General features: G+C 56.6%; 8 protein-coding genes and 1 long non-coding RNA gene across 20 annotated transcripts in view; 5 read left to right on the forward strand and 4 right to left on the reverse strand.

The window, feature by feature from the left end:
• The window catches only part of AIP (aryl hydrocarbon receptor interacting protein), a 6,172-nt gene extending 2,386 nt beyond the window's left edge, over positions 1-3,786 (reverse strand). Inside the window, exons 1-2 of one of the 2 annotated variants that reach the window (XM_005903564.3) lie at positions 3,562-3,785; positions 515-694 (exon numbers count right to left, since the gene is read on the reverse strand). In XM_005903564.3, the coding sequence (XP_005903626.1) occupies positions 515-694; positions 3,562-3,660 (279 nt within the window). In that variant the 5' untranslated portion in view covers positions 3,661-3,785. Of the gene's footprint in view, positions 1-514; positions 695-3,561 lie in introns of both variants that reach the window. The other variant, XM_014480745.2, reaches the window with a different exon arrangement.
• A 9,486-nt stretch (positions 3,787-13,272) lies between these two features.
• TMEM134 (transmembrane protein 134) lies at positions 13,273-18,227 on the forward strand. Of its 8 annotated transcripts, none has more exons than XM_070359517.1 (7): positions 13,282-13,550; positions 14,431-14,495; positions 14,921-15,010; positions 15,174-15,250; positions 17,198-17,449; positions 17,656-17,709; positions 17,811-18,227. In XM_070359517.1, the coding sequence occupies exons 1-7, from the start codon at positions 13,377-13,379 to the stop codon at positions 17,891-17,893; spliced, it is 795 nt and encodes a 264-aa protein (XP_070215618.1). In that variant the 5' UTR covers positions 13,282-13,376; the 3' UTR covers positions 17,894-18,227. The 8 variants fall into 8 exon arrangements, with proteins under 8 accessions (XP_070215619.1, XP_070215624.1, XP_070215622.1 ...); XM_070359519.1 differs by having other exon boundaries at positions 13,284-13,550; positions 17,303-17,449; XM_005903561.3 differs by having other exon boundaries at positions 13,289-13,550; positions 17,405-17,449.
• Positions 18,228-23,978: 5,751 nt separating this feature from the next.
• Positions 23,979-27,089, reverse strand: LOC102264601 (calcium-binding protein 4). The gene is made up of 6 exons (XM_005903560.2): positions 26,712-27,089; positions 26,298-26,328; positions 26,070-26,213; positions 24,592-24,701; positions 24,122-24,269; positions 23,979-24,007 (listed from the first exon to the last, which is right to left on the reverse strand). Exons 1-6 carry the CDS (start codon positions 27,087-27,089, stop codon positions 23,979-23,981), a joined length of 840 nt encoding a protein of 279 aa, XP_005903622.1.
• An 811-nt stretch (positions 27,090-27,900) lies between these two features.
• Positions 27,901-30,520, forward strand: GPR152 (G protein-coupled receptor 152). The gene is made up of 3 exons (XM_005903582.2): positions 27,901-27,995; positions 28,953-28,973; positions 29,143-30,520. The coding sequence occupies exons 1-3, from the start codon at positions 27,901-27,903 to the stop codon at positions 30,518-30,520; spliced, it is 1,494 nt and encodes a 497-aa protein (XP_005903644.2).
• Positions 30,521-35,274: 4,754 nt separating this feature from the next.
• On the forward strand, positions 35,275-40,705 carry CORO1B (coronin 1B). Its single transcript, XM_070360317.1, has 11 exons — positions 35,275-35,427; positions 36,216-36,415; positions 36,825-36,947; positions 37,072-37,201; positions 37,365-37,546; positions 37,639-37,758; positions 38,430-38,534; positions 38,619-38,764; positions 39,020-39,077; positions 39,878-40,156; positions 40,312-40,705. Exons 2-11 carry the CDS (start codon positions 36,218-36,220, stop codon positions 40,435-40,437), a joined length of 1,467 nt encoding a protein of 488 aa, XP_070216418.1. The 5' UTR covers positions 35,275-35,427; positions 36,216-36,217; the 3' UTR covers positions 40,438-40,705.
• A 246-nt stretch (positions 40,706-40,951) lies between these two features.
• On the forward strand, positions 40,952-43,347 carry PTPRCAP (protein tyrosine phosphatase receptor type C associated protein). Its single transcript, XM_070360320.1, has 2 exons — positions 40,952-41,255; positions 42,504-43,347. Exons 1-2 carry the CDS (start codon positions 41,253-41,255, stop codon positions 43,107-43,109), a joined length of 609 nt encoding a protein of 202 aa, XP_070216421.1. The 5' UTR covers positions 40,952-41,252; the 3' UTR covers positions 43,110-43,347.
• Positions 43,348-43,443: 96 nt separating this feature from the next.
• Positions 43,444-49,714, reverse strand: RPS6KB2 (ribosomal protein S6 kinase B2). 2 transcript variants are annotated; one of them, XM_070360318.1, is made up of 15 exons: positions 49,540-49,714; positions 49,154-49,194; positions 48,934-49,054; positions 48,450-48,518; positions 47,361-47,508; positions 46,262-46,319; positions 46,067-46,167; positions 45,899-45,989; positions 45,724-45,814; positions 45,501-45,608; positions 44,773-44,835; positions 44,559-44,636; positions 44,305-44,409; positions 44,095-44,207; positions 43,444-43,861 (listed from the first exon to the last, which is right to left on the reverse strand). In XM_070360318.1, exons 1-15 carry the CDS (start codon positions 49,615-49,617, stop codon positions 43,672-43,674), a joined length of 1,455 nt encoding a protein of 484 aa, XP_070216419.1. In that variant the 5' UTR covers positions 49,618-49,714; the 3' UTR covers positions 43,444-43,671. The 2 variants fall into 2 exon arrangements, with proteins under 2 accessions (XP_070216419.1, XP_070216420.1); XM_070360319.1 differs by having other exon boundaries at positions 44,305-44,412; positions 49,540-49,708.
• Positions 49,715-51,111: 1,397 nt separating this feature from the next.
• CARNS1 (carnosine synthase 1) lies at positions 51,112-60,126 on the reverse strand. Of its 3 annotated transcripts, XM_070360315.1 has the most exons (10): positions 60,071-60,126; positions 59,593-59,630; positions 58,026-58,299; positions 57,150-57,239; positions 56,401-56,888; positions 56,056-56,230; positions 55,885-55,970; positions 54,926-55,157; positions 54,538-54,818; positions 51,112-53,479 (listed from the first exon to the last, which is right to left on the reverse strand). In XM_070360315.1, exons 2-10 carry the CDS (start codon positions 59,593-59,595, stop codon positions 52,253-52,255), a joined length of 2,856 nt encoding a protein of 951 aa, XP_070216416.1. In that variant the 5' UTR covers positions 59,596-59,630; positions 60,071-60,126; the 3' UTR covers positions 51,112-52,252. The 3 variants fall into 3 exon arrangements, with proteins under 3 accessions (XP_070216416.1, XP_070216417.1, XP_005903620.2); XM_070360316.1 differs by lacking the exon at positions 58,026-58,299 and having other exon boundaries at positions 60,071-60,122; XM_005903558.3 differs by lacking the exons at positions 59,593-59,630; positions 60,071-60,126 and having other exon boundaries at positions 58,026-58,365.
• On the forward strand, positions 55,549-58,686 carry LOC138984748 (uncharacterized). The gene is made up of 3 exons (XR_011462025.1): positions 55,549-55,687; positions 56,120-56,244; positions 57,652-58,686. It is a non-coding gene; the product is annotated as an uncharacterized lncRNA (long non-coding RNA).
• Positions 60,127-62,382: the final 2,256 nt, after the last annotated feature.

Genomic DNA, 62,382 nt, shown 5'->3' on the forward strand with positions numbered 1-62,382 from the left:
ACTTTCAAGGTAAACAGGCCTAATCCCTGCCCTGAAGTAGCCTAAATGCAGACAAAGGACCAGATCCTGGCCATGCAGAGTATGAGAGGTGGAGAACCCAGAGGAGGGGTTCAAGTCAAGCACCAGTAGTCAGGGAAGGCTTCCTGGGGTAGTGACCCAGGAATTAGTTTGAAGTAGGAAGGAGGATGTTGGCTAAGGAGGAGATGGGAACACAGGGAGATGAGTGGGAGGGAGACCCTGCAGGGGCCACGTGGGCATCTATGGCTTGTGCTTCAGCTTGGCAGTGACCAGGAGCAGAGGGGACTGAAGCAAGGAGCTGTAGCGGGTATTGCACTTGAGAGCCAGTCCCTGGCTGCAGTCTGGCTAAAGGAGAGGAAAAGGCAGACTAGGGGCCGGGAGGCCAGTGCCTGGCGGTGCAGTGCCCTGGAGGGAGTCAGTGGTGGCCTGGCCAGGGCAGAGGATAGGGAATTGGGTGTGGCCAGACAGACCCAGGCAGGCGTGGGGCACGGGGTACCTTGACGTCGCAGCAGAACTGGGCGATCTCCCCTTCCCGCATGGTGCGCACGATGGTCTCCCACACGGGCAGCTTGAACTTCTTGCCGATGATGAGCTCCATGGGCTTGCCGCGCACCCGGCTGTCGTCCAGCACGGCGCCCTCCTCATCACTGCGCAGAGTGCGGTAGTGGAACGTGGCCTGTGGACCGCAAATGGGATCAGACAAGGGCACGGCCTTCCCACAACTACATGGACAAGGCCAGCTCACAGCCTGCAGGTGGCACAAGGGACAGGGCTCACCACGTGACCTTTACCACACCACCCAGGAGGGAAGGGGTCCAAGTCACATGGCGAGTGGGTGGATGGGCTGGGACGAGAGCCCAAGGGGTCTAGCTTTAGTCAATCTTTCAACAAATATTGACAGAGGACGAGATGGTTGGATGGCATCACTGACTCAACGGACATGAGTCTGCACAAGCTCCGGGAGATGGTGAAGGACAGGGAAGCCTGGCGTGCTGCAGTCCATGGGGGCGCAAAGAGTTGGACACGACTGAGCGACTGAACAACAACTACCTGCCTGAGCTCTGTGCTAGGCCTGGCAGTTGACAAAACAGACAAAAGCCCCTGCCCCCGTGGAGCTCACAGGGAACTTCTAAAGGAAAGAGACGGGCCTCAAACAAAACACGCTCTGTGAGGTGGAGCGAAGTGCTATGGATCAGACATCAAAATGCAGCAGGGTAAGGCACAGCGAGTTCAGGGAGCCGGAGTCACTGAAGGAACTCCCTGGCCGTTCAGTGGTTAGGAGCTGACAGTTTCACTGCTGGGGCTCAGGTTCGATCCCTGGTCAGGGAACCAGGATCCTGCAAGCAGCACTGTGTGGCCCCACCCCCCTCCAAAAGAAAAGAGAGAAAGCAGAGACTTGAAGGGAGTACAGGAGAAGCAAGCCAGACAGATGCTGAGGTAGGAAGGGGTGGGAAATTTCTTGGCCAAAGAACAGCAGGTGCAAAGGCCTCGCAGAGGGGCAGCGTGTGGTGTGTTCACAAAGCGAGAGGCCAGCGCAGCAGCAGCAGCAGACTGAACCAAGGGGAGGGGTGGTACCTCACGGGGTCAGCAGGTCAGCAGGGAGGGACCCTACAGAGCCTAACGCCCATGGTGAGGACTTTGTTTTTTCACTCTGAAATGGAAGCCACCGGTTGGCTCCAAGCAGAGGAGGGACATGATCTGATGCTGGTTCTGCTGGTGCGGGGATGAGACAGGTGGGAGAGCCGGGAAGACAGAAGCAGGAGATGAGTTAAGACGTTACTGGAATAACCCAGGGGAGAGACCTGGACTACGGTGGGAGTGGTAGAAGTGGTCAGATCCTGAGTGTATCTTGAGGATCTTCTGGGGGGTGTATGAGAACAGGAGGAGGAGTCATGGAGACCAGGAGGTTTTTGGCCTGAGCAACCAAAAGGCTGGAGGGGCCCTACCCTGAGATGAGAGGGTCGAGGGGAGCAGGTTAAGTTGCCAATGAGACTTCCAGGTGGAGACGGTGAGTAGGGAACCGGATATCAACTTTAAGGGGGAGGGAAGGCTACACACAGACATTTGGGAGTGGTCCAGGCATGCGTGGAGAGTTTCTTAAAAGACACGAGCCTGGATGAGATCATCTCAGGGTGAGTGAAGAGAAGTCTTGAGACTGAACCCTCCACAGGATATGGTTAGAGGAAGCCACATTCTTTCCCACCCCTAGCCACCCCTCTGAACTCTGTTTCCGCATCAGTAAAATGGAGTTAGCAACAGTACTTACCTCACCTGAGAATGAAAGCAAATAATCTTGTGAAGCATTGAGCACCACGCTCTTGTGAACCCTCAATCAATGCCGGTGATTGGTGATTGCTTTTTGTTTTTTATTTGTCCCTATTCTTTCGGTGTCATTGTTCACACATCATCGCTATTTTTGGTGTTTTCTCCAACTGGTGTCTGTTGCATCCAAGACTTCCTTTGCCAAGACTTTCTTCAAGGCCACCACCCCCCCTCCCCTGCCCCAGCCATGGGGAACTTCACCCACATCCCTTCCCTCATCTCCAGAAGCGTCCCTCTATGTATCGCTGACCACTAGGGCATGCAGCTCTGCCTTAGGGCACTCCTGTGAGCCAGGCTTTACCTTCACCGTCTCTGCACAGCTCTTGTCAGCACAGTAGCTCTTACTTTGGGTGCCCCCAGTATGTTTTAAGTGTTCAACTGTTGTAGTCATCAACAAGATGTGTCACTTCAGTTCATTTTTGGTGCCAGGATCTTTACTCATTCGCTCAATATACATGTCCTGTGTGACTGCTCTGCTGGGCACAGGGGCTGCCCCCAGGAAGCCCTTACGCTACAAACAAGTGGCAACTGGGAAAGGCCCTCCAGAAGAAGGAACTGCACGACCAGAAGGAGATAAACCTGGAGGCGTACATTATTGGGGCGGGGAGGGGTGGAAAAGGCTGGAGCTAGAGGCCTGGATGTGCAAAGGAGGAAGATGGGAGGCTCTTTATTTCTTAGCCCTTGTCTGTCCCGACCCAATGCCACGAAGAGCAGTAGGAAAGCTGTCAAAAGGGTTCTCGTCTGGTAGACCCGACCTCCTGGCCTGTTTTCTGGGTTTGTGCGTCCCAGGGCCTCAGTTTTTCCACCTAAGCAATGGGAGCTTGTCTACATTTTCAGAAGGCCCTTCCATCCATAGAAGACCTTGAAACTTGCAATCCAGGGGCCCCTCCCAGAGCCCAGCTTTCTCATCTGGGGTCCTCTCCAGCGCTGGGTCTGGGCAAGCAATGGGGTCAACCCCGTTACCTCCCGCAAAATGTTTATTGATGACTGACGGCCTCCCTGACCTATGTAGCCACTCGGCCAAGGCAGGGGGCGGAGCTCACGCATCCGAATTCACCCTCTACTTAAATCCAGGCCAATCAGCGTCGAGCTCGGCATGTGAGCAGTAGGGTCACCGACCACTGCTGTCTGGGCATGCGCAATATCTCGCCTAAGGCCTCCTCCCGCCTCGCATGCGCACCGCGCCACCGACAGGTTAAGGGGAAGCGGGTCGATACGAACCTTGGTTCCATCCTGAAAGTCAGGGAGCGCTCCTCGGCCCTCCTGTATCACACGCTTTTGGATCCCGTCTTCCCGGAGTCTTGCGATGATATCCGCCATCCTCCTTCCCCGCTGCTCTCTTTCGGCAACTTCCGGACTCGCTCGGCAGCTTCCGGACCTGCTTCGGCAACTTCTAGAACTTCGGCAACTTCCGAGCTGGCGCCATTTTGGTTAAGGGCAGACGCCAAAAAGAGCCCGAACGTAGAAACGGGCTGTGATTGGTTCTCTGCTTCGTGGCTGAGCGCGCGGGTCAGGCCAGGGGCGGGGCCTGAGACTGTCCAGGGGCGGGACTGGGGCCTGTGAGAGAGGCGGGGCGGGGCGGGGCGGGGCGTCCCTAGGAACTGTGTCCTTGAACCGATTTGGTTTGGGCCCTCCCAAGTGGCCGTCTGCCACGCTATTTAAAGTTGTAAAAGTAGCACGACAGCATTACAGAAGTGGGGGGAGGAAAGGTCGGCATCCGTAAGGTCACCTCCTAAAACTACTATTTTTGTGTATTCCTTTTTGTTTTTTCTTTTAGCTTGCCTAGCACAATACTCGTGAGTTTTCCATCCTGAATTTTTCTCATCAATCAGTCAGTCTGGGTGTAAGAAGGAGGGGAAGGAGGGTTTCTGTATTCCCGTGGAAACTCTAAGCTCCCCAAGAGACTGGCAGCTCCTTGTGGTGTCCGGGCTAGCCGTGTCGTCACCACGGAGTCCACCGCGGTGTCTGGCACATAGTAGGTGCCCAGCGAATATTCGGGAATACAGGAATGATAGAAATGAGGCACCTCAGAGGCTAAAACATTTCTCTCCGCCTCTGGAAACTAGTTGTGAAGAATAACTCTAAGCGTCTTCTCCCACTTTGGAGGTTTCAGTTCAGTTCAGTTCAATGTCTCAGTCACGTCCGACTCTTTGCGACCCCCATGGACTGCAGCACGTCAGGCTTGCCTGTCCATCACCAACTCCCAGAGCTTACTCAAACTCATGTCCATAGAGTCAGTGATGCCATCCAACCATCTCATCCTCTGTCATCCCCTTCTCCTCCTGCCTTCAATCTTTCCCAGCATCAGGGTCTTTGCGAATGAGTCAGCTCTTTGCATCAGGTGGCCACAGTGTTGGGGTTTCAGCTTCAGCATCAGTCCTTCCAAAGGCTATTCAGTACTGATTTCCTTTAGGGTACACTGGTTGGATCTCCTTGCAGCCCAAGGTTTAGGTTACTGATTGAAGGGATGTCTTCGGGCCTGTGCACTGTCCTCAGTCCTTTCATAACTGGAAAGAATTACTGTCCGTCCCCTTTGCCCCACGTGCTGAGGGCTTCAGATATTTATGTTGGTTCATTTCCCCCAAGAAGTCCCCTGAGAGAGGTGGAACCTCTGGGGCGAAAGGGAAACATATTTTGTTTTTAGCTTTTGTTTTTCACTCGCACAGGAAGTTTTATAGGCAAGTTCTGCCAAATTCTGAAGCAACGAGTTGTCTGTATTCTTACACAGATTGTCCCAGAAAATGGAAAAAGAGGAAAGTCAACCAACATATTTTATGAGACTAGTTTAATCTTGATTCTAAAAAACATACTTAAACCATTAGGCAAGACAAGTCTACACCGATTTTACTAATAAATATAGATATGAAGGAGTCCTAGGTGGTGCAGGGGTAAAGAATCCGCCTGCCAATGCAGGAGACACAAGAGAGTCAGGTTTGATCCCTGGGTTGGGAAGATCCCCAGAAGTAGGAAATTACAACCCACTCCAGTATTCTTGCCTGGGAAATCCCATGGACAGAGGAGTCTGGAGGGCTACAGTTCTTGGGGTGGCAAAGAGTCTGACACGATTATGCATGCGTGCAGACACACATAGATATGAAAAATCCCAAATGAATCCATTAGTATATATAAAAGTGCCTCAGTGTGCTAAATGAGTGCCATTCACAAAAAGACAAATATTACTAATACGTTATTCCATTTATATGAGGTACCTAGTCAGATTCATGGAGACAAAGTTAAATGGTAGTTGAGTGGGGGGGAGGGAAGGAAATAAGGAGTTGTTTAATGGGTATGGTTTAGTTTTGCAAGATGAAAAGATCCTGGAGATTGGTTATACAGCAATGTGAACATAGTTTTTTGTTGTCGTGTTTTTGCTTTTTTGCCACATGGCTTGCAGGATCTCAGTTCTCCAAACTGGGTTTGAACCCAGGCCATGGCAACAAAAACCTAGAATCCTAACCATTAGGCCGCTAGGGAATTCCTGTGAATATATTCAATAGCACCAGAACACTGCTACAAGCACTACTACAATGTACATCAAGGCTGTATACTGTCACCCTGCTTATTTAACTTATATGCAGAGTACATCATGCGAGATGCTGGGCTGGATGAAGCTCAAGCTGGAATCAGGATTGCCAGCAGAAATATCAACAACCTCATGTACGCAGATGACACCACCCTAATGGCAGAAAGTGAAGAGGAACTAAAGAGCCTCTTGATAAAGGTGAAAGAAGAGAGTGAAAAAGCTGGCTTAAAACTCAACGTTCAAAAAACGAAGATCATGCCATCCGGTCCGATCACTTCATGGCAAATAGATGGGGAAACAATGAAAACAGTGGCAGATTTTACTTTCTTGGGCTCCAAAATCACTATGGACAGCGACTGGAGCCATGAAATTTAAAAGATGCTTGCTCCTTGGAAGAAATGCTATGACAAACTGCTGCTGCTGCTGCTAAGTCGCTTCAGTCGTGTCCGACTCTGTGCGACCCCATAGACGGCAGCCCACCAGGCTCCCCCGTCCCTGGGATTCTCCAGGCAAGAACACTGGAGTGGGTTGCCATTTCCTTCTCCAATGCGTGAAAGTGAAAAGTGAAAGGGAAGTCGCTCAGTCGAGTCCGACTCTTAGCGACCCCATGGGCTGCAGCCTACCAGGCTCCTCCGTCCATGGGATTTTCCAGGCAAGAGGTACTGGAGTGGGGTGCCACTGCCTTCTCCTGACAAACCTAGACAGTGTACTAAAAAGCAGAGACATCACTTTGCTGACAAAGGTCCTTATAGTCAAAGCTATGGTCTTTCCAGTAGTCATGTACGGATGTGAGAATTGGACCATAAAGAAAGGTGAGTGCTGAAGAATTGATGCTTCCCAACTGTGGTGCTGGAGAAGACTCTTGAGAGTCCCTTGGACTTCAAGGAGATCAAACTAGTTAATCCTAAAGGAAATCAACCTTGAATATTCATTAGAAGGACTGATGCTGAAGCTGAAGCTCCAATTTTGAAGCTGAAGCTTTGGCCACCTGATTTGAAGAGCTGACTCACAGGAAAAGGCCCTGATGCTGGGAAAGGTTGAGAGCAGAAGAAGGGGGTGACAGAGAATAAGATGGTTGGATGGCATCATTGACTCAATGGACATGAGTTTGAGATATTGAAGGAAGCTGCTGGTGATATTGAAGGAAAGGGAAGCCTGGCTTGCTGCAGTCCATGGGGTCACAAAGAGTTGGACATGACTTAGCAACTGAACAACAGCAAAGCATTGCTGAACTTTGCACTTAAAAATGTTTAAGATAATAAATTTCATGTGTATTACCCACAATTAAAATTTTAAAATGCTTTCTCAAAAGAAAAAAAAGGGGGACTTCCCAGCGGTTCAGTGGTTAAGACTCTGCCTTTCAATGCAGGGGAAGTGGGTTCAATCCCTGGCTAGGCAACTAAGATCCCACATGCCACGGGAAACTGAGCCTGAACACCACAACTATCAAGCCTGCGTGCTCTGGAGCCCACCTCAGCTAAGACCCCACATAGCCAAATAAATAAATAATTTTTTAAGAAAAGAAAAAGAAAAAAGATCAAGTAGGGCTCATTCCAAGAATGTATGAATGGTTTAACGTTAGAAACATCCATCACTGAACTTCCCTGTTTGTCCACTGGTTAAGGCCACACTTCCAGTGCAGGAGGCTCAGTTCCTCCCTGGTTAGGGAACTAAGACGCCACATGCCACATCCTTTAGCCAAAAAAAAAAAAAAAAAGAATCAGCTATTATAATTCATCAAATCAGTGAATTAAAGGAGAAAACTCATATAATTATTTCAAAATATGCAGAAAAAGTATTTGATTAAATTTGTTTTGATGACTATGATAAAAACTCATAGGGGAAAGAGAAACTTTATCAGAATGACACAAGCCATATGCAATTAATATGATGGATAAATACTCACATTCCCTTCAAGATCAGGAACAAAGTAAGGAATGCTCCCTATCAATGCTGTTGTTTAGCAAAGTATTGGAAGTCCTGGCCAAAGCAATAAACCAAGAAAAAGAAATGAATGATTATATCTACATAGAAAATCCAACAGAATCTACAGATAATTTTAATAAATTAGAGTCAGCAATGTTACAAAATTAATAACTCTCTTAACATTATCAATCAGTTCAGTTCAGTTGCTCAGTTGTGTCCAACTCTTTGCAACCCCATGAATCACAGCACGCCAGGCGTCCCTATCCATCACCAACTCCCAGAGTTCACTCAAACTCATGTACATCGAGTCGGTGTTGCCATCCAGCCATCTCATCTTCTGTCATCCCCTTCTCCTCCTGCCCCCAATCCCTCCCAGCATCAGGGTCTTTTCCAATGAGTCAACTCTTCACATGAGGTGGCCAAAGTATTGGCGTTTCAGCTTCAGCATCAGTCCTTCCAATGAACACCCAGGACTGATCTCCTTTAGGATGGACTGGTTGGATCTCCTTGCAGTCCAAGGACTCTCAAGAGTCTTCTCCAGCACCACAGTTAAAAAGCATCAATTCTTCGGTGCTCAGCTTTCTTCACAGTCCAACTCTCACATCCATACATGACCACTGGAAAAACCATAGCCTTGACTAGACGGACCTTTGTTGGCAAAGCAATATCTCTGCTTTTCAATATGCTGTCTAGGTTGGTCATAACTTTCCTTCCAAGGAGTAAGCATCTTTTAATTTCATGGCTACAATCACCATCTGAAGTGATTTTTGAGCCCCCAAAAATAAAGTCTGACACTGTTTCCACTGTTTCCCCATCTATTTCCCATGAAGTGATGGGACCAGATGCCATGATCTTCGTTTTCTGAATGTTGAGCTTTAAGCCAACTTTTTGACTCTCCTCTTTCACTTTCATCAAGAGGCTTTTTAGTTCCTCTTCACTTTCTGCCATAAGGGTGGTGTCATCTGCATATCTGAGGTTATTGATATTTCTCCCAGTAATCTTGATTCCAGCTTGTGCTTCTTCCAGCCTAGCGTGTCTCATGATGTACTCTGCATACAAGTTAAATTAGCAGGGTGACAATATACAGCCTTGACGTACTCCTTTTCCTATTTGGAACCAGTCTGTTGTTCCATGTCCAGTTCTAACTGTTGCTTCCTGACCTGCATATGGGTTTCTCAAGAGGCAGGTCAGGTGGTCTGGTATTCCCATCTCTTTCAGAATTTTCCACAATTTATTGTGATCCACACAGTCAAAGGCTTTGGCATAGTCAATAAAGCAGAAATAGATGTTTTTCTGGAACTCTCTTGCTTTTTCCATGATCCAGCGGATGTTGGCAATTTGATCTCTGGTTCCTCTGCGTTTTCTAAAACCAGCTTGAACATCTGGAAGTTCACGGTTCACATACTGATGAAGCCTGGCTTGGAGAATTTTGAGCATTACTTTACTAGCGTGTGAGATGGGTGCAATTGTGCAGTAGTTTGAGCATTATTTGGCATTGCCCTTCTTTGGGATTATCAATAACCCACCCAAAAATGTAGTAGAAAATAAACAGCAATAAAAATCAGAAAGTATTTAGGAAATAACACAGCCCAGAGCTTTTTGGAGAAAAAACCTTTAAGAGCATACAAAAAAAAATACAAATAACTGAAATGGCATACCTTGTTAATGACTAGAACAGTTTAACATTTAAAGCTGTGATTTCTTCTGAAATTAATCTAAAAATTAAGTGAAATCCCAGTGATAATTGGGAGGATATTTATAGAAGATTTTTGTAATACTTTTGTAGAAGAATAAAAGTTTGTGAAAAGCTAGATCAAATTTGAAAAAGATGACCAGAGCAGGGGACTTTTCCTGCCATATTAAACCACAGGGCAAACCATAGTAATAAAAAGCGCATGGTACTGGCTGAGAATTAGTCAAGCGAACCAAAGGAACCAAAACCAGACCTTAAAATAGATACACATGTTAGCAACAACATACTTGATGTCTGATAAAAACGGCACCACAGTTCAGAAGGAGAAAGAGCTGACTGGTAGATAGTGCTGAGGAAACAAACTCACTCTACGTTGAAATTAACCTGGATGTCTTGTTCTACCCTGTTCAAAGGTAGAAACTATAAGGTTAAGCATCTCATGAATTGCTTTAATCCTTAACACTGATCAAGTATTGACATGTGCCAGACACTGGCTATGCTGCTGATTGTGTACTAATTTAATCTTAAATTAATGTCCTGAGAAGGAAACACACTGTTACCAGCTCCACCTGACGAAGGAGGAAACTGAGGCACAGAGAGGTCATGTAACTTGCCCAAAGCAAGGTCATGACCAGGGTACAGTGGGTCATGTAAGATCTAATCCCATTTTTATTCAAAATTTTGATATTTTGTTCATCATGATTTTTACCTCCAATTTGATTTTTTAAAAAAATAATGCATTAAGGACTTCCCTCATGGTCCAGTGGTTAAGAATGTGCCTTCCAAAGCAGGGGACAGGTTTGATCCCTGGTCAGGGAGCTAAGATCCTACATGCAGTTAAACCTGAGCTTCACAACCCCTTGGCCCTGGATCTCGGAGCCCACACACAGTGAAAAGATTCCACATCCCACAGTGAAGACCCTGTATGTGCAACTGAGACATGACACAGTTGAACAAACAAACAAATATTGAAAAATAATGTATTAAAATATTGTTGATCTTGCTTACTGAGTTTTTTGGTGTCACCCAAGATAAGTGCCTGACTCTGCTCCACCTAGTCCTGACCTTCCGAGGTCCCAAAGCTAGTGCAGAGAAGGCTGGAAGTCCAGTGCGACAAACCTGATGGATTTGACTATACAAAAATGAGGATGGTTCTTTAAAGGCAACTTAGACAAAGTAAGGAGACAAAGACAACCAGGAAGGAGATATATGACCAGCAAGGGATTAATAATTAGATATGTACAGACATGCAACGCAGCAGGGAAAAGGCTAGAAACACAACAGAAAAAAATGGACGAAGGGTAGGAACAGACAATTCGCAGAAGAGGAACCACCATGAACTGACATGTGCATGAAGAGCTGTTCAAATTCTCCCGTTGTCAGAGACACCAGATGAAAAAGAGACCCAATTTTAGATTCATCAGCCATGGGACTTTCCTAATGGTCCAGCGGTTAAGAATCCGTGCTTCCATTGCAGGGGGCACAGGTTCAATGCCTGGTCAGGGTGTAAAGATCCCACGTGCCTCTGGGTGCAGCTCCCTCAAAAAATCTAGCTTAATCGCCCATTACAAAGTTGGAATACTAAGGGCCTAGAGAAAACTGGAATCTGTATGGTGGGAGTGCAAATTTGTACAGCTACTCAAGAGACCATCCATGATACTTTGTGAAGTCAGTGGCACGTGTACCCTATGGCCTGGGAGTCCTATTTCAAGAGGGGTTTTTCCACTCTTCATAAGGGTACAGTGTGAAGATGTTCACAACAGCGACTTATGTGATGGGGGCATTGAGGCCAAGCTATGCGTACATCATTGAGGGCTGTGGTGGGTAATAAAAGTGCTGGATGCTCAACACGGTATGCTGAATGTAGTTAGTAGACGCAAACATGAGGTGAAGGTGGAAAACGTTAGTGTTGAGTGTAAAAACGTAAACAGAATGAGTGCTATACACGATACTACGTTTGTAAATTGCAAACACACCCGCGTACAAGCCAATACCACATGGAGTAGAGGCCCAGACAGGATTCAAAGCAGTGGACTGAGCACACTGACGTGGGGGTCCCATGGAAGGCAGGAGGAAAAACAGGAGCGAAGGAAGGAAAACAACTCAAGACGAATTAAATACTTCATAACACAAGACGGGCTTTGTTCACCGTGATGAGGCGTCACAAACCGTGCAGGATTGACTCAGCTCTGCACACGGAGTCACAGAATGAACCGGGGTGGGTAGATGGAGGAGCATGAGCCCCCCCAGCCTGCATTCGAATCCCAGTCCTACTACTCGCAAGCATGTGGGAACCGGGAGAGCTCTCATTCACGTCGTCCACAAATATTTATTGAGGATCTATGTAGTTCCAAACACTGTTCTGGGCACAGTGGACACAGTGTTGAATAAGACAGTGTAAAACAACATAATTTCAGGTAAGGGCTGTGTGATATGAAACTGACTTTAGATTGCATAGTCGGGCACAGCTTCTCTGAGAGGCGACATTAGAGCAGATACTTACATGATGAAAAAAATCCCCCCACCCCCACCCCGGTGAAAGAGCAAGGTTAAGTGCTTTCCTGGCATAGAAAAAAAGCATGTGCAAAGGCCCTGAGATGGAAGGAGCTTGGCCTGTGTGGCTGAATGAGGTGAAAGAGGGGCAGAGGGGGACTTGATGAGATTGGGACAGACAGGCAGCAACCGTTCAGAGCTCTGTGTGGGCTTTAGTCAAGAGTTCAGGTATTATTCTAATCACGATGGAAAACCAAGGGATGGTTTTATGCAGAGGAGTGACTTGGCAGCATATTTAAAAAACAAAAAAAGTTTTATTGAAGACTAATACAAACAGAAAAGGACCAGATATGTTTTAAAAGACCACTTTGCCTGCTGCGTGGAAGCCAGTGCAAGCCACAAAAGCTCTCTTTTTCCACATCTGCACCTAGACAGCATATTAAAAAGCAGAGACATTACTTTGTCGACAAAAGTCCATCTAGTCAAAGCTATGGTGTTTCCAGTAGTCATGTATGGGTGTGAGAGTTGGACTATAAAGCAAGCTGAGCGCTGAAGAATTGATGCTTCTGAACTGTGGTGCTGGAGAAGACTCTTGAGAGTCCCTTGGACTGCAAGGACATCCAACCAGTCCATCCTAAAGGAAATCAGCCCTGAATATTCATTGGAAGGACTGATGCTGAAGTTGAAACTCCAATACTTTGGCCACCTGATGCGAAGAACTGACTCATTTTTAAAGACCCTTATGTGGGAAAGATTGACGGCAGGAGAAGGGGCCGACAGAGGATGAGATGGTTGGATGGCATCAGCGATGCGATGGACATGAGTTTAAGTAAGCTCTGGGAGTTGGTGATGGACAAGGAGGCCTGGCGTACTGCAGTGCATGGGGTCACAAAGAGTCGGACACGACTGAGCGACTGGACTGAACTGAACTGCACGGTGGTGACAATCCCTCTCCCGAGCAGGGCCGTGGTGAGTAAGGGTGGGAAAACAGTGCTCAGGAATTTCCTCGGCACTCAAGGAGAGGTCTGGGATGCAGACGGCTCTATCTCGGACCTGTAATGCTGGCGCGTGGCAGCCCCTCCAAGACCCTTGGATACACCCAGGGATTGCCTCCGAGAGCGGCACTCGTTGTTGTTGGTCGAGGCGGCCGCTAGGCGGCGCGGCGAGCCCAGCTCGTTCCGGACGAGAGCGGGCCCGGTCCATCGGTCTGCTCGGCGCTCGGCAGCTCTGGCCTGCTGAAGGCGGACGGGGGGCGGGGCCGTCATGTAAGGGCGGGGCCTCGGCCTGGGCGCCGGACCGTCGAGCAACCTAGACGACGGCCCGGGGGCGGGGGCTGCGCGCGGGGGCGGGGCCTGCGGGCGCAGAAGGCGACCGCGCAGCGCGCCTGAGCGGGCCGGGGTCATGAGTGCCTCCCGGCCCCAGTTCAGCATCGATGACGCCTTCGAGCTGTCCCTGGAGGACACGGGCCCTGGGCTCGAGCCCAGCGGGGTCGCCCGCTTCGGGCCGCTGCATTTCGAGCGCCGGGCCCGGTTCGAGGTGGCCGACGAGGACAAGCAGTCCCGGCTGCGCTACCAGGTGAACCGCCCGGCCCACCTCACCCCACCCTCGCCCGAGTCTGGACGGACCCCAGGCGGGACCCCGGAGAACCGCGACTCGGCCGGAGCGGGAGACCGCCCCCGGGAGGTGGCCACTGATCCAAATCCCTGCCCAGACCCTCTCAGCTCTGATTTCAGTCCCCAGCACCTAGGAGCTCGCCCCCACCCCAGCTGGACACCCCAACCTTGAGTCCCCATCTATCCTGGCTACTGACCCTCCCTCTCCTTACCCCACAGGGATGGGAAGCTCTTCTGTACTTGAACCAAACTTTGTCCATACTCAAAAGCAGCCCCGAGAGCCCCAGGCCAGATAATCCAACGGGAACCAGCACCCCCTTTTCTGTTCTGGAAGTCCCCATCCCATCCTTTTCTCCAGAGCTGAAGGCCCTGACTCACATGATGAGTGAGTCCTTGCCTGTGCCATGGCTCCCACTAAACTGGAAATCCCCCTTTTTCCAGAGGACCTCCACCATCTCTAGACTCCTTGTCTTGGGAGCCTGAACAAGATTCCTGTGCCCCAAACCTTGAAACGATTGGCCTGCCCTTCTCTGGCCTCCCAAATCCAGGGCCTCCATACTGGGCCCCCGAAATACCATCCTGACACCTCCACCCTGACTCCCAAAGCTTGGGAGATCTCCTGGCCCCTGCTGGCTCGTCCCTGCCAAAGCCCCCAGCACATACTCCTACCTGGGTTTCAGTTTCTATGAATCACCAAACCCGTTCTGCTGGGAGGGCGGAGGGAGCAGCTGTCAAGCGGCCAGGCAAACAGCTGTGTGGGCTGCCTTTCTTCCTCTCCACCAGAGGGGAGTGAGGAAGGGCCTGAGCCCAGTATCCCCTCTGAGCTCTGTGTTCTGGGATAGAACCTGGAGAACGACGAGGATGGAGCCCAGGCCTCTCCGGAGCCGGATGGGGGAGTCAGCAGCAGGTCAGGGCCAGGTGGGGACCCACCCCGTACTCCTAGCCCCATGCTTCTGGCTCCCGTGCCCAGGCGCTGCTCAGTCGTCCACCTCACCTCACTCAGCTGTATCACATCCTGTCCTAAAGAGACCCCTACGTGGGGTCCCTGTCCTGCAGCCTCCCCTAGTGCCAACCCCACCCGCCCACCTCACCAGGCTCTTTATCCTGCAGAAACCCCCGGCCTGGGCTGCCCCTGCCTTCTCACAGGTGGCTTGTCCTGCAGAAACCCCCAGCCCTTGAATTCCTCTTCACCCCGGTCCTCTGTCAGTGCCCCCTCTCCTGTAGGAACACCCAGCCCCAGTCTCCACACCATCCCCCACGTCATGATTCCTGTCCCAAAGGGTCCCTTTCCTCACCTCCCTTGTCCCCTCACTGGGCCCACTCGTCCTGCAGGGATTCTGGCCAAACATCCATCCGCAGCTCCCAGTGGTCCTTTAGCAGCATCAGCAGCAGCACTCAGCGCTCCTACAATGCGTGCTGCAGGTGAGACTCTGCCCTGATCCCACCACCGGTGGCCCCTGCCCCCACACAGGCAGCCCCAGCTACTCCCCCGCTGTCCCTGTCCTCTGGGCGGGGGAGGGTGCCCACGGGAGGAGGTGGGCCTCCTGTCACGCGTCCACACTCTTCCTGCTCTGCTGCCATCCAGCTGGACTCAACACCCTTTGATCCAGAAGAACCACCGGGTAGTGCTGGCCTCCTTCCTGCTTCTCCTGCTGGGGCTGGGTGAGTGCCCTGCCTACCCCCATCAGGGCTCCACCCTCCTTTTGCTCAGGTTTTGCACCCCTCGTGAACCACCCAGCACCCTGAGGAGGCAGCTGGCTGGCATGACCCCACCCCCATTTTACAGATGAGGAAGCTGAGGCCTTGGGAGGGGCAGGTGCAGCCTCCTGGTCACAGAGCCAAAAAATCACACATAGTTGAAAATGGAACCTGGTTCCATGCTCCAAACTTTTCCTTTTGTTTTTTTTCAGTCTGTTTAATCCATTAGGGAAGAGAAAGTAACAGCTACTATTTATTCTGTGTCTACTTTGAACCAGGTGCAGAGCAGGCTTCCTTACCGAGGTCACACAGCAAGTGAGAGGTGGGGCCACTACTCAGAACCTAAATGTAGGGGCAGGTGAGCAGGGATACGCCCGGCCCAGTGGCCAGGATTGCAGAGTACCCTGCCAGCCCGAGCCACAGGGTACCTGTCAGTTCCCTTCCTCTGGAGTCTGAGAGCTGACAAGGACCTCTCCCCCGCACCCATTATTCAGATGGGGAAACTGAGGCCCCGAGCAGAGAGAAACCAGAGCCAGATGTTTTCTGACTCCTTTTCTCCTCATTCTGTGGGGCTGAGGAATCAGGGTCCCCCTGAAAGAGTCTAGGGTTGGGATCAAGAGGAGCCCGTAACATGGGCCCCACTGTGGCAGCCGCTCTCTGTCCTCCAGGAAGGTCAGAGCCCCCTAGCAGGAAAGCTGAGCAGCATCCTTGCTTCAGTTCTGGGTGTGTGTGCAGGGGAGGGAGCTGCCACCTTCCCAACACTTGGAGTCACACTGGCAACCTGCCTTACCTCATTTTATCCTCATCACCCGACAGGGCAAACATTATTACTCTCCCAATTCAAAAATAAGGACACAGGTGAAAGGTCACAGCTGGGAGGTAGATGAGCTGGGATTTAAACCCACATCAGTGACATTGCCAGGCCTGTGGGCTGCCACAACCCATAAATTAGGAAGAGGAATTAGAAAAAGATGCCTCTTCTGAGTGGGCAGAGCCCACAGCCATGAGCCAGGATACCGAGAGTGAGTTTCAGCTGCCATCTCATCCTTTTTGAGGTGTTCTGTGCAGGACACAAGCCACACAGCAGTCCATGGTGGTCCTGCAAGCCTCTGTGCTGTACCCCCCCAATCTTCAGGGCTGCAGAGCCCAGCTCCCCATTTCCCCGCCCATCCCATCCTAAAACTGGGGACCCAGGACTCTCAGCATCTGAAAAATTGATCCAGCCGTGACCTCAGCTTCCCCAGTGCCCACTGTCATTAACCAAAGTCCACATCCCTCTCCAAGCCTGGACTCTGCCTCTCCAGTCTCCCCAAAAGCTGGAAGTTCCTAGAAAGTTCCTCCAGACTCTGGGCCTTTGCCAGCCTGTTTCCCCGTCTGGAACACTGTTCTCCCTTTCTGCCTGTGGGATGCCCAGAACAAAGCCTCTGAAGTCAGATGACCTCCACCTTCCCAATATAGCCAGGGACAAGTTACTCCTCCCCCTCCCCAAACTCTGTGCCTCAGTTTCCTCTTCTTCACAGTGGGGATGATAATACCTATTCAATCAAGGTGATAATTAAATAAGGCACTGCATGTAACACGCTTAGCCCAGTGCCTGCTAGCACCTGGTAAAAGGTGACTAAGTGGTGACTGCTCCTGCTGCTACTACCCTTGCTCAGCTTAGATGCCACTGCCTCCAAGGAGCCCTCTCTGATTCCCCAGGCTCCTGAGCTGCCTGATCACAGGAGTTTGGAGGTTCTTGTTGGTTGCTCCACTCTGGAAGGGCCTGGAGGCAGAGACCTCATCTGCCGTTCCCGGTGGGATTCCCAGTACCAGGCACTTAGCAGTTGAACTCCGTTAAGTGTTTGCTGACTGACTAAAGGAGCCACACCAAGGAGCAGACAAAAATGTCCTTTCACGGACATTTCCCAGGGCCTTCCAGGTGTCCTGCCCTGAAAACACAGAGCTTGGTGAGCTTCCCCTGGAGGGTCTCTACCCAGGGGGCCTTCAGCTTAGGTGGGGGACACCATTCCTCAGACCTAAGCCACGTGGGAGATCGCGGGTGGAGGCCCCCACCCTGCCACCAGCTTCTGCCTCCTGCGGCGCCTCCCTCACGCTCGCGGCTCCATTTGTGCGCAGTGCTGATCCTGACCGGCGTGGGACTGGAGGTGGCCCCCTCGCCAGGTGAGCGGCCCCTCCGACCCCCGCAGGCAGCGCTCACTCCCCTCTTGTACCCAGGGGTCCTTGGCAAGCCCTTCCACTTCCTCCAGCGGTCAGCACCCTCCCGGCAGGAAACACCCCCTTTGACCTCGGAGAGGGAGACTTGCCCAGGCACTGAGCCCGCCTGGGAGCTTCCCTGCCCTGACCGGACCCCTCCTCCCCTCCCGCAGGTGTCTCCAGCGCCATCTTCTTCGTGCCGGGCTTCCTGTTGCTGGTCCCAGGAGGTGCGAGTGGGCGGTGGGCGAGGGCAGGATGTGGGCGTGGCGTGGCGGGGCCCTGGGCAGGCAGTGGGCGGGGTCCGGCACTGACAGGCCCCGCCCTGCAGTCTACCACGTGATCTTCATCTACTGCGCCGTCAAGGGTCACCGGGGGTTCCAGTTCTTCTACCTGCCCTACTTCGAGAAGTGAGCAACCGGAGGTAGACGGCGGGATCCAGCGTCAGCGCCGAGAGGCCCCAGTGTGTGCGGCCTCCTCGCATCCCTAGAGGGGCACTCCCGGGGTCCGCGCCCGGCTTCGGGTCCCTCATCTCAAGGGAAAAGCCCCGCCGGGACCCTCAAGCCCCCTAGTCCTCTCGGGAGTTTGCTCAGGAAGTTTGGGGCGTGTGGGTCTTGGGCCACTACCCAAGTGAGCATGTGAGCCTGGGAAAGTCGCCCCTTCCCTCTCTGTGCCTTAACTTATTCTCAGGCCCTGGGGTTGCTGGGTTGGTGATGTTTTGTGCTAATAAAAGCGGTGCTTAGTTTCAGCCCGCAGTTGGCTTTTTACTTGCCACCGGCCACCAGGCTGGCCACAGCCCCCTCCTAGAAAGGCCAAGAGAAGGACTGACCATGGGGCTGAAGGGCTCTGGGACTGTTCCTCCCTATGGTACACATACAGCCCTGACGCTCCAAGACTTGCCCAAGGTCACACAGCTCATTAGCAGCAGACCTGGGCCTGAGCTCTTCTGCCCTGCAAGCCCGGAGAAGGCTCTCCCCGCCCTTAGCTGAGTCAGTCCTGCTGGGTCTCCAGTCAGAGGGCAGCACTGGTGCCTTCCCACCCCCCAGCCCTGGCCAGGGGCAATCTGGTGACGCAGGCCTGGGGCCTGGAGGCTGGTATCCTGGTTCCAGCCTGGCTCTGGGGCCCTGGGCTGCCACAGCCAGCTCCGAATGTGGGCCACCGGGAGGCAGCCGCCCAGACTCCTCCACCCACTGCCCTACTTCCCAGGCCCGGGGGTTGGGAAAAGCAGGGGCAAAGGACATAGGAAGCGGGGCCTGTGTGACAGAAAGCCTCAATGATCAAAGACTCTTCGAATCACAGAACATTGGAAACAGACCGCGGCAGAATTTTGGAAGGACCGAGCATCTCCGGATCTCAATAACCAGGAAACAATCTTTGAGCACCCCGAAATCTGAGATCATAATAGCTGCCATTTATCAGACTCTTAGAAGGCACCAGGTTGTGTGCTAAGCACTTTACACAGGTTATTTCTGGTCATCCTCCAAGAAAACCGAGGCCCAGAGAGACTGGGTCAGCCAAGGGCAGAGTTAGGAACATAACCCAGAGCTTCTGTGACTTGAGCAGGAGGGGTGTCAGCAAGCCGGTATGGTCCCCAGCTAACCAACTGGCCGAATGAGTGTGGGCCAAGGAGACCCTGTTCGTATTCTTACGTGTTCACAGTCTTCCACCCCTAGTAAAACATGAATGCCACTAAGATGGTACTCCGTCTGACGTGGCCTCTACTGTGTCTGCAGCAGCCAGGACAGTACCTTTCGATTTCTGTGATTTTGTTGAATGAACACCAAGGCCCCTGCTCTCACACCTGATCTGGCCAACCCAGACTTCCCACTCTCAGCCACCAGTCAAGGCACTTTGAGGGGCACCAGTTAGATGCAGGAACTCCTAAACAAGTGATTCTCACGTTAGCTGGAGTTAAAGGACCAGTTTTCATTTGGAATGTATTACGGACCAGTGCTTTAGTGAGATAAAAGCCCACAGTTGTATTACCAGACTAATCAGACAGAAAATTACATTTCAATAGATAGAACAAACACGGTAAAAAAAAGTTATAAAAACCATTCATTCAAAGTGGGCAAATTAGCAATTAACGTAGAGTTGTTGCCATGCTCATCATTTTTTGTCACTTCACAGTCTTAAGTGATTCTCTTAGAAGTTTTTCTCTAACCAGAAGTGGTGATTCTCCATAAGACCACCTCGGAGGTCTCCCTGGTGGTCCACTGGTTAAGAAGCCGGCTTCCAGTGCAGGGGATGCGGATTTGATCAGGGAACCAAGACCCCACATGCTGCGGGGCAACTCTGCTGGTGTGTCACGACTAGACGGAAGGCCAGGCCGTGCAGGAAAGAGCCTCCGTGCTACAACTAAGACCCGGCACAGCCAAAAATAATTTAAAAAAAAAAAGACTATTTCAGGGATCTGCAAGCTATATACCTCACAGGCCCAATATAGCTCCCAACTACGAATGGTTTTCACATTTTTGTAATGGCTGGGAAAACAGCCAAAGGATAATAAGCTTTTGTGACACAAAGAAGTTTATGAAATTCAAATTTTGGTGTCAGTAAGTTGCATTCAATTAATTATTATTTGTCAAATTCCCTACACAGCCACACTTGTATATTGACTTTGGCTGCTCAGCCATACAAACTACTATAAAGAGCAACGGAAATCATATGGTCCGCAAAGCCTAAACTCTACTATCTGGCCCTTCATGGAAGAAGGATGCCAACCCTTGGTTCATATGAACATGTCGACAGAACACTGAATCGCAAGGTTTAAAGTTTTAATGTGACCAATGTGCTTGATCTTTGCTAGTTGTTTATGTAATCCAAGTTGGACTGACAGCAACACCATCCTCAGGAAATAATGAATCTCCAAACTCTAAATATGATTTCTTTTTAGTTGGAAAGTGCATTAATAGTTGCACGCAGCTTTAGAACATTAGATTTCCTTAGTGAATTGTAATTCCACTCACCCCTGACGCTTTTACCCGCCATAGTCCACTTTGTAGTTGCACTAGCTTTCTTTTGGTTAATTCTCTCCTTGTCAATCTTTTTTCCAAGCTGTCAGTATCAGCCTTTCAGTTGGCATTATGCTTTGAATGTGTCTCTTATATGTGCACTCAGCTATGGGGAAGAGCCTGGGTATCTGCCTATTGAGATCTGCTCTCTGCCCTTGTAGTAGAACCTCTGGTTTCTAGCTGGGTACAAGGTCCCCCAAAATAAAGACTGCATTTCCCAGCACCCTTTGCAACCAGCTGTCCCAGCTGCAGAGCCCTGGGGGTATAAATGCTTCAGGCTGATCGCTCCCTTTCTTGTTTCTGCTCCCATTCTGTCAGGTGGGAAACCAACAAATGTGGCTACACCCTCAGAATGGCAGAGCAGCCGGCAGAAGCAGCCTAAGTGCCTGAGGGCCATACAGCTGGATTTCAACCAAGACTCTTCCTGGGAGGGAACTAAATGTCCATCCAGTTTAAGGCATTGTTATTTGGGGTCTCCATCACTTACAGGGACCTTAGTCTAATACTGATGTTTCCTTCTGGGACTGAAACTCCAACTTTTAACCAAAAAAAAACATAACTTGCTTATACTTATTGTAATTTTTTTAAGATTTCTACCTTCTGTTTTAATGTTTTCTGTAGATTTTTCTTTGCTTTTTTCCCCTCTTTCCCAGACTTCTACTAGCTTAGTCAAGAATTTTTCACTTTCTCCATTTTCCTCCTCTATTGATTAAACTGTTGAGAACGGAACATTCAACCTCTATTTCTGTTATATTGGTGGTTACCCTTACATGATTAACAAAATCTCAATGAATCTTCCTACTCTAGGAAAAACAAGAAAAAGATTTCAGCCTATCTAAAATATTCTTTCCTATCTTCCATTTTATTTTTGTCTAATTTTTAGTCCCTCCTTGTTTTAAAATCCGCCAAATTATTTTTTTTTTTATATAGTTAGTGCTTCTTTAGAGCTACCAGTACGTTTACTGGTTTCTTTCCTGACTATTATTTAGTACACACTCTGCCTTGAATTTTCTTCTCACTGAAGCCATCCCTTCAACAAGAGTTTGTGGGTGGGAAACTCTTTCTGCCTTGTGTTGTTGAAAAAAGTTTATAGTTCATCTTCATTCTTGAATAAGATGAGCTAAGTGTAGGCTTCTTAGCAGGCACTTCTTTTTCTTCTGCACGCTGAACAATTTATTCCATTTTCCTCTTGCATCTACTGTTGTCAATGAAAAAAAAAGTCTTTGGAGAGTCTAGCTGCTAATCTTGGTAAGTAATCTGACTTCCCTCTTGAGTTGTTTACAAGATTTTCCTTTTGTATTCTGCAGTTTCACTGGGATGCATCTAGATATACATTTCTTTTTATTTATCCTCCGGCTCCAATGTGCTCCTTCAGTCTGGGCCCTTGTCTTTGTGGAAGTCTTTATGGAAAAATTTGAACCATCATCTCTTTGAATATTGCCTCATGCCCATTTTCTACATTTTCTTCTTCTGGGACTCCTAATGACTGTGGTTGTTGTTGTTTGGTAGCTAAGCTGTGTCTGACTCTTTGCAACCCCATGGACTGCACTTCCTGTCCTTCACCCCATAGACTGCACTTCCTCTCCTCCACACCAGGCTTCCCTGTCCTTCACTGTCTCCTGGGGTTTGCTCAAACTCACATCCACTGAGTCAGCAACACCATCCAAACATCTCATCTTCTGTTACCCCCTTTTCCTCTTGCCCTCAATTTTTCCCAGCATCAGGGTCTTTTCCAGTGAGTCAGCTCTTCACATCAGGTGGCCAAAGTATTGGAGCTTCAGCTACAGCATCAGTCCTTCCAGTGAATATTCAGGGTTGATTTCCTTTAGGATCGACTGGTTTGATCTCCTTGTAGTCCAAGGGACTTTCAAGAGTCTTCTCCAACACCACAGTTTGAAAGCATCAATTCTTTGGCTCTCAGTCTTCTTTACGGTCCAGCTCTCACATTCATACATGACGACTGGAAAGACCATAGCTTTGACCATACAGACTTTTGTCGGCAAAGTAATGTCTTTGCTTTTTAATACAATGTCTGGGTTTGTCATAGCTTTTCTTCCAAGGAGCAAGTGTCTTTTAATTTCATGACTGCAGTCACCATCCACATTGATTTTGGAGCCCAAGAAAATAAAATCCGCCACTGTTTCCATTTTTGCCACATCTATTTGCCATGAAATGATGGGACTGGATGCCACGATCTTTGTTTTTTGAATGTTGAGTTTTAAGCCAGCTTGTTCACTCTACTCTTTCACCTAACTTTTAACTGCTCTTTAATATTTTCTGTCATTCATTCCAGTTCATTAATCTTTTCTTAAATTGTGTCCAATCTGTTTAATTTATCCCTTGATTTTTTTTTTCATTCCAATGGCCATATCCTCTATTTTTAGGTGTTCTATTGGGTTATTTTTTTTTAACCTTTCTAATCAGTTTTCATACCGTGCTGTTTCGGACGAGGGTCTCTCTTGTTTATTTTGCCTCAATTTTGTTTGTTTTTGTGCTTACTTCATGGTTTCTTTTAGAGTGTTTTATGACTTCCGCTTTGGAGCGCTGACTCTCCTGTTTACTGCGTCTGCTGTGTCTCCCTCATGGTGATTTGTTTCCTTATGTGAATTGTCACCCTTTGTCATGAGTTCATCTTCAGAAGTGACAGGGGTGTTTGGGTTTTTTTTTTAAAGGGTATGTGCCCTGGGTTGAAAGAGTGTCTTTCTCAGCAGTTTTTTGTTTTTTTCCTATTTCTTCTGCTTTTCACACCACAGAGATAGACCACACTCCTGCTTGACATGCAGACCTGAGTTTCAGGTTCACTGGGGTAACTTTTTCCACTCAAGGTTGAACATCTGCACCTTGTCACTTTCTCAGGCTTGTGGGTAGCAGTATATTTTGGCCCCCTTTTCAAGAACAGGGTAGCCTGTTGAGACCCTGGAATGTACGGAGGTCATGTCCTGCTCCCCAGTCTCTTACAGGTCTCTCCTGGATGTCTGAGCCCAGACTCCTGAACCTCTCCACCTCTGAAGCCCCCATAGCCTCTGATTCCTCCCACCACCCAGCTTTGGATTTTCTCTTTGTCTCTGGTACCTGGGATCATCCCTGTCTTTCAAGTTCAACTTAAAAAAATTTTTTTCCACGTATAAGGAATGAGAGGAGTCCAGCCACCTTTCTCAGTTCCCCATTTTACCAGAACCACCCCCTACACTGCCCCATCTCTGAATGCTGCTGATGGCAGGGAGCTCCCTACTTCCCAAGGGGCTGGAGAGAGTCAAACCTTGTCACACTAGGGAATGACAGGCGGTTGAGGGCAGGTTTCGTCCAGGCCACTCGGATGGAAGGGAGGCCAGGATGAGGGTGGGCAGGTGATATCACAAGCCAGCTCTCCAGCCAGAGGTTGTCAGAGCAGAAGCCCGGGGGCTGCTGGGTCTCTTTCATCCTGGGGCCTCCCGGGGAGGACGTGCATCATGAACCTTGCTGGTGTGTCTGGGGCCAGAGGAGCCTTAGTGGCGGGATAGCATCATCACGAACTCTGCAGGAGAGAAGGGGCGAGGCTTGAGCCGGTCCAGGTCAGCGATCCCAGGAGGCACTGGGCTCGGCCCGGGAGCCAGAGGGATCAGGCTTGGTCTGGGAGGAGGAGGCTCACCGTCAAAGTCCACGGTGCCGTCCCCATTGAGATCCACTTCTTGGAGCATCTCGTCCAGCTCAGGACCCACCAGTGGCTCCCCCAGCAGAGCCGGTGCTGCCTCCCGCAGCTCTGCCACCGTGATCCGCCCATCCCTGTCCCTGTCAAACTGTGATTCCGGCAGAACTCAGCCCTCCTACCCTCTTCCTTCGCCCGCCGCCACCTTGCCTGGACACCCTCACTTCCTCCATCCAAACCCTCCTCCTCCTCCCAGACTGAGACCATGAACCCCCTGCCCCCAGGGAAGTCCTCCTGGGTAGACCCCCCAGCGGGCAGTGAACCAAACCCTCTCTGACCCCCTTCCCAGTCCTAGTCCCACCAGCTGCAGGGCTTGGGGCCTCCAGAGGCTGAGGCTCCCAGTCTCCCCTGAGGCCAGTAAGGATGCCACCCAGAACCCACCCACCCACCGGCCCCCCGGGGGGCCCCCACACCTCTCGGAAGGCAATTCGCAGCTCCCGCAGCCCCAGCATGTGCGCCGTCTCCTCCCTCAGCTTTGGGCCCATCATCTCCACGAATTCCTCAAAGTCCACGCGGCCACCCACTGCAGACCCAGGTAGAGGGTCACAGTGGTGAGGACTGGGGCCCAAGGAGGGACCCCAGCCCCTCACCTGCTCTGCGTCCAGGAAAGATACCAGCTTCCATGTCCCCAGGGGTAGGAGGCTGCAGCCTGGGGCTCTGCTGGGGGCAAGATGCTCCAGGGCTCTCAGTGAAGCACCAGATTTGGGGGACTGAGACCAGGCTGGGGAACCAGACAGCCCCGGGTTCAAAGCCTGGCTCTCCCACTGATGCTGTGACCTCAGATGACTCGCTGGACCTGCCTCCCCACTGGAGGACAGGGTGCTATTGCGGTTGGAGTTCATGACTGTATAGTGCCGGAACCCCACAGGTAGCAGTAAAAACACCTTAGAAGCGTACACCAGTAGTCCCTGGATTCTAAGGGGCCATCAATTATAAAAAGCAACAATGGTCCATGAATAGCTTCGGGAGAAAGAAAGAGGCATGACACTAAATAGTCACATCAGTTGTAAATCACATCCCATTTTGAGAACTGTAAGGGGAAAAAAATTGCTGGTGTCTTGGGATGAAAGGAACCTGATATTTGATAAATCGGCTGTGGTGTTCGAGAAGACTCTTGATAGTCCCTTGGACTGCAAGGAGATCCAACCAGTCAGGATATCAGTCCTGAATATTCGTTGGAAGGACTGATGCTGAAACTCCAATGCTTTGGCCACCTGATGCAAAGAGCTAACTCATTGGAAAAGACCCTGATGCTGGGAAAGATTAAAGGCGGGAGGAGAAGGGGACAACAGAGGATGAAATGTTTGGATGGCATCGCCGACGTGATGGACATGAGTTTGAATAAGCTCCAGGAGTTGGTGATGGACAAGGAAGCCTGGCGTGCTGCAGTTCATGGGGTCGCAAAGAGTCGGACACGCCTGAGCAACTGAACTGAACCGATACTCACACAAGGGCTGCCCGTCAGACATTTAATCGCCAAGAGTGGCCAGGGTTCTGTCCCGGTCGGCCTCACCAACAAACCTTAAAAGACTTTTCAGGATGATCAAAGAGAGGCAGAGACAGCCCAGGTGGCTGGTACCAGCACGGACCGTTTTATCTCAGTCAGAGACGGGGGTCCCCAACCTGAGTCCCGCGAGCCTCTCGTGGATCACCCGGTGCCTTCTTAGTCCCCCTACCCTCCGTGTCCTGGGGCCAATGTCAATAAACTGTCCTGGAAACTGCCACCCCACCCCCCTCACTCCACCATCACCCCTGTCTGAGTGCCAGAGCCACCGCCCAACACCCCTCGGTTCCGGGAACTTTGAGGCTGGGAAAGGACCCCGGCGGCAAAGCCAGGTGGCTCCGCCCACCCGCCCCGCCCCACCCCGGGGAGGCGGGGTCAAGCACTGACTCCGCATCTTGACGTGCTGGGAGACCTCGATGAGCTCCATCTCGGTGGGCATGTAGCCCAGCGTCCGCATGCACTCGCCCAGGTCCCGGTAGCCGATATAACCGTCGTGGTCCGTGTCAAACTCCTCGAAGGCGGCCTGAAGCTCTGCAGGGGAGGGAGGTCAGGCTCAGGCAGCCAGCCAGGCTCTGGGACACCTCCCACCCGCCGCTCCCAGGGAGGGCCACTCACCATCCAGCTCCTCGGGGCCCAACTCTCGGTCCTGCAGGGGCATAGACCAGCATGTCCCCGGGGCCAGTCGGGGCTCTGGCCAGCCTTCCTCCTCCAGCCCCAGGCCACGGTGGCCTGGGCAGGGCCCGTCCCACAAGGGCAGGAGAAGGCAGCTGAAGTCCCAGGAGAAGAGTTGACCCCCTTCCTGCTCCTGGGGGCCCTGAGCTGCCACAGACCCTTGGGTTAGTGGTCTAGCTCCACCCATTGCCCAGGCTGCCCCCCAACTGCAGAAACTCTGCCCCCGCAGTCCAGCTCTTGAGTCTGGAGCAGAAACTGGAGGAGGCCTGAGTATTAGGGGAAGGGTGGGCTGAACCTGAGCCCATGAGTCCCAACCCCACCCCCAGGCACCCCAACCTTGGGTCGGGCCCACCTGACCTTCCCAAAGATGCGGTTGAGCAGGGGCCCGTACGTCCTCTGAGCAGCATCGTGCTGGGGGCCAGGACGGTGCCGGTGGGACTGGCGACGAGGGGCCAGCCCAGAGGCCGAAGGGACGGGCCCCTCCTGCCCTTCTCTGGTCCTGGAGGGGTTCTTGCTGCTCCCCGGGGCCTCGGGGCCCTGCATGGGGGTCTGCTCCCCAGAGCTGCTGGGGCCCTTCCGGGACCCTCGGAGCCCCTTCTCCCTCTTGCTGCTTCTCTTCCTCATCAAGGGGGACCCCTCAGCGCCACTACTGGAAGCCAGGACCTCCACAGGGGGCTTCTGTGGTCTGGGGGCCGGGTCTGGGCCATGCCGCCCCCTCCCCTGCTCTTCGGCCATGTGGAGAGGGGTGACAGGGTTCAGAGAAGCGGCACCAGGGAGCACCCCTACTTCTCAGGACCCATAAAGCTGCTTATGCTCTGCCACCCCGAGGGCTGATGACCAGGGATCGGGCCCTGAGGGGGATTAGGGTAAGTGAGTCAGGCAGCCCAGGCCCTAATCCCGCCCTCTGCCTGCGGGTGGCCAGATCAGCAGAGCAGATCAGTCAAGGGAACCATCCTCAGCAGCACAGGTGCCAGGACAGAGTGGCCACAGTGAGCCTCGGACTCCGGCTCTGCCACTCATGAGCTGGGAGACCCAGCAGACTCACCTCTCTAAGTCTCAGTTGCCTCATCTATAAAATGGGAGCAGTATTGCTGAAGCGTCAGAGAGCCCAGTTGTCTGACATGAGCAGGACTCAGCTACCAAAGGACACGGGGAAGCATCTCAGGCAGGAGGAAGAGTGTGCACAAAGGTGGGAGGTGGGGGAGAGGACAAATGACCCCTCTGTGGGCGACCTCCTGACCGGAGCAGGGTGTGTGAAAGGAAGGAAGAGAGGCCAGATCATAGGGGCTTGGAATCCCGGGTGATTGAGGGTCACGGGGGTGACATCAGAGGAGGCGCACCCTGGGGGACCCAGAGCCTGCTCTGAGCTGGGGGGGCCCAGGCCGAGGGCTTTCGGCCATCTGGCCCTGTCAAGGATAGGGGGGCCTGGCTGGTCACTTGGCCCCACTGGGCTGGGGTTAGGGTTTCCCCAGCGAGCAGCCCCATGAAAGATTGATGTCCTCTTAGCTTGGGTTTCATGCCAGCAGCCTGAGTGCCGCCGGGCACCATGCAGCAGGCCCCGGCATGGGGCTGTGTGGACGACTGGACCTCTGAGCAGGCAGACACCCCTGCTCCTTCCAGCCAGCGGCCTGCACCTCACAGGTAAGCCAGGCCTCGCCAGTTGGAGCCTCAGTGGGTGCCCTGGGCTCTGATCCAGTAAGGACTGGAGCTTGCAGAGTGGGGTCTGCCTGAGTAAGGGCCCTGGGGGTGGGGAGACCACAGGCTAAAGGTCAAATGGCTTGAGCTATGAGCCACAGGCGGGACCCAGGCTTTCCGGGACATCTGGTTTTTCCACCTCAGAGGGAGCCTCTCTCCCCCCACTAAGGAGGTAGGGTGAGGGCAGCAGGCTTCTTGGGACTCAGCCCCCCTCATCCTCATCACGCTGCTGAGCCCCTTACCCCCTTTTCTAATGAGTAACACCGGGGGGACAAGGGAGCCCCCCCCCAGACTCCCTGTCCACTCTTGAGCCCAGGGGACCCTAAGCCTTTCCCTTTGGAATCTTTCTGTTTGTTTGTTTTGGCTGCACCACGTGGCTTGCAGAATCCTAGTCTCCCTACCAGGTACTGAACCCCTGTCCCCTGCGATGAAAGCGTAGATCTTTAACCATTGGACCACCAAGGAAGTCTGAATCTCAAAATCTTGAAACCAGGATACGGACAAAAAGGGAGCCTGCAATGCTTTGACCATTTGGGGTTGTTTTGTTTTGGCCGCACCATGCAGCTTGAGGGATCTCAGTCCCCCCACCAGGGACTGAACCCAAGCCCACAGCAGGGAAAGGCCAGGTCCTAATCAGTGGACCACTAGGGATTTCCCAAGTGGTTTTTAAACTGTGTTCCCTGGAGTTCTAAGGGTGCTCTCCCTCCTTTAACACACCCTTTTAGCTCACACAGAAGTTCTGCTATAGTATCTTATTGAAATGAATTTGAAAGCCTCTGGTTTGGTCTGCGTGGATGCAACGGGATTCTGGGCAGCAAAATAATTAGAGTCCTGGTGCCCACATTCCTGTCTCAGACCGTGCATAAGTCACCTTCCTCTGCACCTTTCTCTGCTTACCTGTAGGATGGATTGCAGGAAGACTAGGTAAGGTAATCTCTTTAAAGTCCCTGGCAAAGGTTAACCACCCCAAAGGTGATGATGATGGCCCAGAGAGGGACAGCGACTTTCACAGAGATGCTCAGCTTCCTCTCTCTCCTTTTCAGTCATTCATGCCTTCATTGATTCACCAGGTGCCCACTCCATGTCCAGTAAGACACTGGGGACCCCAGATAGACACTGCTATGGAAGCCAGCCTGGGCGCCCCCGGCCGCTGGCCCCGCACAGAGCTCGACGATGAGGACTACCCACAGGGTGGCTGGGACACGGTCTTCCTGGTGGCCCTGCTGCTCCTGGGGCTGCCAGCCAACGGGCTCATGGCGTGGCTGGCTGGCTCGCAGGCCCGGCAGGGCGCAGGCACGCGGCTCGCTCTGCTCCTGCTCAGCCTGGCTCTCTCTGACTTCCTGTTCCTGGCAGCAGCGGCCTTCCAGATCATGGAGATCCAGCATGGCGGGCACTGGCCACTGGGGACGGCCGCCTGCCGCTTCTACTATTTCCTCTGGGGGGTGTCCTATTCCTCCGGCCTCTTCCTGCTGGCCACCCTCAGCCTGGACCGCTGCCTGCTGGCGCTGTGCCCTCGCTGGTACCCTGGGCGCCGCCCAGCCCGCCTGCCCCTCTGGGTCTGTGCCGGGGTCTGGGTGCTGGCCACCCTCTTCAGTGTGCCCTGGCTGGTCTTCCCCGAGGCCGCCGTCTGGTGGTATGACCTGGTCATCTGCCTGGACTTCTGGGACAGCGAGGAGCTGCCGCTGCGGATGCTGGAGATCCTGGGGGGCTTCCTTCCTTTCCTCGTGCTGGTTGTCTGCCACGTGCTCACCCAGGCTGCCGCCTGCCGGCCCTGCCGCCGCCAGCCTGGGGCCCCGGCCTGCCGCGGCTTCGCCCGTGTGGCCAAGACCATTCTGTCAGCCTACGTGGTCCTGCGGCTGCCCTACCAGCTGGCGCAGCTGCTGTACCTGGCCTTCCTGTGGGACTTCTACCCCGGCTACCTGCTCTGGGAGGCCCTGGTCTACTCTGACTACCTGATCCTGCTCAACAGCTGTCTCAGTCCCTTCCTCTGCCTCCTGGCCAGCACCGACCTCCGGGCCCTGCTGCGTGCCATGCTCGCCTCCTTTGCAGCCGCTCTCTGTGAGGAGAGGCCGGGCAGCTTCATGCCAGCTGACCCACAGACCCAGGTGGACTCTGGGGATCAGACGGTACCAGGGCCAGTGGCTGAGGCCGAGCCACAGGTGAACCCCACGGCCCAGCCACAAGTGAACCCTGAGGCCAAGCAACAGGCGAACCCCGCGGCCCAGCCACAGGAGGACGAGGAGGGCCCACCCCAGCCGGATTCTGGGGCCCAGTCACAGGCAAGCCCCAAGGCCCAGCCCCCCGGGCCCACTACCAGCTCAGCCCCCAGTGCCTGTGAGGAAGCTTCCTCTACCCCAGCCATGGATTCCACCCTAGAGGCCCCCATGAACCCAGCCACGCCTGCTGCCTCTGAGGGAGAAGGCCCCAGCGGCGCTCCCCGAGAAGAGGCCCCAGGCGCAGGCCCCACGTGAGGGCTCGGGAAAGTCCAGGCCTGCCAGGACAGCAGAAAAGCCGGGGGAGACGGAGGAACCAGCCCGTCAGAGAGGAGGACGGGTACCGCGGGGGAAGTTCGCGTGGAAAACCCCTACCGAGTCCCTTGGGCCTGGCAGATGGGGCTTGGGAGACATGAACATGAAGCAGCCAAAATCCCGTACAGTTTGTTGAATGTCACATCCCTGGTCCCAGCAAGCTCTTGCAGACTTGGCCCCCACACAGTGGCCCAGCACCGCCCCCTAAGCTACCACAGGTGATGGTGTCCTGTGGGTTCGGCTCTCCGATGCCCCCCAGACCCCACGGACAGCCTTCTCCTTAGCCTCGGTCCTGCAGGAGAAGGATGGGCAGGGCTACTTCCCCAGGCTTGATCCGACCTTCACTCGATCCTTCCCTCCCTTCCCTCCTCCCTATCCCGACCTCTCACCTGGATACAAGGAGCCCAGGAGGAAGTCCCTAAAGAGAAGGGAGGAATGCAGGAGCCATCGGGAGCCTGGGGCCTTAGCGGCCCACAAGCGGACTTGGCAGCCTTCTCCTCCAATCCCCTACCCCAACAGGCAGTGAGGCTGGGGCCCGACTTCCTTCAGCAAAGTGATGAGCACAGAGGCAAGAGCAAACAAGACTGGATTCCAATCCAGCTCCGGGTGACTCTGGACAAGCCGCTTCACCCCCTGAGCTCCTGTTGCATCTGGCATCGTGAGGATTAAATGAGAAGGTGTGTGAGGTGCTGGCAGGAACTGGCACACAGAAGGGGCTCAGTGAACAGATGCTTCGTAGACATCCAGGGATGCAGGGGCTGGGGATGATGGAAGGAGGGGGCACCTGGCCAGAGCACCTGGGATCCTGTGAGCTTCTGGGCAGATCAGCTGTGCCCATGATCAGCTCTGGGCTGCAGACGGCCAGGTGGCCTGAGAGAGCTTGGGGCCACCTCTGTGCCTTGGGCAGCTCCAGGGGACTTCAAGGTCTGCTACGTTTGAGGGTTCAGTGAGTGTTCACCTGCCCACTCCCCACCATGGAGGAGGCACAGAGTGCCCTGGTCCTGCCTCTGCCTCAGCCCCTTCCACACTCTCAGCCCAGATGCAGAGATGGGAAGATGTCCCAGCAGAGAACTCTGGGACCAGTGGTTCCAGGGACAGCACAGGCCCCTTGGAGGTCACACGGTGTCTCCAAGCAGAGCCGGCCTCTTCCGTCTCCAGCTGCAGACCCTGCAAGAAAAACTAGGAAGTGCTAAAGGTCTATTTTCAGACTCCCCCACCCCACTTCCTTTTCATACCCATTACTCTCTCCTGGCACTCACCCCACCCAGCTTTCTCTCAGTCCCTGGGGTTCTAAAACCATGAACTCTGTCTCCTTTCACCCCACCCCCTAACACCCTTTCCCTGAAGCTCAGCACTGTGACCTTTAGAAGCTGAGGGGTGCTCTTACCAGTAGGTGTAAAGGTTAATGACCTTTTAAGTGCTACCCTTCCCAGCAGTGCTTGCTACAAAGGCAGGCTGAAGTGGTTCAGTAAGATCTGGGTTCTGGTTCCCAGGCCTGTCTTTGCCTCAGTTTCCTCCTCTGTAAAATGGGGTGATAATGTTCCCTTTGCAAATTTGGCTGTTGTGATCATTAGCCAAACCCAGGGATGGAAGCAGGCTGGGTGCTGGTGATGGTGATACCAGCAGCATAATCATAGTATTTCCTGGAATTCTGGCCACCGAAGCTGGTGGGAGAGAGATTTCTGGACAGGCACAAATTTGTTGAATTCATTCATTCAGCAAATATTTATCAAGCACTTGTCAAGTACTTTTCCAGCCAGCCTTCCATTTTGAATGGGATTAGGGCATGGTCTCCAATGTCCCTCAGAGGTCGTTTGAATCCTGGTTTGCCACGATTCACCAGGGGTGTGATCCTCAGCAAGGCTCTTGGCCTCTTTGAGACTCAGTTTCCTCATCTGTACAATGGGGATCATAATAATGGTTCCATTTTCTCAGTGTTAATCCCTGTGAAGTTCAAAGATCCTTGCCTGGCACAGAGTAAGTGCTTAATAATTGTTAGCCATTAGTTTGATTATGCCAGCGGGCATCCCCGGGCCTCACTGACACCCAGGACAGTGCAGACCCACCAGAGCCCATGTGGCAGCATCCTGCCCACCAGGCATTGCCCCCACCACCACACAGCCTCCTCCTCCACTTTCCAAATGTTTTCACACTCCCCACCCACTTGGACTTGTACACTTCCTGAGGGCAGGGTCTGTACTATGGACCCTTCGCAGAGTACCCCTCCTCCTTCTCCCAGGTAGGGATCCTAAAGCCTTTCCATATGACAGGCAGATCAGGGATTAAATCCTCAGTGCCAGCCACCTGGCTTCAACTCTGGTTCATTCTCCTAACCCCACCTCTTGGAGAATCCCTCCTTCAAGGTCCCAAGAGGGACCCCCCACTCATAATGGGTACTTGCTATCCAGGAGAAAGAGCAGCATCATGAAGGGTTTTGTGAGATAAAGAGGAGTTCTCCTGCTAGCCCACAAAGGAGGGTTTTGTACTGGAGGAAACATGCACCCCCAAGGCCAGAGGGGGTGAAAGGAGGGCCTACCCCCCACATTCCACAGCCCCTCCACCTCACGCCTAACACACTCAATGGGCTGGGCTCCTGTGGCCCATTGGAAGACTCCTGCCTCTGCAGGTGAGAGACACACTTCCCTCTCCTTCATAGGGACCAGACGTGGACTCTGAGAGCTGTAAATATGAACATTTTTCAATTACGCATTCAGAGCTGCTGTTCATTCGTTCATTCAATGTACATTAATTGAACACAGACTGTGTGCCAGGGCTTGTTCTAGGTACTGGGGATCCAGAGAGAAACAGGCCAAGTGTGGACCTCAATTTGCTGACATCTTAGTGGGACGAGGCAGACAAACAGCAAATACACTGATAATTAGGGATTTCCCTGGCAGTCCAGTGGCTAGGACTCTCAGTTTAACTGCTGACAGTGTGGATTTGATTCCTTATCAGGGAACTAAGATCCCACAAGCTTCTCAGTGCAGCCAAAAATAAAAAATAAATGAAAGCAAATATATAATAGTTACATAATATAACACAATGTAGTGATTAAGAACATACGGGGGGAACAAGTAAGGACCAGAGAGTGATGGGTGAGGGGGATGGTCAGGGAGGGCCCTCAGAGAAGACATCTGAGCTGAGACCTGGAGGAAGCGAGGGATGGAGCCTTTTCAAGATGGGGGGGTGAGGAGAATTTCCAGATGGAAGGAACAGGATGTGCCAAGGCCCTGGGGTGGGAAGGAAGGTGGTAATATTGCAGGGATAGGAGAGTCAGTGTCACTGAACCACGTGCACAGGGAGGATGGAGGATAGTAACAGGTGGAGGAGGGGCAATGACCGTGGGGGTTGCATCAAGTGGTGAGGAAGGGCAGGGTGAGGGGCGGGGATCTGGTGTGGGCTTTAGTCAGGCCCCTGACTATTGCCTGGGGGGACATGATGGAGAAGGAAGTTTCGTGACTGCCTTCTCTCTTCCAAGCCTCCCACACTCTGTCCTGGGCTGGAAGGACTGGCCTGTCCTAGGAGATATGGAGCAGTGGGAAAGGCAAGGGCTTTGGCATCAAACAGAGACTGAATACCCGATTGGAGGATGCAGATCCTGCCTGTGGGACTTACAGGGACACCTAAGCCTCCCACTGGAAAAGCCCCTGATGCTGGGAAAGATTGAAGGCAGGAGGAGAAGGGGATGACAGAGGATGAGATGGTTGGATGGCATCACTGACTCAATGGATATGAGTTTGAGTAAACTCCGGGAGTTGGCAATGGACAGGGAGGCCTGGCGTGCTGCAGTCCACAGGATCACAAAGAGTCGGACACGACTGAGCGACTGAACTGAAGCCTCCCAGGGTGGGAGAGGGATGGGTAGATCGGGGAGGCCGGTCTCAAGAACTGGCCAGGAGGAGGGAGGGGTCTGTGGCCAAACTTCCAGGCTTTGCAGGGAGGTGGTTGAGGAAAGGAGGGAAGGTGTGAGGGGTCTGCAGGTCATAGCACTATTTCTCTTTTCAGTAAGGAGGCTGGGCAGGACCCAAAGGTGTGCACCAGGAAGAATGGGAGGGCTGGGTCTTCCACCCGCCTCATAAAACACCGCTGTTTTATTTACATTGTACCAAGAGGAGGTACCTTTGTAACTTAAGAGGCACACGAATATATTGTCCTTCAGTCTCGAAGTCTTGTCCGACTCTGGCTTTGCCACCCAATGGACTGCAGCACGCCAGGCTTCCCTGTCCTTCACCATCTCCCGAGTTATCTCATGAGTTTGCTCAAACTCATGTCCATTGAGTCGGTGATGCCATCCAATCGTCTCATCCTCTGTCGCCCCTCCTCCCCCTGCCCTCAATCTTTCCCAGCATCAGGGTATATTTTGGAGTCAAGGTGGACTCCATCGGGAAGTACTCACTGAGGTGGGGGACTGGGAGGGCGGGGCTGCACCCGACCCTGGCGACTCCCGAGGAGGCCGACAAGAGGAGCAAGAAGAGAAACCGGCAGTCTGCGGCCAGGCTGCACCACTCCGGCCCCATCTTCATCCCGGCCCCTGCCCCTCTGCCCTAGAGGGACCCGGGGGTCCGAGGGGCGGGGCTCGCCCAGGCCCCGCCCAGGCCCCGCCCCGGTGCCCCTGGAGTCTTCGGCCCCGCGCGCTCCTCGTGCTCCTGGCCACCAGGCTCCTGCCTGCAGCCTCCAGCTCCGCCCTTCCACGCGTGACCTCGGCCCCGCCCCCGTGAGCCCCGCCCCGCCCCCTGTTCCCCGCCTCTTGCTCCTCTGTCACTTCCTGATTCCCGCTTCCTGCTTCCCAGAGACTGGGATCCAGAGCCACCCGAGGACGAGGACGGTGCTGCAGCCTCTCGGCGTCCCTGGTGAGCACGATGGATTGGGGCTGGGGGCGCGGGCGTAGGGGTTGGGCAGGACTTCAGGGGCAGATCGCGGGGAGCTGGGATGGGGGTCGCAAGTCCGAGGAGCACTCCCCTTCCGCGGTGCCCCACCGTCAGTCCCAACTCCCCTTGGCTGCTCAGTCTCCCCTCTGAGGAGCCAGAATCCTTGAAGTTAGACTCCTGCTTCACCTTGGACCCCGTTCCGAGCTGAGCTCGGAGGCTCGGTGGCTGGGAGCGGCGCCCTGACCCCGCCCAGTCCTGCCAGACCCCCTGGACCGGCCTGGGGCTCCCTGCACATTCCTGCAGGCACTGCACATTCCGTGGGACCCAGCACTGTGGCCTAACGCAGCGTCCTAGTGGAGATCATTCCTGCCTCCTCTGTCTGTCCTCCCCATCACCCTGCTACCAAATCCTGGGGGGAAAGGGCCCTGCTGGCGACTGAGACCCACCAAGAAGCTAGGCTTGCACTGGCTGGGCACCTCCCACCTCCCCCACACATATCAGAGCCTGGGAGAGTCCCCCCAAACCCCTCAGGTCTCAGCAGTGGCTTTGCTGGAGGTCAATGCATTTCTACCTTCAGATCCCCATTGAAGAGAGGCAGCCAGACCTGCACTGTGACCCTATTTTGTTTGTAACCAGGGAAACTGAGAGCCGGGCAGGTTATAAGGACCAAATCGCCGGCTGCATCCTCCCCACCACCCCTTGTGCAGCCCTGGGAGGGTTAGGGATTGTCGGGTTGGGCAAAGGCTGACTTATGCTTCTCTACCGTGCAGTCATGTTTCGCAAAGTGGTCCGGCAGAGCAAATTCCGACATGTGTTTGGGCAGCCTGTCAAGAATGACCAGTGCTATGAGGACATCCGAGTGTCCCGTGTCACCTGGGACAGCACCTTCTGCGCCGTCAACCCCAAGTTCCTGGCAGTGATTGTGGAGGCCAGCGGGGGCGGTGCCTTCCTGGTGCTCCCCCTAAGCAAGGTGGGCCCTGTCACAGCTGGGGAGAGACTGGAGGCAGCTTGGTCACATCTGCCAAGTCTCCGCTCACTTCACAGCCCATAAAGTGCCCATCCCCACACTGCTGGGCAGGTGTTAGAATCCAGATTTACTGCCCAGGAGGTGCTAACACACATGGAGAAGGTGTTTTTTTTTTTTTTTATTGCCAAGGAATCAGGGTCAGAGGCAACTTTTCCTGCTCACCCGGTGACACCTGTGAGGAGTAGGTGGGTCAGGAGCAGGCAGAGCGAGAGTCACAGCTGGGCACCTGTGTGCCAGGCGGGACCACATCACCCCGTCATTCCCCATCCACGGAAGGGAGGACTCAGCTCTGGGAGGGACGGACCCTGAGCCTCCTGGGGCCCCCTTGACTGCCCCCCCCTCATGCCTGCAGACCGGTCGCATTGACAAGGCCTACCCGACAGTGTGTGGACACACAGGACCTGTCCTGGACATCGACTGGTGCCCCCACAATGACGAAGTCATCGCCAGCGGCTCAGAGGATTGCACGGTCATGGTGAGGCGTGGGACAGTGGCGGGCCGGGGGTCACAAGTATGATTCAAGGGTCCTGGCAGCGGGGCCGAGCTTGGCCTTGCGCTGACCTCCCCACTTCCCCCACCCCACCCCCGCGCCCGGACAGGTGTGGCAGATCCCGGAGAACGGGCTGGTTTCCCCGCTGACAGAGCCGGTGGTGGTGCTGGAGGGGCACACCAAGAGAGTGGGCATCGTCACCTGGCACCCAACTGCCCGCAACGTGCTGCTTAGCGCAGGTCTGCACTGTGGCCCCTGGCCCCGCCCCGTGACCCCTGGCCCCGCCCCTCACCACACCCTCTCCCGGCCCCGTCACACGTGAAAGCTGAGGCCCACGGAGGTCGAAACGCTGGCTCTGGTCCCCAGAGGGTGGTCAGAGCTGACGGCCCCCCCGCCCTGCAGGCTGTGACAACATGGTGCTCATCTGGAACGTGGGCACGGCGGAGGAGCTGTACCGCCTGGACAGCCTGCACCCCGACCTCATCTACAACGTCAGCTGGAACCGCAACGGCAGCCTCTTCTGCACCGCGTGCAAGGACAAGAGCGTGCGCGTCATCGACCCCCGCCGGGGGACCCTGGTGGCGGTATGCGGCCCCAGAGGGTGAGGACGACCGCGGACTGGCGAAGGGGCTCTTCCGGTGCACCGCACAGACCAATCCCTCCGTCTCCTCCGCAGGAGCGGGAGAAGGCTCACGAGGGAGCCCGGCCCATGCGGGCCATCTTCCTGGCCGATGGCAAGGTGTTCACCACAGGCTTCAGCCGCATGAGCGAGCGGCAACTGGCGCTCTGGGATCCAGTGAGTGGCTGTGGCTGCCCTGAGGGGCGGACGCAGGACAGGCTCCACCCTGGGCAAGTAGGGTGAAGTCACCTGGAGAGGCTTGTCCCTCCCAGGTTGTCAGCCTGGCCCCTGAGGCACCCAGGACCCCAGCCCTGCCGGCCTCTTCTCTCCCTGTCCCTGCTCTCTGGCCTCCCCCACCTGCCTCCACATCTGCTGGCAGCAGCATTCTTGGCTCCTGAAAGGCCCCTGCCTCCTTTGCTTATCTATTTCCACTCTGGCTATCCTTGGAGCCCCAGTGCAGAGGCCCCCTCCTCCAGGAAGCCTCCCAGCCCTTCCTCTGAAGTGCTCTGTCCCCAACCTTATCCTGTAAGTGACCTCCAGGGGCCCCTCAGGGAACGGGTTAGTGCTACCCTGCAGCCTGGCTCCCAAAGTGTGGGGACTTTCTCAGCACCTGGTTGGTGGCCTGGGAGTCATCTGAAGGCCTGGAATCGGCAGGGGAAAATGGGACCGTGGAGTGGAGGGGCGCCAGCGAGGCCAGTGGGGCACGTGTGGCTAGAGGGTGAGAGTGTTAGAGGCAGTGCCGGCTGGTGTGTGGGGCTGGTCGGGGCCAGTCTCGAAGCAGGGCTGGGATGGTGAGGGGAGGAAGCAGGTTCTGACCTGGCCCAACTGTCCCTCACCCCACGTGCCAGGGAAACTTCAGGGAGCCCATGGCCCTGCAGGAGTTGGACTCTAGCAACGGAGCTCTGTTGCCCTTCTATGACCCTGATACCAACGTGGTCTACGTCTGTGGCAAGGTGGGGCTGGGTAGGGCGGGGGTAGGGTGGTAGAGAAGACAGAGGCGGGCCCTGGTGCTGACCTCTGCCCCCCCCACCCTCCAGGGCGACTCCAGCATCCGGTACTTTGAGATCACAGACGAGCCCCCCTACATCCACTTCCTGAATACATTCACCAGCAAAGAGCCCCAGAGGGGCATGGGGAGCATGCCCAAGAGGGGTTTGGAGGTCAGCAAGTGTGAGATTGCCCGGTAAGAAGGGCTGCTGAGGAGGCCAGCTGAAGGGGGATGGGGTGGGGCGGGAGCTGGACCCTAGGCACCCAGGGTGAAAGGTCAGATCACAGGAGGCTGCTCAGAAACAGGAACTGGCCCACAGAGGCTCCAGGGTCGAGGTCAGCCCATGGGAGGGCTCAGGGGAAGGACTGGATGCAGAGAGCAGAGGGAGCTGGGAGAGCTGGTAGAGGGGCAGGTTCCACCCATGGGTCCTCCCTCCGCCCCCTTCCCCAGGTTCTACAAACTGCACGAGCGCAAGTGTGAGCCCATTGTCATGACTGTGCCAAGAAAGGTGAGGCCGCCTTGTTCCCTGCTCACCTGCTCCCTTCTCTAGCAGACAGACCACACGGGGGTGACCGAGGTGAGGCCTGTGAGTGAGACATGGCTAAGTGCGAGTGTAATCAGTGGGCCGCATGGACGCCAGCGTGCCCTGCTGGGGCAAGAGACACAGGGTGAGCTGAGGCCTTGCTCTGGACGGACGCGGAGCAGCCTTGGAGGTCTGCCCTGTAGGAGGCATGGCAAGATCCACCTCCCGGCTGGGGTAGGGTCTCCATGAGGGGTGGGTAGTAAGCCAGGCGAAGGCACGGAGGTGGGAGCAGTGAGAGCCAGGGAGTCTGCTGCAGTGGAGGCTCCCAGGAGGCGAGGATTCAGCCATGCGTGGGTTGGCCTCGGGGCCCCAGCCGAGAGTCTTGAACGAGCTCTGTTTCTCTGCAGCCAGAGTTAACCGAGTTCCGTGTAGCGTGCCAAGCCCGTCCAGGGAGCGGGGCCTGCCCCAGAAGTTCACAATCCACAGGGCGCAGACGTGGCTCCCGGAGTCCCACGAAGCCCATAGCTGGCCCCTGCTTGGGGAGGTGGGAGGAGTCTTCAGAGGGAGCTGTTGGTGGCGTCCAGAAGAGAAGTGAAAGAACAGATTGGAGCTTTAGAAAGGTCACTAGGGGTCAGGCCATCGGAAGACAGGTTGACAGGCTGCCAGGCTGCCAGCCTGGAGGTCAGAAGAGTGGCGAGGAGGTGGCTGCTCAGGGTCCAGACAAGAGGACCCCGCAGGTGGGCCCCCAGCTGACCCGGGCCTCCCTCCACCGCCCCCCGGGGCAGTCGGACCTCTTCCAGGATGATCTGTATCCCGACACGGCCGGGCCCGAGGCGGCCCTGGAGGCAGAGGAGTGGGTGAGCGGCCGGGACGCCAGCCCCATCCTCATCTCCCTGCGGGAGGCCTACGTGCCCAGCAAACAGCGGGACCTGAAGGTCAACCGGCGCAACGTGTTGTCGGACAGCCGGCCCGCCGCGGCCCCTGGTACCTCCCGCCCGGGGCCCTCCATGCCTGCGGCCTCCACCAACATCGCCATGCCCAGTGGCAGCCTCGCTGGAGCTGGGGTATGTGCCCCTCAGCTCAGAGTGGTGTTGCCCAGGTCTGCTGTGCCCGACTGAACCGTTCACTGCCCTCTCTGGGCCCCAGGCCCCTGCCCGATGGTAGATTTGGGGAGGGCTGCGGCTCCGCAACGCTGGGCCCCTTGCTGGTGTCCCTGCAGGAGGCCGGGAAGCTGGAGGAGGTGATGCAGGAGCTGCAGACACTGAGAGCGCTGGTCCGGGAGCAGGGCGAGCGCATTGGCCGCCTGGAGGAGCAGCTCAGCCGCATAGAGAATGGAGATGCCTAGGTCCCCGGTCCGCGGACGCTGCTCCCCGTCACCTCCTCCCCACCACCCCTTTCTCACTCAGCCTCTGTCACACCGACTGCAGGCTGGCTGGCTGCCCCCCTGCCCCCTGCTGAGGGTTTCTGGGGCAGGTTCGGCGGAGTAGGGGGGGAGCGGGGGGAGCCCTCCCGTGGGCCCAGGCTGGAACCACCGCTAGGCTTTGGTCTTTGTTACTGTTGGAGGATTTTTGTACCAAGGAGCACTTATATTGTGAGGGACCACCTCTCCCACCCCCCGCCAGCCCTCCTGCTCCCTCCTCTGAGGAAGCAGGAGGATTGGGCTCTATATTTTCATTCCAAATAAAATGCTCTTTCTAAAAAGCCAGGCTGGCCCTTCTGCTGCAAGGGTAGGGCTGGGAAAGGAAGTCTGGGCACCTGGGGACACGGGACACCGCCAAGGCTCACAGATGCGAGAGAGGGGGCCCTAAGCATGCCCCCTAGTCTTCCCTGACTTCTGTCAGGTAGGAGATCAGAGGCAGAAGCCCTGTGGATGCCTCCAGGGCCTGCCCTGCTTTGAGCCGGGTGCCCAGTTCCTCCTCCTCTCGGAGGCCAGGCCACAGGCCCCATGGCCCCAGCCTGGCCAGGTGAGAGGCCGCTGAGGATCTGCTGTGGGTCAGGGTGGTCCTGAGGTCCTCTGGTGGGAGGGCTGGGCAGGGTGTTCTGGGCAGGAAGCGGAAGTGCCGATGAACAGCAGCTGCTGTCGAGAGCGGGAGCTCTCATTTTGCACTCGACACAGCCAGAGCTGGAGGTGGGAACCCAGCGCTGAGAGGCGAGGCACTGATGGTGAGCATGGAGCCGACTGGGTCCTGGGGGTAGGGGCTGCAGGAGGTCAGGGCTGGAATGTCTGGGCCCCCTGGGAGCTAGGGAAGGACCCCTCACAGGCCTGGGGACACTAAGCAGTCAGGTAGGGTTGGTCGTCGGCAGAGGTGGGAGACCCGGGTGGGACAAACAGGGGGCAGAGACTGGGCCTTTCTCTCACCTCACCTTAGACCTGGGCCTCCCTGGGATTCAGGGGGTGGTCCTCAGCGCCCCACTCTGTGTCCTCGGCCCCTCCCCAAGACCCCCTAGAGGGACTCTCACCTGCTCTGCTCTGGAGCCTGGAACACGCGTGCCTTCTCGACTTGCTTGCGTCCCTGGAGCCAGGCAGGCAGACTTGTGTCCCCGGAGCCAGGCAGGCAGCCCGGGTAGGGAAAGGCCTGCAGCACCTCGGCACCCCTCCCCCCTCACACCCCCCACCTGCCTTGTTCCGACCGCAGGCTTCCTCCGGCAGCTGCACTCGCCTCCCCAGCCCCTGGCCCTGAAAGCCTGAGGCCCCCTGGGACGCAGTCTAACGGAAACGCTGCAGCTGGGGCGGTCCCACAGCTGGGAGGAAGAGGGGTCTCAGTGACCCCCGTCCTGGGACTTGGCCAAATAGAAGGAAAGAGTCGCCTTGGGGTTGGGTGCCTCCCTCCTGAGCCTCAGGAAGAGCCAGCCTTGCCTTCCTTCCCTTCCATCGCCCTGCCTCCTGGGGCGGGGGCAGAGTCTTAACACACTCAGCCAATATTTCTTGAGCCCCTACTCTGGGCTAGGAGTTGTTCAGGTGCTTAAGCCAAAAAGATCCTTGTTTTTCTGGTGGGAAGATAAAACGATAAGCATGGCACACAAGCAGAGCGATCCCCGTTTTGGGGAGGGGTGGGTGAACAGGGCTGGCCGCAGGAGTGAATGTCAAGGTAGGCATCCACCTAGGTGAGGCCTCACTGAAGGCGCCCAGAGCCAGGGCGAGAAGGGAGCCGGGGGGCAGGGGGTGGGGGGGTGGGGGTGGCACTTGGGGATGGAGCATTCCAGACAGAAGGCGCAGCCAGGGCACAGGCCCCAGGCAGGAGCAGGCTTCTGTGGTGCAGTGGGAGGGAGGGGGGCATGGCTGGCTGGCTATCACAGACCCAGGACAGGCCTTCGTGAGTGAGTAAGCACTTGGGCTTTTCTGCTGATTGTCCCAAACTTGCCCAAGAGACGACCGACCCACGCAGTGACCCTCTGCCCTTCTCCCCGCAGGATCTGCCCCGTGCCCTAGGGCTCTGGACACTGCTGGCCCTGCCCGGGGCCCTGGGCTCCAACAGCAGTGACAGTGGCTCCAGCTCCTCAGTCACTGTTGTCCTGCTGCTGCTTCTGCTCCTGCTGCTGGTTGCTGGCCTGGCGCTGGCCTGGCGCCGCCTTAGCCGGGACTCGGGGGGCTACTACCACCCGGCCCGCCTGGGAGCTGCGCTCTGGGGCCGCACTCGCCGCCTGCTCTGGGCCAGCCCACCAGGCCGCTGGCTCCGGGCCGAGCTGGGTTCACCAGATGAGGACCCAGAGCAGCAAGAGGACGAGCAGGACGTGGAAGACGACTATGATCTGCTCAGTGGCCAAGAGGAGCGCAGATCCCAGGAAGAGGAGCGGCGGGGAGAGGGGCCCAGCCCGCCGCAGGCCACCGAGCCGGCCGGGGCAGTGCACAACGATGACACGGAGGGCGGCCTGGGCCTCAGCTGCCAGGGGCCTGCGGGCTCAGGGGGCAGCGCCGAGGCCCTGCTGAGTGACCTGCACGCCTTCGCTGGGAGCGCGGCCTGGGATGACAGCTCCCGGGCAGCCAGCGGCCAGGGCCTCCACGTCACCGCGCTGTAGGCACGGGCCCTGCGGCCGCACCCCAGCCACCGTCCCTCTGCTTCTGAGCTGCCGCAGCTGCACATAGCTGCCCTGGACTCAGGTCACCCCTGCTTGGAGAGCCTTGGACTGTCACACCCGCCCCAGCCCCCCCAGTAGTTCTGTCCCCAAGTCTGCGTATCCCCAGCCCCTCCAGCAAGGCCATCCGTCCCCAGGTGCTCTGAACAGTCAACGGAAATAAAATCCGTCCAGCTCCGTGGATTTGTGGTCCTGTCATGACCCTTCCCATCCCTGAGCTGGGATTCGTCCGGGCACCACCTCTGCCCTGGAAGCCAAGGAAGAGCCAGGTCAGTGCCATGATTCAATCCTTTTAATTCTCCAAGGGCATGGCTCAACTGCAGGAGGCCAGGTGGGTGCCCCCTCAACTGGCAGCCATAGCCTACAGCCCTTGGTGGTCATGATTCCGGGGTATGGCCACCCCAATAGAGACTGACTCACACCTGTCACTCCTGCACCCCTAGGCACGGCTCCAGGTCTCTGGAACTGGCCTAGGGTCCTGCCGCCCGTATCCCCACCCATACTCTTAGCGCCCAGGGCGCCCGCGGCCCCTCTTGGACTTCTTGGTCCCCGAGGGGGGTCGGATGGGGAGAGGGGCAGTGCTCGAGGGCGGTGGTGGTGGCGGCGGTGGCAGCAGAGGAGGTAGTGGGGGCTCCACGAGCTCCTGTGGGCCAGGGCTGGGCCGGAACCCCTCGAAGGGCGAGAACTTCAGGGGGCTGCAGGGGAAATCGAAGCCAAATCAGCATCTTCTTGGCCCGGGCCAGGAGGGGTGACTCTCCCCCTTCCCCGTCCCCATGCCTGGGGCTCAGGCCCTGTGGTCACGTGCCCACCCACAGGAGTCCCCACAGTAGATGGAGAAGCGGAGGCTGAGGCTGGTCACGAGACGGCCAGGGCAGCCCCAGGGTTGGCGGCAGAGCCACAGCTGGAGCCGGCCGCGCCCCCACGGTACCTGACAGGGGTCCGGGGGCTGCTGTTGAGGCGCCTGGGCGAGCGCAGCTTGGGCTGGAAGGAGAAGGCCTCCTTGATGCTATCCAGGACGGAGGGCGCCACGTACGTGAAGCCCTGGGGGCAGAGACCGAGCGACACTCGGGGTCAGCGGCTCCTTGGCCACGGCCCCGGCCCCGGCCCCAGCCCCCACCCCTCAGGCCCACGACCTCACCAGGAAGGCCTGGTTGGCACTCTCACTGAGCGTCGTGTCGTCTGGACTGTCCACCGGCGTCTGCTTCGTGAAGTGGGAGTCAAACTGGCTCACGTCCTCCTCCGACTGCTGTGGGCGCCCGGGAGGGAGGATCAGAGGCGTCCAGGAAGGGGCCCCCGGGGCCCCCACCCGCCCCCCACCCACTCCACAACCAGTCCCACCAGCCCCGCACCCACCCCCCCACCTGCCCCTTGGCCAGCGAGGCCTCCACTCACCAGGGAAGGCCGGAAAGGGGGGTCCACACGGCGGACCAGGAGGTCATCCCAATTAACGTGCCGGAAGAAGGGGTGCCTCTGTGAATAGAGTGCCCAGCAACATGCCAACATGTCAAACCCTGGCTCCCTTAAAAACACCCTCTGCCCTGAGGCCCCGCCCACTGAGCATCCAGGCACCCTGGGAGCTCAGCCTGCCCCCTCACGATGGTTTCACCTGCACATCAGCAGCATCCCCGGGGCCCCCTCCAATCCGCTGGTTAGGATTCCGCTTCAGGAACTGCAGGACAAGGGCAGAGGGTCAGGTCTCAGGCAGAGTTACAGACCGAGCGTTCAGAAAGGGGGTGGGGAACAGTGACACGGGGGTTGTAGGTTGTGGTGGGAGCTCTGGAGTGTGGTCTCCCCCTGCTGACACCCTCAGGATTTCCAAGGTTTGGTCCAAAGGTACCCCCTTCTCCACGAAGCCTTTGCAAAGGTCTCTGGTTGCTGGCATTGCCCCAAGGGGAAATTCATGGGGGTGCAACTTGCAATCTGGATGGGGTGCCTGCCCTCCCAACCTCGATCCCCAAGGATCGCCTTTTTGAGGAGAGCAGCGAGTCTCACTGATTAGGACTCGGGCATGGCAACCCACTCCAGTGTTCTTGCCTGGAGAATCCCACGGACAGAGGAGCCTGGCAGGCTACAGTCTATGGGGTCGCAAAGAGTTGGACACGACCAAAGCGACTTAGCACGCAGGCGCAGAGACTTGTCCAGGGTCGGCAGCTGGTCTGCATCACAGCTGACGTCTCGGACCCCATAGCAAGTGCTCTCTCCCCAAACATACAGTGTTTGGTGTGTGTGTCAGCGGGGTGGGGGGTCCAGCAACCCCGACCCAGGGGGGTTCAGGCACACATGCAGGGCCTGGGAGAGAAGACGGGGCAGGACCGAGTGCAAGAGGGAACCCACCTTTTTGACAAGATCCCGGGCATCCGGGGTGAGGTAGGGGGGCAGCTCCAGCTTCCCTCTGATGATCTTGTCCATGGTTTTCTTCCGGTTCTCTGCAGTGAAGGGCGGCTGGAGAAGGCAGAGGGTGAGAGGCGCCTTGCAGGCCGCCCACGGGCCACCCCTGCCCCGGAAGGGGCCCCTCCTCCCGCCCTGACACCCGCCCTCCCGAGGAGGCTGGACTTGCCGATCCAGTGAGCATGTCGTACATCAGGGCCCCCAAGCTCCACCAGTCCACCGCCCGGTTGTGGCCACTGCGCACCAGAATCTCAGGGGCCCTGGGGGCCAGGTGGAACCGCCAGTCAGACCAAGCCCTGCCTGACTGTGCTGTCCGTCCCTGGGCCCAGCCGGCTGCCACTTACATGTACTCGATGGTGCCGCAGAAGGTGTGGGTCACGGCGCCCTCGTGGATCGACTCCTTGCAGAGGCCAAAGTCCGTCAGTTTGATGTGGCCTGAGGGAGAATGCTAGAGGGTCAGGGCCCAGCCCCCCTGCCCTCCACTGGGCTCAGCCCTCCCCACATGGGCGCACCCTGGCTGCTGAGCATGATGTTTTCAGGTTTGAGGTCCCGGTAGATGATGCCTTGGGAGTGGAGATGGCCCAGGGCCAGTGTGATCTCCGACAGGTAGAAACTGCAGGGACAGGACAGAGTGAAGGCCAGGGTGGGGCTGGAGCCAGGCCCAGGCCCTGGACCCACTCAGGAGGGAGGCAAGAGGTAACACCCACCAGGCCGTGTCTTCTAGGAAGATGCCTTCTCGCTCCAGGTGCGTGAAAAGCTCACCACCTGTGACACAAACACGTTAGCAGCTGCGTGCCGGGACCAAGCTCCTCTGCTCGCCGAGTCTCGGTTTGTTCTCGGGGAGAGTGGGGCTCAGAATTCCCGCCCTACCTGCCTCCCAGAGCTGCCGTGGGGATTCAATTCAATTCAGCAAACATCTACCGACGCCTACTCGGTGCCCGGCCCTGTGTGGGGTGAAGCTGGGGACAGAGATGAAGAGACCCAGCCACGGCCCTCAGGATGCTCAGTCTAATGGGGAGACGGATGCACATGGACGCTCGGATACGCCAGCCCGAGGCTACAGCTCCGAGAGCCTAACCCCAAAACCTGCACAGAGGGGACAGGCGGACACAATCCACCCCCACATGAGCGGACAGAGAAAGTCCATGGCAGCGGTGAGACTTAAGGGCATGCAGAGATGGCATGCAGGGGATGAAGCCCCCGGGGTTCGTGGGTACAGCTGGGGTCAGCAGGAAGAACAGGCCCAGATCACGTCCTGGTGAGCAGGAGACACCGGGCCCAAGGAGACCATCCAGGCAGGTACGGGGAGGCATGGAGCTCTGAGCAGGAGGGCGGGGACAATCCCGTGCTGACCCTGGGAGTTCATGGAGGAGACACTAGGAAGGGAGTGAGCTGGAGCCTTCGAGGCTAGTGAAGAAAGTGCTGGGACTCCTCCCCTCCCCCCGAGGGCAGAGAGGACGGAGAGAATAAGCCACCTGGACTGGGGTCTAACTGGATGCAGGGAACGCAGGACAGAGGACCGGGATGTGACGGAGTCGCAGTGGAAACGGACAGAACAACCCTCTGGACGTCTCTACCAACTCCCACCATTCCCATCCACCCCCACACAGGGGAGGAACACAAGAGGCGCTGGACAGACGTTTGCTGAATGAATGAATGTATGCACGCATGAACGGATGGATGGAGGGATGGATGAGGTGGGGCCCCCGCCGTTCTGCTCCCTACACCTCTCCCAGCTCCCCCACCAGAGCTCCCTGCGCTGGTTCCCTGGCCTTGCCTGCCCCCCGGCTGCGTCCCCGTTCGTACCGCTGAGGCACTCGAGGATGAGGTACAGTTTGCCGCCAGTCTGGAAGGCATAGGCCAGTTCCACAATGAAGGGGTGCTTCACCGACTCCAGAATGTTCCGCTCGGCCCGCGTGTGTGCCGTGTCCTTGGCGTTGCGCACAATTTTGGCCTGCAGAGGCAGCGATGGGTTAGAAGGTATGTGCCCAGGACTCCCTCAGCCCCCCTGCAGTCATGACCCTTCCTGGCCAGCCTCTATCACTCCGCTATATTTCTCCGCAGTCTACTGCTATCAGTGACCATCCTTTCCAGGGATGGGCTTATTATCCCAGTAGCATGGCTATCTGATGTGAAGAGCCAACTCACTGGAAAAGACCTGATGCTCAAAAGAGTTTGAGCAGACTCCGGGAGATAGTGGAAGACAGAGGAGCTTGGTGTGCTGCAGTCCATGGGGTCACAAAGAGTCAGACATGACTTCAGTTCAGTTCAGTTGCTCAGTCGTGTCCGACTCTTTGCAACCCCATGGACTGCAGCATGCCAGGCTTCCCTGTCCATCACCTACTCCTGGAGCTTGCTCAAACTCATGTCCATCGAGTCGGTGATGCCACCCAACCATCTTATCCTCTGTTGTCCCCTTCTCCTCCTGCTTTCAATCTTTCCCAGCATCAGGGTCTTTTCCAATGAGTCAGTTCTTCACAGAAGCAGAACCCATACAGACACGACTTATCGACTGAACAACAACATGGTGTTCCTCAACCTCCGCTCTCATGGTGTTTGGGGCAGACGATTCTTTGTGGTGGGGGGCTATCTTTGCACTGCAGGGTCTTTAGCAGAATCCCTGGCCTCAACCCGCTGGGTACCAGTAGCAGCCCCCCTCTAGTCATGACTCAAAAATGTACACAGACACTGCTAAATGATCCCTGGGAGGCAACAGGGTCCACAGTTGAGAAGTACAGCAAAACAACATAATCGAAACTGATGATAAACAAGCAAATGTTCAAGACAGTGACCATCTTCTCTCGCACATTCACTCCTGTCCCCAAAAAGCCCGGCATAGTGCACTGGGAATGGCAGTCACTCAGTGATGAGCTGTTGGAAAAATGAATGACTCACCTTCCTCAGGACTTTCATGGCATATATTTTGCCCAGATTGCTGCCCTGTACCTTTCGCACCTGGAACACCTGTAGGGCAGGGGAGACAGGATCAACCTCCCATTCCATCCCTATCTTCAAAAAGCTCCACCCTGAAGCTCTGGTACTGGGACCAAGAAGCCTAGGCCCACCCAGGGGTGGGGTAGTAAAGAGTTCAAGTCTAATTCTGAGAGGATTTGCTCTTTCTTCCTTCCCTCTGAGTTCAATCAGAGGCTCCGCTGATTTACAAGTCTAATTTCATTTTATTTTTTAAATTTTTTGGCAGCTCCACAGGTGGGATCTTAGTTCCCTGGCCAGGGATCGAACCTGCACCCCTGTACTGGAAGTGCAGAGTCTTAATCATTGGACTGCCAGGGTAGTCCCTACAAGTCTAATTAGTTCTGAGATGCTTTGATGCAGCAAAACTGAGGCTATGAGGCCAGTCAGGAAGGAGGAGAGCCAGTACCTTGCCATAGTTCCCCTTGCCCAGCACACGCAGCAGCTCAAAGCAGTGGGGACCGATGCGCTCGGGGCCCGGGTTCACACTGCTCTCAGTCAGCTCCACCTCCTCATAGTGTCCCACAGGCCTGCGGACACAGGAGGTTAATGGGGGCAATGCGCTCCTGCGCTCCTCAGGTCCCCTTCCCCAGCCCATTCCCTCCTCCCCCAACACGACCCTCACTCACTCCAGGCCAGCCGCCCTCAACTCCGCGAGGGGACACGCGTCCTGTGAGAAACCGAGGGGTAAGAGCCAAGGGAGGTGCCAGGCTCCCTCTCCCCAAAGCTGGACTGCTTAGCCCAGAAGAGAGGGTCAGGAATGGGAGCTGGTAGGCGATGGACCAGGACTGGGGAGGAGAGGCGAGGGCAGAATAGGGAGACGCAGGGGAAGGGCTGGGAGCGTGCAGGATAGATCGCGGTGTGGAGAGGGTCAGATCTTAACAGTGGCTGGGATCTGAGACAAACCAGCGTCTGCGGGACCCGAGCCCTCTCTGCCAGGGGGTGCCCGGGCGATCCCATCGCCTGGACGACGGGATCGAGCCGGGATCAAGCGGCGCCCGGGCGGACCACTCACCGCGGGGCTGAGCTCTGGCTCGCCCTCGCCTTCGCTGCCTTCCTCTGTCTCCAGGTCCAGGTCAAACACCGCCGCCATGGCTGCGCCGGCCCAGCGGGCCCACCGGCGAGTACCCCGCTGCGCTCTGACTGACAGGCCGGGAGCCCGGGGCCTTACGTCATCACTCCGCGACAGCCTCGCGCACCTATGACACAAGAGATTCCCCCGCCCTCGAGTCGGCGGCGGGAGTAAGGCATCTTGGGAATGGTAGTTCCAGAGTGCTTAGGTGCCGAATCCAGCCGGACCCAGGCTTCGGCCGGCCGCTCAGTCTTCCCAACGCAGCTCCCCGGGGGCGGCACCGGACAAGAGCCTCCTGGAAGGCGACTGTTTTGGTTCTGGGGCGAGTTTGAGCATGGATGGGACATAGTCGAAAGTGAATGCAGGTTTGAGAGTAAACACAATTCCCAGCCCCGTTGGAGCCCTGCGCTGCCGGGTTGTCTGGGTGGCGGCGAGAGGCAGGTACAGTATCTCAGTTCGACGCTGAAAGGGAGCCGGCGGCTGCAACACGGCTTCCCTAATGTGCCTCTCAGCTGGAAGACTTGAAAGTCAGAGCATTTACTGCTCCGTATTCAACTCACTGCTGGGTTTTGTTGCCAGTGAAAGTGTTAGTCGCTCAGTTCTGTCCAGCTCTTTGCAAGCCAACGGGACTGTAGCCCACCAGGTCCCTCTGTGCATGGAATTCTCCAGGCAAGGATACTGAAGTGGGTTGCATGCCCTCCTCCAGGTGATCTTCCCGATCCAGGGATTGAACCTGAGTCTCCCACACTGCAGGCAGATTCTTTACTGAGCCACAGGTTCCTCCCCAAAAGGATTCATTCCTTCAAGTCTCATCAACCCACCCATAAATACAGGCTTGGGCTGTGCGTCAGGCACAAGAACTTGTATTTGGCAACACTACAATAACGAACATGCCAAACAAGGCCTGTCAGTTTAGAAGTGGGCACAGATGCTGGATGGGGCTTTGGGGGTGTGAGTTGGGCCAGACCAGACCTTGGATGATTTCCAACAGTTTGGAAGCTGTCTGGATGTGCATTCCAGTTGGACCGTGGGGGCTATATATGAACTCAAATGGACAGAATTCAGAGTCTCCAGCCTGGAGAAGGGTTATCTGGTTGGGGTTGGCCCTTGCTGTAATTCCATCTTCAGGAAACCCTCAGGTTTGGGTCCTGGTGTGGGTGCCCTTGGCACGCCCCTTGCCAATGGTGAACCCAGAGGTCTGACAGTGTAGTAGTTTATCCTTCCCTGGTGGCTCAGACAGTAAAGAATCTGTCTGCAAAGCAGGAGACCCAGGTTCAATCCTCTGGGTTGGGAAGATCCCCTGGAGAAGGAAATGGCAACCCACTCCAGTAGTCTTGCCTGGAGAATTCCATGGACAGAGGAGCCTGGCAGGCTACTGAGCGACTAGCACTTTCACTTTTTAGATGCAACAGGTAGCCCTTAACTACCTCTCCTTCCCCCTCCCACATCCCCTGTCTACCTACGCTTGAGAAGTGTTGTCCAAGTGGCAAGAACCTGGCCCAGACTCTGCACATGTCACTAGTCCATAAGCCTTTATTCGGAGAGGGATGCCTGTGGAGCTGTCCACAGCTCCTGTGCTGCACGGAGAAAGAGTCCTTAGAGCAGCCTCCCCTGAATGAGGACAGGAGTGTCGTCTCCTCTGCCAATGCAAGTTAAGTGTGCCTGAGGCCAAAGCACCAGAGCTAGGTGGATAAGGTGCAGAGTGCATGGAGGGGTGTTCACCTGTCTCAGGACCACATGTGAATGAAGGTAAGGAGGTGTCAGGACCACATGTGAATGAGGGTAAGGAGGTGGGTGGGGCCCAGAAGCTGAGTGGGCGGGTGAAGTGAAGTGAAGTGAAGTCGCTCAGTCCTGTCCAACTCTTTGCGACCCCATGGACTGTAGCCTACCAGGCTCCCTGGTCCATGGGTCCATGGGAGTGGGTGGGTAGGGCTCAGTAAAAGTGGAAATCTGGATGTGCATCTTGTCCTCAACCTTTCAATCACAGTGGCAAGACACTGAAGCAGTGGCTGCTCCTCTCTGAGCCTGTTTCCTTATCTGTGAATGGAGCAATAGTGTCTGCCTGGAGGGGAGATGGTTACTGCTGACCCCAGGCCACCTGCTTCTACTGCTCAGGCCAAATGAGGCAGACGGGGCACTGCCGAAAGTTGTCAGCAGGCTCTAGAACTATCTGGAATTTGTTAAATGAGGGAGTGAGAGTAGGAGGATGAGGGGTTTAGTCTCAGGTTTTCTTGGGATTTGTTCAAGGCTCTCTTCTATAGGCAGCAGGAAGAGAAACAGACCTGGGGGGTGGGGGGAAGGATGGGCTGGGTTCGGGCCTACTCCCACTAACCTGGGGGCAGGGGGTGTGTGTGTCTGTGTGTACAGGTGCTGCTTCTCCATGGCTAGAGTCCTGGGCAGCTGTGGGGCTGGACGGAGGCCTTCGAGAGGGCAAGAAGGCCCTGCAGCGGCTCACCAGATACTTTCTTTTGTTGCCCTCAAGTCCAGGAGGCCTTGGTGTCGAAAGAGCCCTGGGCTCTGGAAAGACCTGGGGCCTTGGAGTGGACCAGCCCAGGGTGGGGCGGGGCTGTGGGAAGAGAAGCAGGGAGAGCTCCAGGGAGCAGAGGGTACCACAGCGCCCCCTCCAGCACTTTCCCCCTGCCCTCTGGCCCCAGCGCTATTTGAAGTGGGACAAGAAGTAGGCAACGGGGTAGTGGGGCCCGTCAATGCCCAGGCCCTGGCAGAGGCCCAGCAGGCGGTGACGGGCCTCGGCTGGGCTGGACCCAGCACAGGCCACACTGCAGTAGGGCTCCTCGTATTCACCAGGGACCAGGGCCTCCTCCAGCAGATTGAGGCGCAGCAGGCCCTGGTCGTGAAGAGCCTGCAGGGTCTCGGGGCTGGCGGTGGAACTCAGTGCCTGCAGGTGCTGGGACACCAGGCACATGACACCCACCAGGTGGCCCCGGGCACGGGGGTGGGCTGGCAGGGCAGGTCGCAGGCCACAGGCCACCATAGCTGCAGCCAGCAGCAGGTCCACACCATAAAGCTCCAGGATCCAGTCTCGCAGGTAGAAGCCGCCCATGCGGGGGTTGATCTCAATGAGCCGCGGCCCAGCCCCGGTCAGCTTGAGCTCCACGTTGAAGACCCCATCCAGCAGCCCGCAGCCCAGGCAACAGCGGAAGGCGGCCTGCACCAGCTGCGCCTCCTGCTCCGGGGCCAGCCCAGTGGGCATGCAGGCTGCGGTCTCAGTGAAGCCAGGCAGCCGCGTGGGGCCATTGTCAGAGACGAAGGCAGCCAGCAGCCGCCCGCCGAACAACACCAGATCCACATCATGTTCCGTGCCCTCGATGAACTCCATCAGCAGCATAGCATTGCCCCAGCCCAGCCCAATGCCCGGGTGGTCAGCCTCGCCCTGCAAGTCTCGGGCGATCCGGGAAAAGTGCTCACGGCACTGCGAGGCATTCTTCACCAGCCGCACACCCACCGCGCCGGCCCCGAACTCCAGCTTCATGACGCCTGGTAGGGGCACCTGGTGGACAGCCCTGTCCACATCGGCCTCACTCTCCAGTGGACAGCAGGGCACAGCATAGAGGGAGGGCGCAGGCCAGGGTGGGCCACGGCGGCACAACAGGTGCAGCTGGGTGCGGCTCTTCTGCTTGGCCAGGCGCATGGCGGCCGGCGGGTTGCAAGGCAGGCCCAACTCCTGGCAGAGCAAAGCTGTGAGCACCAGGCAGTCATCCCAGTAGGAAAAGCAGCCATCGAGCTGCAGGCCGCGTGCCCGCACCAGCTCCGCCAGCACCCGGGCGTTCTCCTCATCCCGCCGGTGCTCTGTGACGTCGAAGTGGATGAAGGTCTGCACCAGCTGGGACGCAAAGTGGTTGGGGTCTGACTCCACCAGGTGTAGCTGCAGAAAGCACAGGATGGCGACAAGCCGAGATCAGCTTGTGTGGGGCACTGGGCAGTGGGATGGCGCCTGGAATACAGTCCTAGCCCTTGGGGGAGAAGGGTTCACTAGCGCTAGGCGCTCAACGCGTGTTGATTGAGTGAAAAGTGCAGAGGTGAGACACCTAATGCAGCCCAGAGGGGAGGGAAGGCAACCTAGAGGAGCCAGTGCTTAAACTGGGAGCTGAGTAAGATTTGCTGAGTGCTTAGTCGCTCAGTCGTGTCTGACTCTGCGACCCCATGGACTGTAGCCTGCCAGGCTCTTCTGCCCCTGGGATTCTCCAGGCAAGAACACTGGAGTGGGTTGCCATGCCCTCCTCCAGGGGATCTTCCCAGCCCAAGGATCGAATCCAGGCCTCCCACATTGCAGATGGATTCTTTACCGTCTGAGCCTCCAGGGAAGCCTGATAAGATTTAGCCAGAGGAAAGATAGTTGCAGGAGGGAGGTGGGTGGGGGGAGTGATCTAGGTGGGTGAGGGTGTCAGAAAGGGTTGGTTGACTCCTACTGGCAGGCACAGTCTGGCCTGGGTTTGTAGGGAAACCAACAGGGTTAGGGCTTGGGACTGGTGGCCCGAGGGGGCCTTTACTCTCGGCGGGAACAAAATTCAGCTAGGGGCCAAAAAAAAGAATTGAGACTTCTAACCTGGGCGGGGCGATAGGCCCTGCCCCTACGCTGAGGCTCTGTGCTAAATCGGTTCAGTCGTGTCCGACTCTCCGCGACCCTATGGACCGTAGCCTGCCAGGTTCCTCTGTCTATGGGGGTTGTCCAGGCAAGAATAGTGGAGTGGGTACAGTGCCCTCCTCCAGCGGACCTTCCCGAACCAGGGATGGGGACCTTCCCGACCCAGGGATCGGAACCCTGGTTTCTTAACATCTCTTGCTTTGGCAGGCGGGTTCTTTAAGCACTAGCTCCACCTGGGAAGCCCAAGCTGGACCGCCCCCTCACAGGCCCCGCCCCCAGGCCAACACCTCCCGGGCCCCGCCTTCACCACGCCCACCGGGACTCAAAGCTCCGCCCACCTTGAGCCCGTAGTCGCGCGCCGCCTCCCACACGAACTTCTTGCTGACGCCGCCGGCGCCGAGCAGCAGCAGCTGCTTTCCCTCCATGAGGCAGCGCGCCGAGCGCCGCAGCATCGTCTCCACCAGCGGCGCGGCCGCCGCCTCCTCGGCCGCCAGGCCTGGGCGCTGCGCGGCCCACAGCCCCTCGAGCGCGCCGCACGCTTCCAGACACAGGCCTCCGTTCAACTCCAGGGCCACGGGGGTCAGCGCACGACCGGCCACCGTCAGGGCGAAGTCCACCCCTGGGCCGGGCAGAGGGGCGCGCGGGCTCAGTGCAGGCCGCCTTCGGGCCTCCGGGGGATCCCCCCCGACCTCCGCCCGTCCTCATCCCCAGAGGTCCCGCACTCACCGAGGAAGTCAGTGCGGACCTGGCGTCCGCCTCGCTGCTCAGCGCTCAGGCCGGCCTCCAGGGTCAGCACGGCGGCTAGCGCGGCCTCGGCCGCCGCCTTGACGCGCTGCCGCACGATTGCCACCTGCGAGGCCTCCGCCAGGCCGCACTGGGCCAGCGCCGCCTCCAGGGTCCGGGGCAAGGAGCTCTGGTGTCGCAGAGGCCGGTCCCCACGGCCCACGCTGCATACCACCTGCGCAGGGAGGCGACTCAGGGGGCTGGTCCCTCCCAGGACCATCCCCGGCCCCCAGCACACCTCCCGCATGCCACGATCCCGGCCACACTCCTCCCTGGACATTGAACAAGTCCTGTCCTCTGGTGTGACTTAGACTGCACAAACCACCCTCCCCTGTCACTGCTCATCTGGTCCCCTGCGGGGATTCTTTCCAGGCGTCCAGGCCCAGCTAGGGGTCTCTGTTATCTAAGGGTGCCAAGTATGCTTGCTTCTAGGTCCTCAGCTCCTGTGCTAGCATGGTGGCGGGGGGTGGTGCTGTGCCAGCCTGGTGGGCCCAACCCTAGAGCTCCCTGAGGGCAAGGCTGAATCTCTCCTCATTTTGGCCCAGAGCTGTGTACCTAGGTGGATCCCTAAGCCTCCCTGAACTCCCCAGCTTGGAGACCCCTCCTAAAGTGTATTGGGCACCCTGGGTCAGTCTCTTCTGTGGGCAAGAGCTCCGGTGGAAGAGGATTCAGCCCTGGGCCCTGGTAGCCAGCATGGCACACGAGGTAGGGCTCCTGTTGTGGGAGGGGTACCTAATGGGCGGGAGAGGAGAGAAGGGTGTCAGACCAGGAGGCCTTCCAGAGGCAACCAAAATCCCCACCCCCGAGATTTTGTCCTCCCTGTCCAGGGGTCCTCAGAAGCTCAGTGGAAATAAGCTGGGGTGCGGCAGCAAGACCGTGACCTGAATCTGAGCCAGGCTCACCTTGCTCAGCAGGGGCCTGTCACCCTGTGTCCGACACACCACCGCACAGATCCGCAGGGCCAGCTCAGGGCCGGGGGGAGGGCTGCCTGGGGAGAGGCGGTGAGGCCTGAGCACAGAGCAGCCGGGAAGCCGAGCCAAGCTCCACCCTGGGCTGGCCCAGGCGGCCCTCACCTGCGAAGGGGAGCCGGGCAGGTGGGCAGACAGCCTCCACCAAGACACTCTCCTCCTCTTCCAGTTTCTCCAGCAACGCCAGCACTGTGTCCACCACTGGGCCCTGCTCAGCTCGTGGATACAGACGCAAGGCCTGCCGCCCCCGCCAGCGCCAGCCACTGAGCTTCACGGCCACCTGCAACAAGGAGGGTAAGGCGGCCGCCTCACTACCCAGGCCTCTACAGGGTGGGACACTCATACCATAGGGGCTCAAAGCTGGGGACGGCTTCCCAGCATGACCTGTAACCATCCAGGGGGTCCCCTCCCTCTGGCATCTGCACAGGCTCAGGGGCAGGAGCCGGTTACCTGCAGGGCATCACCCAGGGCCTCGGAATGCAGAAAGGCCCCCACTTCCTCCTTCACCAGTGTCTCCTGGCCCTCTTTGCCATTCAGCTCCACCAGCCGTAGTCCCGGGCTGGCATCCCCTCCCCGCAGCGGTGCTGGTGGCTTGTAGGTGAAAGCCAGGGTAGCTGGCACGGCCACGTTGCCCTGCTGAGCCAGCAGCCGCCTCGTCAGCAGCCGGTCCTCCAGCAGCCGGGCCAGCTCGGCTGAGGCTCCGGTGGGGCAGGTCAGGTCGCGGGCGAGCTCAGCCGCCTCTCGACCCCAGCCAGGCCCCAGCCCCAGGCCAGCCAGGAAGTAGGTGGCCCGACGAGGGGGAACAAAGTCATCCAGGAATGTCAGGCCCCCTGGGTGGAAGCTCACGGCCTTGGAGACCAGCAGGGCTGCCTCACCCGGCTGCCCTGGGGCTGGCACCTTTGTCAGCCAAGCGGGGGACAGGCAAAGGAGCATGTTTCCTGTGGGCAGAGAGAGGAGGGTTGCTGGCCAGGGAAGGCTTGATGCCCCCATGCCCTCCACCTCCCGCCTGGGCCCCTGGGTCATAGGGGGCAGCTGCTCCCAGAACCCACCCCCCCCCGACCCCGCCTCCGGAGCAGGGCAGCTGGTCCAGTGGAATGCAGGCTGTTGCCAGGGTCGGCGGGTATTTTGGGATGTGGCCGGGCCAGGGCAGGGCTGCCCTTTCCGTAGGAGGGGGTGGGGGAACTTGGGCACGCACTCACCCGGGCTCTGGACCCCAGCCTCCAGCAGCACGGACAGAAAGGTGCTAGGGGACCCCAGAATGCACAAGGTCACCTCCGCCCCAGGGCAGCCTTGAGAGAGAAGAAAATGACGCCAAGCTCACCAGGGGCTCCCCTTGCTGTCTTTCTGCCCGCCTTTCCCTGCCCCCATGGCCCTGGCCTCACCCTTGGGCCCCCCAGGTCCTTCCCAGTTATCGGATGAGAACAGTAAAGGGGACAGAGGAGGCTGGAGAGGGAAGGGGAGGCTGCCTGCCCACCCCCGCTCTGTGAGGTTGCCCCCTTCTCTCCACAGCTGGTCCGCAAGACACCGGAGCTTGGGTGCCTGGAGACCTGGGCTCTCGCCTGAGCTCTGCCACTTTCTGTGCAACCCTTGGTCCCTGTGCAGCGGGGTGAGGAGTCGCTGAACCCAGTTTCCCAGTCTGTTACACTGAGACCAAGTCTGTGATGTTCACCTATTCTAACTGTAAAGTCTCTGTCCACACAGACTCTTCTGTGGCTGCCTGATACAGAAAACAGACAAAGCAAGGGAGAAGTCCTGGGTCCCAACTGCTAGCTGCCTCCACGGCAACTCCCGAGACACTTCGACAGAAGCGCTGGCTCCACTGAACATGGATTGCAAATCCCAGGGCTGGATCTTCTGGGGGTGGGAGGGAAGCCTTGATCTCTGACTTGACTGGTGCCAACTGCCCTTTGAAACGCCTGCCTGCTGGAGTTTGACTGACCTCACCTCCCTGGCTTCAGACCGAGCCCAAGCCTGGGGGGAAGGGGCTGACTTTAACAGAGATGGAAAGCAGGATGGGCTGAGGGTGCCCCCCTCCCCTCAGCGGTGCCCCCCACCTCCCTGGAGCCCTCGGGCACCTGTACGGGGCGCCTGGCTGCGGTCCTGGGTCTCCGGGAGGCCCGCTTGCTGCAGACAGCTCTGCAGAAGGCTGTAGTAGTGCACAGTCCAGGCCTGGGCGTCCGCCCCCTCGGAGGCGCCCTTGCAGTCCAGGCCCACGTCGTGGCACCAGGAGCCAGGGAAGCAGCCTGGGGGCGGCAGGCCAGAGCCCCCGCCCCACGGGCCCTCCTCTTCCTCCAAGTCCTTGGAGCCCAGGGGGCAGTCCCACTCGGGACCCAGCGGATCCAGGGAGAGCTGAGGGGGGCAGAAGTGGGGGGTCTTGGGCAGGCTGGGCAAGGGCCACATTAAGTCACCCAAGGGTCTAAGCCCCCCAGTCTCCTAACCTTGGGCAGACCCGGGCCTGGGAACCAAAGAGGATGGAGTTGGATTGGAGGGTGAAGGCCTGTCAGCAGGAACATGCAGGTGGGAACGCTCTGCAAACTGTATGTGCTGTGCTCCAAGGGGTGGGGGCAGAAGGCAACGCGCTGCTAGCAGGACCGCTGCCCTGTCATCCCACGCCCAGGTCTGCCGAGCTTAGTTCACAGGGGCAGAGGTTTTTGGCTGTTTTGTTTATCAGGGCAGCCCTGGCACACTGTCGTGCTGCTCAGTGTTTGATGACTGAAGAATAAATGAACGAATAGACCAAGCGATCACTCCTGGGCTGTTTTCTTCTCTCTGGCCTCAGTGACCCACAGACCATCATGGAGTTCTGCTGAGACCTAAATATGTAGATGAACCCGGCCCAGCGTCTTCCCCAAGTAGGCCTGAGGATCTGCTATACGGCTAGTCTTGGGTCAGGCACCAGTAAGGAAAAAGCTGGTGTCCTTCTTTTCAGATGTTCTGAGTCATGGAAATGCGCTCTTTGCATGAAATCTTATACCCTGCCCCTCTGAGGCTGGCTGACTCCTGACTCCTGCTCAGAGGCTCAGGGTGAACAGATGGGGACACAGGTGGGCCTGTCCTCCGGGGGAAAGGCTGGGCCTCCCCGGACAAGTCATGAGGTTTCCTTGGGCCTTGGGGTTGCCTGGTGCCCTCCCTGTCCACCCCCAGGGTCCTAATATGACCCAGAGAATCCCCTCGGTCATCGGGAGACAACCTGTTGCAGGCAGCCGGGAGGGCAGAGGTCTGGGCCTCCAACCTGGACTCGAATCCTGGTTTCCTGGTGCCAAATTCTGAGCCTCGGTGCCTCCTCTTAGAACTTGCATTCCCTGAGAGCCCACACTGGGTTTACTGCTGTGTCCCCAAACTTAGAATGGGGCAGGGCACACGGCAATAATGAACATGGCTGAATAAATGAATGCCAAAGGGCACTGAGAGTGCCCGCCTCCCGGGCCTGATGGGGGAGAGACGGAGTGCCTGGCACCTCAGCAGCTGCTTGTCCCATGGCGCATGGTGGGGAGTTGAGGGGTGTGCGTGCAGCTGGTCTCGGGTCTGAGCTGCCTGCACAGGCCATGCCAGGGCTAGGTTTTTAGTGCCCGCTGCTGCCCTCTGGGCCCTCCCTCTGGTTAGGGTCTCAGGCTTTGTGGGGAGGGAGGAGAGGAGACTCACCATCGTACAGGAGGAGAGGCTGAGACTGATGGGAGAGGCTAAGGGAGAGAGACAGAGGGGGAGTCAGGGCAGCCAGGGTCTCCACCCAGCCTGCAGCCCCTAAGACTCTGCGGGTGGAGAGGTGGCAGCCACCGTGCCTCTCCTGCCTGAGCTCCGAGGTGGCCAAGGCTGCCCCACCCCCACTTCAAGGAAACAGAGGGATTTCTGACGCCTGGACCCCAAGGGGGCGCACCCAGAGCTCACACATCCCAAGTCGCGCGCGGCAGCGCTGGGGGTCCTGGCACTCAGCCCTTCCAGCGGCGGGGCGCACCGGGTCCCCCGTGTGTGCACGCACTGTCTGGGAAAGGCGGGGTGGCGGGGTGCAGGTAGTATCGCGGGTCCCCCCGGGGGTCCGGGCGCTCAAGGTCCTGTCCCTGCAGCCCCTGCCCCGCAGCCCCCTCCCTGGCTCTCCCCGGGGCGCGGGCAGCAGCCGGGGTACCTGGAGCGCAGTCGCGGCTCTGCGGGGCCGTGCGGACCGGCGGGACTCAGCGGCGGAGGCACAGCGCCCGGCCCAGGCGGCGCCGCTTTATATAGAAGCGACCGGGGCATGCCCAGTGCCGGGCGGGGGCGGCGCGGGGCGCAGGGCCCGGGCCCCGCCGGCCTCGGGCCAGGGAACCCGCCCCACCCCTCCCGCCAAAACCTCCCACCCATCCCAACCTGGGCTCCTGGGGGGCGGGGGTGGGCGCGGCCGACCTGGTCAGAGGTAGGGCGCCTGGCAGGCCAGGGAAAGACAGAGTGTGTTGGGGGTCAGAGTGAGGTACTCCGCCCATGGCAAAGAGGAAGGAGGCGCGACATACGCAAAGGTGGGATCAAGCCTCAGGAGTCCCCCTGGAAATCCTTGAGCATCTACCCCCATAACCAGAGCCTGCCTGCTTTACTACTTTGTGCTCTCACCTACACCTCTGACTTTACGGGGGGCTGTCCCCCACCACCTCTTTTGGAGAAGGAATTAACTTAGAGCTCCAGTTAATAATACTTCCTGGGCGTGATAGGAGTGTTTCAACCTACAAACTCCTCTGAAGGTTCTCTAGCCTGCCTGACAGGCTTGTCCGGCCACATGTGATTGCTCACAGCCTCCCAACTTTAAACCTTCTAAAAACAGGTTCCTTAGAAAAGTTAGAAAACTATTAGTATAAGTATAATGGGCTGATTAGAAATTGTGTTGGTGAAGGGTTTTTCATTTGTTGAGCCAATGTTTGTTGCTAAGTCTCCACATCCCCTGCCCTTACACACATTAATGAATATATAGAAGAAATAAGTATTAACCTTTGATATTAATCACATTAGACCTTAGGCTAAGTATATTCTTTCCTTAACTAAAACCCACTACACCGTCACCCTATAGGAATGAAACTTTATTTGGGTGGTGTCTGTTTTAAGAATAATCACCCCTGGAGAAATAAGTGTCCTGGTTGACTGACTGTTGTCACAAGGAGAGGGTCATAAATTGTCAGCAGGCCCCCCTGGCCAGAAGATGATGTAACACCCCTAAGACCTCTGTATACATTTGTATGAAGCACCTGACTTTGATAAAAGTCAGGACTGCTGACCCCGCGTGACTTTTGCATAACATCTCAGTGTATAAAAGTAGACCATGGAAAATAAAGAATTGGGATCAGTTCCTCGAAATACTGGTCTCCCCATGTCGCTCTCTCACTCTGGTTGAGTCTCCATCTGGAGCGCGGAACCCGCCATGCTTACTAATTATGCCTGGGCTTCTAAGATCCGACCGGGGAGGCCTCAGTGTCTCCTCTCCTTCGGGAGAATGGAAGGACGCCTGCGGCCTACGTAAGTGGTGCAAACTTCTTGTCTTGAAGTTTTATTGGTCTCCCGCGTAGACCAAGCTACTCAGCCTCTTTTCTCCACTGAATTTTCCTACTGAGCTATCCTCATCCTATTACTCTTTATATCTTTGATAAAATATTTAAATAAATAGGTCGCCGACGCCGTCCCCGCTTCGAATACCCTGGATCAGCCGGGGCAGGACCCCGGCACGACCTGGTCAGAGGTAGGGTGCCTGGCAGGCCAGGGAAAGACAGAGTGACAGACAGGGGGACAGACAGGAGACATTTAGAGCCACAGTAAGTCGAAGAGAGAGCCAGGTTCTAACGGACAGCAAGCATCCGAGAGGGTCACAGGTTTAGGGGCTACAGTATAGACAGAGGACAGAGTGGGATAAATAGAGAGACCCACAGTGGAAGAGAGATGCAGAGAGGATAGAGGGGGAGGGAGGGGAGCGGAGGGAAAGTTGGCAGAGACTGGTACCAGGGCTTGCTCCCAGGGGTGGAGTGCCCAGGAGAGCTGGTGGGGCTCACAGTCTGGTGCCTCGCCCTTGGATGGAGTCCTGAACTCCCCAAGCACCACCAACCACAGCTGTCTGCCAAGGAGCACCCTGCCCCATAGCAGATGGCATGCCCAGAAAGGCTCTCTTGAACAAGGGTCCCTGTACATCCCCAGGGTCCCTCCTCACCTCTCCTGGACCTTCCAGAGTAGTGATCACTGGGTAAGATGGCCCCACGAGGGCAGTCACAGTTCTCTGGGACGCCCTCTGCCCTGGTGCGGGGGCAGAAGGGAAGGGGGGGCCAGGCTGGGAGTTCCCGTGGGTCTGAGCACAGGATAGGAAAGGGGGCATCTACACAATCTTCCCTGCCTATCAGCACTCAGGTCCGCTGGATACCCACAGTTATACCCACTATCTCCCCAAGACACACATCCTTACCCCCAGACACACCCGTCCAAACAGCCACAGAA

This window comes from Bos mutus, chromosome 22 (genome assembly GCF_027580195.1).
Source record: "Bos mutus isolate GX-2022 chromosome 22, NWIPB_WYAK_1.1, whole genome shotgun sequence".
NCBI lineage: Eukaryota > Metazoa > Chordata > Mammalia > Artiodactyla > Bovidae > Bos > Bos mutus.

Coding starts and splice junctions, on each gene's coding strand:
- CORO1B (XM_070360317.1), top strand. CDS start 36,218: ATGTTTCGCAAAGTGGTCCGGCAGAGCAAATTCCGACATGTGTTTGGG. Junction 37,202..37,364: donor CAACGTGCTGCTTAGCGCAG/GTCTGCACTGTG, acceptor CCCGCCCTGCAG/GCTGTGACAACATGGTGCTC. Junction 39,078..39,877: donor TCATGACTGTGCCAAGAAAG/GTGAGGCCGCCT, acceptor CCCCCGGGGCAG/TCGGACCTCTTCCAGGATGA.
- CARNS1 (XM_005903558.3), bottom strand. CDS start 58,350: ATGTGGCCCTTGCCCAGCCTGCCCAAGACCCCCCACTTCTGCCCCCCT. Junction 55,158..55,884: donor ACAGGCCCCTGCTGAGCAAG/GTGAGCCTGGCT, acceptor CTCCCTGCGCAG/GTGGTATGCAGCGTGGGCCG. Junction 53,480..54,537: donor CGCGCGACTACGGGCTCAAG/GTGGGCGGAGCT, acceptor TGCTTTCTGCAG/CTACACCTGGTGGAGTCAGA.
- GPR152 (XM_005903582.2), top strand. CDS start 27,901: ATGCAGCAGGCCCCGGCATGGGGCTGTGTGGACGACTGGACCTCTGAG. Junction 27,996..28,952: donor CAGCGGCCTGCACCTCACAG/GTAAGCCAGGCC, acceptor GCTTACCTGTAG/GATGGATTGCAGGAAGACTA. Junction 28,974..29,142: donor ATGGATTGCAGGAAGACTAG/GTAAGGTAATCT, acceptor ATGTCCAGTAAG/ACACTGGGGACCCCAGATAG.
- RPS6KB2 (XM_070360319.1), bottom strand. CDS start 49,617: ATGGCGGCGGTGTTTGACCTGGACCTGGAGACAGAGGAAGGCAGCGAA. Junction 49,195..49,539: donor AGCCAGAGCTCAGCCCCGCG/GTGAGTGGTCCG, acceptor GGTTTCTCACAG/GACGCGTGTCCCCTCGCGGA. Junction 44,836..45,500: donor CCCGGGATCTTGTCAAAAAG/GTGGGTTCCCTC, acceptor CTTGTCCTGCAG/TTCCTGAAGCGGAATCCTAA.
- TMEM134 (XM_070359517.1), top strand. CDS start 13,377: ATGAGTGCCTCCCGGCCCCAGTTCAGCATCGATGACGCCTTCGAGCTG. Junction 15,011..15,173: donor TCCTACAATGCGTGCTGCAG/GTGAGACTCTGC, acceptor GCTGCCATCCAG/CTGGACTCAACACCCTTTGA. Junction 17,450..17,655: donor GGAGGTGGCCCCCTCGCCAG/GTGAGCGGCCCC, acceptor CCCCTCCCGCAG/GTGTCTCCAGCGCCATCTTC.
- LOC102264601 (XM_005903560.2), bottom strand. CDS start 27,089: ATGGCCGAAGAGCAGGGGAGGGGGCGGCATGGCCCAGACCCGGCCCCC. Junction 24,702..26,069: donor CCAGCACGTCAAGATGCGGA/GTCAGTGCTTGA, acceptor CTGGGTCTGCAG/TGGGTGGCCGCGTGGACTTT. Junction 24,270..24,591: donor TGCGAATTGCCTTCCGAGAG/GTGTGGGGGCCC, acceptor CCGGAATCACAG/TTTGACAGGGACAGGGATGG.